The 51,484-nt window shown below is 43.4% G+C and overlaps 1 protein-coding gene and 1 non-coding gene across 2 annotated transcripts; one reads left to right on the top strand and one right to left on the bottom strand.

The window, feature by feature from the left end:
- Nucleotides 1-5,999: 5,999 nt before the first annotated feature.
- On the top strand, nucleotides 6,000-6,118 carry LOC122112234. Its single transcript, XR_006148130.1, has one exon. It is a non-coding gene; the product is annotated as a 5S ribosomal RNA (ribosomal RNA).
- Nucleotides 6,119-16,546: 10,428 nt separating this feature from the next.
- On the bottom strand, nucleotides 16,547-48,977 carry LOC122112124 (zinc finger protein 268-like). The gene is made up of 6 exons (XM_042684968.1): nucleotides 48,963-48,977; nucleotides 48,732-48,873; nucleotides 44,939-44,998; nucleotides 25,887-25,945; nucleotides 18,781-18,917; nucleotides 16,547-16,623 (listed from the first exon to the last, which is right to left on the bottom strand). Exons 1-6 carry the CDS (start codon nucleotides 48,975-48,977, stop codon nucleotides 16,608-16,610), a joined length of 429 nt encoding a protein of 142 aa, XP_042540902.1. The 3' UTR covers nucleotides 16,547-16,607.
- Nucleotides 48,978-51,484: the final 2,507 nt, after the last annotated feature.

Raw genomic sequence — 51,484 nt, 5'->3', positions numbered from 1 at the left:
GTCAAGGTTGCTGCTGAGATTTCCTGTCAAGCTTCCTCCTGAGTGTGGCCTGTGTTGAGGCTGCCTCTCTACACCCCGCCAGCCTGGCACCCCCAAGCCATGCCCTGGCTCTATTTCTGGGTGGCCTTCCCGTCCCAGGAGGGAAGCCTAGCCAGTCACGTGAGCTCAGGAGGTCCCTTCAGATCAGGCAGCCACAGAAACATCTTTCAGGGGATGCAAATGGCCACATCCACCATGGAGACAGGCCTTGGCATATGCTCTGGCCTGCCCAGGGATACAGTGCTGATGGTCACAGGGAGCCTGAGATCCTAGGGCCCAAGCCATGGCTGTCACACCACCTGGAAAGAGGGGACTCTGGAGGGTTGAATGGTTAGAGAATGAATATGTTCCTCATCCATGCTAACTGCTGCCAGGGGCGAGAGTCCAGATACAAGACCTTCTGGAAGAAACTCAAGAGAGGCCACAAAAAGCCTCAACAATTGGTGAGTGTGCATGTCTGAGGCCAGGGGCTTTCTAGAAGGAGTAATTGAGGGGGGTCCCCCAACCCAACCGACCTGTTGGCCCACTTCCTTAATGCCCCATCACACCTGGCCTCTGCTCAGATGGCATGTTGCAGCAATGAGTTGCAGCCACTGCACTAAGGCCTGCACCAGAGTAGAGGAGCAGGTGGAGGGGGCCACAGACGTTGCCCGTGTGTCAAGTGCCAGCCCTGGAGGGGCCCAGACCCAGATAGATTTCCCCATTCAGGGCTGTGTCTTTAGTATGGGGTAGAGGGTAGATTATTGAGTAAGGAGCCTGTCTTGCCCCAAGTTCTGCTAGATAGATGGCTCCATGCGGCGGGGGTAAGTCTGGGGTTCTTGGAAAGAGCTTAACAGGACTCTTCTGATCTTTCTGCACCCAATGCCACAGGACTATCCCGAGGGCACAGTCCCTTACCTGGGCACCGTCCTCACACACCTGGCGTCACTGCACAAAGACCAAGATTCCAAGGATGTGAGAACAGGGCCCCAGCCCTGGGAAAGCAGATTGGGGACAAAGAGCCTCTCCCTGCCCCTTGACCTCCAGCAAGAGCCCACGTCCTCCCCAGCCCCAGAGTGCCAAGCACCACAGCAATCCTACTTGTGATGCCCTATGCCCTCAGACCTCAGTGCTGCTGATGACATGGGGCCATCCTTCAGAGGGTGGTGAGCAAGGGTGGCAGTGTGACAGCAGGTGCTCAAGCTGACATAGCATGTGTGAATTGCATTGCCTTGTCACTGGAAGCCTCAAGTCTCTGCCATGTCCACAGAGTTGAGCAGTGAGCTCCCTGTCTTCAGGACCTAGGCCTCCCTGTCCTAGACTGAGAGCAATCCTAGTCCAGCTGTGCACCCAGCCTGCCCTCTGCTGGAAGGACTTGGTAGGGTGGCAAGTGGCAAGGCAGCCTTCAGGGTGGAACCAGCATTTTCTTAACAGATTGATTCTTTGCTTTGCAGGGTTCTTGGCTCAATATGAAAAGACGAAGAGAGGTGAGAAAATGGCACCTTTCACCGCAGGCAGCCAGCTGTGCGGGTCCCTTAGGTCCTTCCTTCCCTCTGAGGATGGTCACATCTCTTGTCCTCCAGAGTACAGGAGATAGGGCCCTGAGCTGGGGATCTAGGGCAGCTTGCTGGGGATGGGCACTGGACCTCAGTAGAGAAAGGCATGTGTGTTCCGGAGAGATAAGGGTGAAGCCAAGTGACGACCCGAAGTAAGCTGCATGGCCCTACCTTGCACTGGTCCAGGTTCATCACCTCTGTGTCGTTTCTCTCAACCAGGAATTCAAGGTGATGGCACTAATGAAGGAACTACAGGGCTCATGTCAGGAGCTCCAGGTGGTTCCTGACATGAACTTCGTGTCTTGGTTTAACAACATGAACCGCCTAAATGAATTGGAAAGGTGAGCTGGGGTAGGCAGTGGGGGCAACAAACATGGGAATCCCCAGCACCAGTCCATGAGAGCCTGTTGCCTGAGTCAGCCTCCCACCAGACCTGTTGAAGGAAGGGTGTATGAGCTCCTGAGTCCCCAGGGCCCCTGGGAGGGAACCCCCAGGGTGGAGCCTGCTGTCCAACCAGCTACTTCTTGTCTTAGTTCCAAGCTATCCAGGGAGCTGGAGCCTCCCCGCTGGGTAGTTGTCCTCACCAGGAAAAAGAGGAGCCCTCCCCTGAGGAAGCCCTCCGGAAAGTAAGTACATTGGCCCAGGGGCCAGGGACTCCCCAGGGTCTGGGTGGTGGGACAGGCAGCCTGATGAGCTGGGGCTGCCATCCCACCACCTGCCACACAAGCCTTTGTCTGGGTGGTGTGGCCTGACCTCTGCCCACCTCACTTCCTTCATTGGGGTCCCACGGTGGTCCTCAGAGGATTGGGCATAGGGCTACTTGGAATTGAGCAGAAATGAAGTCTGCCTCAAGCCCAGGGGGCAGTGGGTGTGGGACAGCCCTGTGTGCTCAGGGAAGCCCTGGAATTAAGGCAGTCCCTCCATTCAGTTGCCAGGCTTCAACAAGAGAGCTCAGTGACAATGGCAGCTCCCAGTTGGAGACAAATGAGCAGCTCAGCGGTGGGAGTGGCAGACATGTACCCAGCGTGCACTTGGGCTGCTCACCCAAGCCTCCCTCACACAGCAAACGATTATATCGGTCTGCCCCAAATATCTGCATGGCAAAGATGACAGAATATGAGGGAATCTTGCCGTTCCTGAGCCCCCAGCCCTCCAGGAAAGCTGGGCATAGGGCTCTCTCCTAGCCTGTCCTTTCTTCAGCCCAGATGCCTGGACTCCAACCACAGAAAATCCTAATCTCCAGTGCATGATGGGAAATGCATTGCACAATGCACAAAGACTCAAATGTCACAGTTTACCCATTGGGAAGGGTGGGTGGGTCATTTAGATTAAAAACCTATGTGGAAACACTAATAGTCTGTTAAAACCATTTCTTTACAAGAGCAAGGTTTTGGTCGGTGCTTTTCTTTGTCTTTGTTAATGGCAGAGACTTCTGCATATCCTATTCTAAGATGAAATCCTTTCGGGCTTTGAGGTAATTTTTTTCTCTGCAGAATGAGCAAGAGCAGGTCCCGCTAGCGGCTAGGCTTTCAGTCAGTCAGGTGTTCTCATGAACTGTTCCACAAGCCTTGAAATCTGAGTGTTGAAAAGTCTCCTTTGTAACAGCCATCATCTGTGTGGGAAGCTGCTGGCTTACTTCCATGCAGGTAGGGAAGCCTCCCTCAACCTGCTGGGAGGGACTGGAGTCGCCATGCACAACTGCAGGACCCTGGGGGAAAAACAACCTGATGCCACACCAGACCCAGGGCAGTGCTCCAGGGAGGGAGACACTGCTGAACTGCCAGAAGTGCTAAACTCAGTCAAACCAAAATCACAATTCTTACAACAAAAGTTCGTTCCTAAACCCATAAACACACTGATGAAGCAAAACACAGGGAAACATGCAAAGGAGAAGATACAGATCACAGAAAGCACATCAGTCAAATGCCAGAGCCACTCACAGATTCCTAAGGGAATATAAACCCTCTTCCCTCATTATTTCATTGTTCAAATAATTCTTGAATAGTTGCCCCCCTGGGCTTTTATGCCTGTTATAGGAAGATATATTTTCTTTTCTCCATTACACAGTTGAAGAAAGCCATGGCAAGAGCACTTCCCCTTTGTGTTTACTTCACAATACCAGAGTTCCAGTGGACAAAATGTCCATCCGGCCAAGCAGACACACATGACCAGGAAGGAAAGTGGGGACGATGCTTCTAGACTCCTCCGCAGCAGTAGCAAAGGAACCCAGCAAGAGATCAATAGAGGATAATGCACAATAGAGGATAATTGTTGTTTCAATCCTCCACTGTAAATTACCTGCCAGGTGCTTTTGACTAACATCTGCAACTTCAGTGTCTCAACAGCCTGAGATCTTCAACCTTATACAACTGAGATACACACTGTCATTCCAGATATCCTTGTAGACTTTTGAAACCAAACACAAAACGGTCAAAACTTAAAGCTTCATATCCATGGCCATAGAGTGACAGATTACATTTGCCTAGTTTTATTCTGAAGCATTAGTTTTTCCAATTATTTTCATTCCTAGTCTTCATAACTAAAATGTTATTTCATGGAATATCTTACATCCTAGAATATCATCTTTCATCTACTCTCTTTGGAATTGTGGTATGATTACTTTTACTTGGGGGTTGCTTTTTTAAATTTCCATTGCTGCTTTGTCTATCAGCTATGGAACTGCAAGGCTGGTTCATTGCCTTGAGCTTGTGAGTTGAGTGTTTTGATTTACCACCTCTGTCTGTGCTAGACACACTGCCCTGCCATCTTGCCACAACCTAGTTCTTCCTCTAAAGCCATGGCAAATTCTACAACAGAAAGAAAGAGCCTGAGAGACAATAAGACACAGTGGGGAGTCAAGTCAAGCAGGAACATGTTTATTAACACAGAGCAAGCAGTTTTTATAGCAAAAAGGAGAGGGTGCATGGGAGGGGAGGAAAAGGAACCAATCACTGTCAAGGTCACACCCTATCATGCACCTAAGCTTCCAGGGGCTGGTTATGCACTGAAGTTAAAGCAAATCGGGCTCCGCTCACTCAACTCCCTCTCAGCACCATCTTTGTTGCCCATGTGCTCCACAGATTCCCGCTTTTTTGTTTTAATGGCAGACCCACCTCCCAGTTAGTTATCCTTTTTCCTCCATCTTAAAGGTCATTTTAACAGGATTACATTGGTAAGAATAGCCACACAAGGGGTTCGAGGCAAGTCTGGGATGGGAGAGAGAGAGAGAGAAAGACAGAGAGATCACTAGCAAGCAATTGGTTTAGGGAGAGAATCACCCCTCCCTTCGCGCAAACACAGAGTCACAGTGGTTTCAGGAGGCTGGCAAGGCTGGATTGGATGGACAGAAAAAGGACAAGGCACCAGCCTCACGCTCGTGCTTTCCCACACTGGGGACCTCCCATTCCATGTACCGTCCAAGGGAGTCCTGTCCTCCCTGGTTTTCCTTGCTGGGTTGGGGCCCTGGTGGCATCTAGAGACCTGCTGTGCAGGTCTTGATCAGAGGTTGGGCTGAAGGGTCCAATTAGGTGTTAGGGCGGGGGTTCCGTTGGGCTTCAGCTTTTGGCTGTGAATTGGGGTCAGCATTGGCCTTAGGCTTGGGTTAGGTGAGGTTTAGGGAAGAGGTGGGGGACAGGGGTCAGGTGCGATTTCAGTATGGAAGATGGGGTTAGGGTGAGACTTGGGATAGGTTTGAGCTTAGGTGTAGACCTACTCCATGGGGTTGAGGGTTTGGGTGAGGGTTACTGGTGGGGTGAGGAATGGGCCTGTCCTGAGGACAGTTGTGGACCAAGGTTTCTGGGTTAGGTGGTTCTGCACCGGCACTAGAGAGGTGACTTCCAGGATGCTCTGCAAAGCCCAGGCCTCTGCTGAGTGCATGGCCGGTGAGGGCAAAGCGAGGTGAGGGAGGGAGGGAGGCAAGCGCAGTGAGATGCAAAGCATCGGGAAGCAGCCAAATGCACAGCCATGCACCGAGAGATGGAAGCGGTCCCTCAGTAGCCTGGCAGAGAAGACAGGTGGGGAGCCTTGCAAGTGCACTTGCCTTAAGCGCTTGAATGTGCAAGGCTGACGCAGGCAGGCTGTGGGGTAGGAGGGCAGGGCAGTGAGTCGCTGGGAAATCGGCCCGGTCTCCTTCTGGGCATTAGTGCGTGTGTGGGGAAGGATGGGTGCAAGGGGGGAGAGAGCACTGGGCAGGGAGAGAGCGCTGGGCAGCGAGAGCAGCAGGCCTGGCTTGCTGGCAGAGGCTGCGTTGGTCCGTGCGTTGATGCGAGCATGCTTCGATGCAATTGTACGAGCAAGCAGGTGCAGCAGGTGTGTGTGAGCCGAAAGCCGCAGGCAGAGGCAGAGGCAGAGGCTGACAAGACCATGGAGAGCAGAGGCTGCAGAGGTGGCAAGCAGCATTTGGGGCTGTGCGCAGCACCAGCAGGGGTCTATGGCCATACCACCCTGAACTTGCCAGATCTCGTCTGATCTCGGAAGCTAAGCAGGATCGGGCTTGGTTAGTACTTGGATGGGAGACCGCCTGGGAATACCGGGTGCTGTAGGCTTTTGCCTCCACCGGGCTTCTTCTTCTTCACAACCGCAGCCCGCACCACTCAGCCTGCCTTCTGCACACTTTCCCCACACATGCTCACACACCCTCCTGGCACGCTGACTCCCTCACAGTCACAATCACCTGCTCCACACACACTCAAACCCTAGCTCCACTGTGCTCACAGCCCTGCCTAGGGAGCCCCTGCCCACCCCACACACTCTGACCACACCGCAGGCCCGTGCCACACCCCTCACTTCCGCACGGTGGCGCACTCACACCCACCCCTCACACCCCCACTGCTCTTGCCTAGCTCACTGGTTTCTAGCTTCTGGCTGCAAGCACATCTAGCCTGTGGCCTGCAGCTCCCCGGCCAGACCCGTACCCGCCCCTCTACTGCGTGGCATGACTTCCTGTGGGTTACCTGAGGGGCTTTTTTGTGGCTCTGCCCAACCTTCTCTATGTGGGATGCCTACTCCTTCAATAGATGAATTGCAATCACTGAAATGAGGCTTGGCTCAAGTGTTCTTTCATCAAAGCCAGCCCACCTTAGCCTGCTTCTTCACAACTCCAGCCTGCACCGGTCACCCTCCCTTCTCCACACATGCTTACACACCTTCTGACATGCTGAGTCCCTCAGTGACAATCACCTGCTCCACACACACTCAACCTTTATCTCCATTAGGGTCAAAGACCTGTCAAGTGAGTCCTTTCTGTACACTGATGGTAGGTGGGGCACCTTGCAAATCCACTTTAGTGATTATATTTTTAACTCTCAGGCAACACAGTGTTTTAAGATGGAGGAGGATTTGTCAGAAAAACACAGAGCCCTGGGCACTTCTGCTCAAGGCTAGTTTGTTGAGTTCCCAACTTAAATCATATATATGTATATATACACACAGACACACTTATTTCTTTTATTTGGTTGGATAAGCAGAAGCCATGGGTAGCTTCCTGTTTCTGGGTGACACAGTGCTAGCTTGACCTGTGTATCTATGTTAGATCTGGATAGTGCAGGCATTATCCATCAACCGGCTTTTTTTTTTTTTCCAGGTAAGGGGTAGGTTTATTCAATAGACCTCCTGGGACCAGGCAAGGTTGGCACTCTATGTGGCTGGGAAAGACCTGGGAATGAGAGAGAGCTGGGAAAGAGAGGAAAGAGAGAGGAAAGAGCTAGAAAACAGCAGAGAGAGCACAGAGAGAGGGCATCTGGGCCTGGGCTAGGCCTTATCTAGGGTACCAGTGGAGAAAGGTGTGGCCACATCAAATTCATACGCGACCTCTTCCAGGTGTCCCAGTTGCCTAGGTAAGGCAGGTACTGGGTGGAGACTTTGCTGTGAGGAGGGTGGAGTCTGCTAGCCATCCAGGAGCGGACCTTACATTCCAGCCTTTTAATAATCATGAAATAGGGTGTGGATTCGCTCTGGCTACTTCCTGCTGACAAGGGGCGTTGACAATAGGGCTGGAATTTGGTCTCCTCCCAGAGAAGGCAGTGAGCAGCAGCTGTCCGTTGGTGGCGTGAGTCCTTAGATGAAGTCTGGAGAAGTCTCATGAGCATTGAGGGGCTGGAAAAAAAATACTAGAGAGCAAATAAATGGCAAGAGAAGGACTTGGGGCTGAAAATGTTGGTAGAAATGTCCCTAGCTACTTCTGACATCTGGTGACTAGGTAGAGGAGAAGTCAGGTAACAAAGGCAAGAATATAAATTCTTGTCCAGTTAATAGGTAGACAGATATGGACACTAGATGGGCAGGCTTCTTACTTCTACTAATCTCCCAGCTCTGGTTAATTTTGAAAGGGCAGGCACAAAGTGGCTGATGTGACATCATCTCCTCTTACTCCTCTCCATGTTCCCTTCTTCCCCAGACTGGCTGAGTCTACGTGCTCATTGCTGGGATGGCTTGTCCCTCCCAGCTGGTATTCAAGGAGGTTTGAACTCAAGGCCTAGGCAATGTCCCTGAGCACTTCTGCTCAAGGCTAGCACTGAACCACTTTGAGTTATAGTACCACTTGCAGAGTAGAGTCTTGAGCCATTCTTCCAGACTGGCTCTTTGCAGGTTAGTTGGGAGATGGAGTCTTAGGGATTTTTCGGCCTGGGCTGGCTTTGAACTGCAATCTTTGCCACAAAAGCCCTTTATTATTTCCAATTAAAGCAACAAGGAGATCAAATAGAACAAGTAGAGCTTACCTAGTCCTTATCAAGAATTGCCAACAAATATTCTGAAATGACAAAACTCATTAGATGTAATGAGAATTATAGCACAGATATGCCCAGTATTTTAGAACCATGTAGGCAAAACTCAAAATCTAAAATTTTGACAACAATGTTTAGACATCTTTGCTAACAAACCACATCACATGGTTGGGCCTCAGTTGCCAGGGCCTGTGAAAAGAGCAACTTGTTAGCAAGGCATCTTAGAATAGCTGGATGGCGTAGTAAGTTTGGTGGAAGGTTAAGGGTCAGATGGGGCCAAACCCTTAACCCACCATGTGGCCAAGATGGAGAATTCAAGATGGCGAATTTCTGAAAGAATGCAAAGAAACCCTGAACAAATAGATCAAGCCTACATTGGCTAGCCTTTGAGAGGGAACCTAGAGGGCGGTCCCCAGGACCCAGCCTGCATCAGACCCTTCAGGGAACAAGCCAAAATGTAGAAAAGAGAAAGGGAGAGATAGGGAAAGTTGGACATGAATGGCAGAGAGAGCAAAGAGAGCCCGAAAGTAAACAGACTTCTGATCATTTACCATTGCAGTGGCAAAAACTGTGTACATCTGAGAATGGCATAAAAATGAGGCGCTCTGGCTTTCCAGGGAGCGCAAGAGGCATTTCAAAGGGGTTTCACGGCTCAGGCGTGACTCGTAGCACCCCATTAAATGAGTAGTCAGTCTGGTGAATGAAGGAGAGCTGACCAGGCAGAAGCGGCGTACCAACTTCCCCCAGAGCCCTCTAGAGAGAAATGGCCAAGCCCCCAAAACCAAGCGTCCTCGGCTTCAGAGGTGACTGGCCTTTCAGCTAAAGGCCGTCGGAGCTCTCTGGCGTGGCGCCACATCTGAACAGAGACTGAGCAACAGAGAGTCATAGAGAGTAGTTTCACTCACCAGAGTAGAGAAATGGTGTGGATGTGGATATGAAGGCAGCAATGGTATCGATGTGCTGTGTCCACAGCAGACAGACGGGTTCGAAAAAGGCCGTCAGAACTGTGGGTATTCCTCAGAGCAAAAAGGGAAAAACAGAAAAAGAAAAAAGAGGAAAAAAAACCAGAGAGGAATCCCACCTATCCTGACTTTAAGCCCTTTATCCGAGTCACGGCACCATTTATGTTAGGTTTTTAAAAAGAGGTAGCCGAGTAAGAACAGCAGCACGCAGGTGGTATTCAGGTAAGGGGTAGGTTTATTCAGTAGACCTGCTGGGACCAGGCAAGGTTGGCACTCCACGTGGCTGGGAAAGGCCTGGGAATGAGAGAGAGCTGGGAAAGAGAGGAAAGAGAGAGGAAAGAGCTAGAAAAGAGCAGAGAGAGCAGAGCGCAGAGAGAGGGCGTCTGGGCCTGGGCTAGGCCTTATCTAGGGTCCAACCGGCTTCTTCTGGGCAGCTAAAAGGCACATGTCCTTGTTTTGCTCATGGACTTGTGACCAAACCTTGCCCCCTTTTGAATAGTAAGTCATTAAAAACAAAATCTAAAGAAACAAAGAAGAACCAAGAAAAAAACAACTGTTAGGGTTGTGGCTCATGTACTGAAACGCCTGTCTAGGAAGAATTAGATGTGAGCTTCTAAAAAAAATTTCTGGGACACCTCATGGTTTGGTTGCTAGCTTGAATGTATTGTTGTTGATGCTTTTTAAATTCTTTGTTTAGTTGGATGGATGGGTAGATGGGTCCACTGAGCTATCCACACAGTCTGTGGTGCGTTCTGTTAGCTTAAGTTTGACCAACGTTCGCAAGGCCCATAATTTTATTCCCAGACTGGGAAAATAGACAAACACTGGCTGCTTCATTATTCTTTTAATTCCACCTATTGCACCACACACCTTTTCATGTCTCTAGAACTGTGAAAAAGATGATAGATCAGGGAAAAGGAGGCCAGGGAAACCAGCATTGCCTGCATGTCCGACACCAATGGTGCTAGACTCAGGAATTGTTAGATTCAGAGCACAGACCACCCTTTTCTTTGTTTGAAGGCCTCTTCATGTTAGAGTGAGGCTTTTGCTTAGGTTAGGCTTATTGGTGGCCTCAGCAGTATAGACAAGGGTTTTGAGTGGTCTTAGGTAATAAGGCTAGGGTTCTGCTTAGAGTTAGGATCACAAGTTGTGCTAGGCTGGGCATTAGCAATGGAATGAGGCTTGATCAGAGGTTCGACTGAACGCTCCAATCAGGTGTGAGGGTTGAGGTTCAGTTAGGGTTTACATTTTGGCTGTGGTTAGGGTCAGAATTGGGTTAGGTTTAGCATTAGGTAGAGTTAAGATGTCATGTCAATATGATTGTTTGGGCTAAGGTGAGATTTGGGATCCCCTAGAGTAATTACATTCAGATGAGTTAAGGTATTAATAGTAAATATTTCACAACCTTCATTAAAATCCTAGACAATGTAAGATAATATTAAAAAAATGACACATGGTGCCAATTTTATTTGCAGCTATTATCATAGTATTCTAACTCAAGGTCACAAGTTACACTTTGACCCCTGCTCTGGATAAATGTTGAACTACTGTAGAATTCACCTGTGTTAAAATGCTGTTGACAAGCCTAGATGGAGCGTACTCATTGGTTTTGATTTTTTGGTCATGGGGCCTGAACTCTGGGCCTGGGTGCTGTCCCTCAGCTGTTCAGCTTAAGGCTAGCGGTCTACCTCTTGAGCCTCAGCACCAATTCCGGTTTTTTCTGCTTATGTGGTGCTGAGGAATTGGACCCAGGGCCTCAGGCATGCAAGGGAAGCACTCTACCACTCAGCCATCTTCCCAGCCTCACATACTTGCTCTTGAGAGTCATGTTGAAAGCCGCCTTCACCATGAGTATGTCCTTAGCAAGGTGCTGTGTAGTAAGGGGAGATTCCTCAGTGTACAACAGGTAATTCTGAAGAGGTAGTGTCCATTTACCATCATTAGGAACTTCTAGGGCAAAGCAAAAGCTCCTACTGGAATTTGAGGAGGAAAGTGCACCATTTCATAATCTAATATAGACAGTTCCATCAGATAGTTCACCAAAGTATGCTGCTCAACATCAACTTCTCTAATTCTGATGCTCTATGAAGGAGGTACAAGGTTAAAAGGTGGCTCAGAATAAAGTTCAAAACTCTTATAATCCTCATTTCCATCTGTCTGATTTGGTGACTTCTCTCCTGTGCCAACTCTGATGTCTGCTAAGATCTGACTTGTAAGTGAAAGACTTTCCACATTTGCAACATTCATAAGGTTTCTCTCCTGTGTGAATGCTCTGATGCACACTCAGATTAAACTTCTGCTTGAAAGACCTTCCACAATTGTTACATTCATAAGGTTTCTCTCCAGTCTATATTCTCAGATGAACACTGAGGTTTGACTTGTAGTGGACTTTCCACATTTGTTACATTTCTAATATTTCTTTTCTCTGTGTTCTCTGATGCTTGAGATTTGATATGTCTGAAAGGCTTTCCACATGTGTTCGATTAATATGGCGTGTCCCTTATGCCTCTTGAAGGATGAATTGTGCTATTCATATGGCTTTTCTCCTGAGTGTGTTCTCTTATGGGTACTGAGGTGTGACTTGGTAATGAAAGACCCCAGACTCCTGGGATACTTTCGTCTGCGGGAAGGCGCCCCAGAAACCAAGATTCCAAACCAGCAGATGCAACAAGCAAGAGGAATTTATTCCACATTTGCGCAAATGGTCTCTCTGCCTTGGCATGGGAGAGAGTACCGAGCAGCGGTTACAGGCATTATTAAAGGCAAAAACCACAGGATTAGCATAAGACACCAGGTGCCCCGGGATTGGTCCATCTACAAGTCACTGTGTACTCCAGCAATCATTTTGCTATGCGGGATACTTCGTAACACTCTTCGTAAAATGGTTGGCTCAGGGCAAATCTAGGGGGAGCGGTCACCCTGGAGGGGAGTTCACATAGTTACAGGCTTGTGATTGGTTGACGTTTGACCTAGTTTGCTGGACTCGCCAGATGGTCCTTATCTTGGGTCCCATTTGGGGAATTTTCAAACAAGAGCTTAGAAAAACATACTCTTTTGTTCTTTATCTTTAACCACAGACCTTGTCCCGGGGCCAGCATCTGGACTCTGAAACTTTTTACTTATTTTTAGGGAGGGGAAGGGTCAGTGCTAGCGCAAGCAAGTTTACAGAAGTAAAATCAGCAGTTAGCAATTGTAAAATGTAACTCTAATTTTTAATCTTTCAGTAAGACTTTCCACATGTGTTACATTCATATGGTTTCTTTATGTGTGCTCTGATGAATGCAGAGACAAGACCTCTGGCTGAAAGACTTTCCACATCTGTTACATTTATATGGTTTCTCTCCTGTATGGGTTTTCTGATGCATACTGCAGTATGACTTCATAAGAAAAGACTTTCCACGTCTGTTACATTTATATGGTTTCTCTCCTATGTGTGTTTTCTGGTGTATACTGAGGGATGACTTGTAGACAAAATACTTTCCACATTTGTTACACTCATAAGGCTTCTCTCCTGTATGCATTGGCTGGTGATAATTGAGGATTGCCTTCGTGGTGAAAGACTTTCCACAGATGTTACATTCATATGGTTTTTCTCCTGTGTGTGTTTTCTGATGTGTATTGAGGTGTGACTTTATGAGAAAAGACTTTCCACATGTGTTACATTTATATGGTTTCTCTCCTGTATGTGTTTTCTGATGCTTACTGAAGTATGACTTCGTGAGAAAAGACTTTCCACATCTGTTACATTTATATGGTGTCTCTCCTGTGTGTGTTGTCTGGTGTATACTGAGGGATGACTTGTAGACAAAATACTTTCCACATTTGTTACACTCATAAGGCTTCTCTCCTGTATGAATTGGCTGGTGATAATTAAGGATTGCCTTTGTGGTGAAAGACTTTCCACAGATGTTACATTCATATGGTTTTTCTCCTGTGTGTGTTTTCTGATGTGTATTGAGGTGTGACTTTATGAGAAAAGACTTTCCACATGTGTCACATTCATATGGTTTCTCTCCTGTGTGTATTTTCTGATGGTCAGTGAGGTTTGACTTGTATAAGAAAGACTTTCCACATGTGTTGCAGTTATAAGATTTCTCTGCTGTGTGTTTATTCTGATGCCTACAGAGATGTGACATCCGTCTAAAAGATTTTCCACATGATTTACATTCATATGGTTTCTCCCCTGTGTGTGTTCTCTGATGCCTAGTGAGGTTGGACTTGATGACAAAAGACTTTCCACATGTGTTACATTCATATGGTTTCTCCCCTGTGTGTGTGCTCTGATGCATGCGGAGATGTGAAATCATTATGAAAGACTTCCCACACGTGTTACATTCATAAGGTTTCTCTCCTGTGTGTGTTTTCTGATGTCTGCGGAGATACCACATCTGGGTGAAAGACTTTCCACATGTGTTACATTCATATGGTTTCCCTCTTGTATGTGTAAGCTGATGCTTGAGGAGATAAGACATCTTGCTGAAAGACTTTTCACATGACTCACATTCATATGGTTTCTCCTCTGTGTGTGTGTTCTGATTCCTTTTTAGGTTTGATTTGATGACAAAAGAATTTCCACATGCATTACGTTCAGATTGTTTCTCTCCTGTATGTGTGCTCTGATGTTTGCAGAGATAAGACATCTGGCTGAAAGACCTTCCACACACGTTACATTTATGTGGTTTCTCCCCTGTATGTTCTCTGATGCACCTCGAGCTATGATTTCCTTTTGAAAGACTTTGCACATGGGTTATATTCATAAGATTTCTCTCCTCTGTGTCTTTTCTGATAAACATTGAGGGATGGGTTTTGCTTGAAAGACTTTCCACATGTGTTACACTTATGTGATTTGTTTCCTGCTTGAGTTCTCTGAGGCTTGCTGAGATCTGATTTCTGGTAATTACATTCATTATATTCATAGGGTATCTCTCCTGAGAGAGTTTCTCGCTGTACACTGAGATCTGGTTTGTAGTAAGAAGATTTGTTTCATTTTTTACACCTAAAAAACGAACTCTTTCCTCCACTATGTTGCTACTTTTGATTATGACTTGTAACAGATGTCTGTCTGGACTTTCCTGGCACATTTCACCGAAGCCATCTACTTGCTGGACATCTAAAATGTTTAACAAATAAGTAGATTAAAATCATGATGGCATCCAAGAATTACTTAGAGAATACTCAAGTAAAGGTAAACACATTTCCGCCCATTCTACTTACTAAAGATAATACTACTAGGAATGGAATTATGAGAATTGAATGCATTCCTCCCTAAGGAGTTACTTAACAAATACTAATATAATCATATTCTTCTCTGGTTCTTGAAGTTTTATTGTGTGTTTAAATATCAGAGGAAATATTTGGTCAAAATACTCAATAACTGCTATTGCTTTTAAACTGAAGACAAATAATCTGCCAATTATTTCTCTTCCTTTCTTTTCTTTCCATTTTTTTTTTATTTTTGGTCTGTTGCAGGGCTTGAACTCTAGGTCTGGGCACTGTCCCTGAGGTCTTCAGCTCTACCACTTGAGCCACAGTATCATTTCCAGTTTTCTGGTGGTTAACTGGAGATAAGAGTCTCATGGACTTTCCTGACTGGGCTGGCTTTGAACTGAGATCTTCAGTCTTCAGCATTCTGAGTAGCTAGGATTACAGGCATGAGCCACCAGCACCCGGCTCAATTTTGTTTTGTTTTAGGGAAGTTTTTATATATTTTGCAAAAATTATGTGCTACTTTCCTTCTGAAACCTTTAGATTTGAAGACAACATGTGTTCCAGGTTCAGAGAACCTAAGGATATATAAAAGGGTAAATTACCTGTCACCTAATCAGGAGTGGTTCCTGAAGGGAGGATTCATGCCTATCTTTGAGAAACTCTCCTCCCAGAAAATTCTACCTGGTACCTATGGGGATTTTCAAGTCTCTTTTTTTTTGTATGTTCTAAAAAATATCTTCCACATTCCTATTTTCATAGCATTGCCCAAACACACTAGACCCCCAAACTTGGTTACATTTTTTAAAAGCTTTGGTTCTGAATCCTAGGTTTCTGCTCCACCGTTGAGAAGTTTCTTTTCTGACTTATCTGAGGCTGCAAATATCCTGTCCTCCTTAGTTCCTGATACCATCTATCTTCAGGGTTAACAGAAAATGGAATTCCTTTAAGTTTTCCATTTTCTTTTTTTGTTTCAGAATGGGTTCCAAAGATAAAAGAGAAATGCTAACCTTAAATACTCTCACACAGATTTTAGGATGCTCCCCATTAGTGTTGGTTCACTTGGACTTGAGTCCAAAGAACTTCTTTTCTGCCACACACAGTATGGGGACCCTGATCCCGATGGGAACTGTGAATATTTGCAGAGTGACTGATCTTAGCAGAAAACTTATTGTTTTATGGTTCTTTATCCTGTGTTTAAGACAGGATTTTTTTTTTTTTGGGGGGGGGGGGGTTGTGGTGCTGGTATTGGGGCTTGAACTCTGGGCCTGGGCCTGAGCTCTTCAGCTCAAAGCTAGCACTCTACCACATGAGCCACCGTGCCACTTCTGGTTTCCTGGTGGTTAACTGGAAATAAGAATCTCACAAAATTTCCTGCCCTGGCTTGCTCTGAACCACAGTCCTCAGATCTCAGCCTTTTGAGTTGCTAGGATTACAGGCACCTGATTTATACAAGATCAATTTTTCTAATCTTCCTGTCAAAGACAGGAAAAGTGCCTTTGTGTACTCACATTACTGCCTTCTGAAATCTTATTTCTTTTTTTTTTTTTTTTTGGCTGGTCGTGGGACCTGAACTCTGGGCCTGGGCACTGTCCCTCAGCTCTTCAGCTCAAGGCTAGTACCGTACCACTTGAGCCACAGCACCACTTCCAGCTTTTTCTGCTTATGTGGTGCTAAGGAATCGAACCCAGGGTATCATGCAAGCAAGGCAAGCACTCTACCGAGCCACCTTCCCAACCCCCCGATATCTTATTTCTTATTGCTTAGAATATGCCTATTTGATCTGTTCCTGTAATTCCCATAAGCTAGCCTTGGTAAAATCTGATGATATAGAGGCAAAAAAAGGAGAGACATTGTCTATTAAGTCATGTAGGTTAGTTACATTCATTCCTCCTCTTATGATGTTATTACAAAGTTATAGTATGTCTTCATCCATTACCCTAGTACCTGCTGGAAAGAATCAGGAACACAGGAATCCAGGAGATGGGATAGGAACGAGAACATCTCAATATAGTCACATCTTCTGAGCTCTCTCTTTTTAACATCCATGTCCAGCAAATGCTGACTCACCTGTGATATTCTTATCTAGGGCTTCTCCCAGCCATGGTTCTGCTCCTTGCTCCAGCTTAACAATCACTTCAGGTTTAGGAACACAGTGTCCTGTCAATGGGGAATATAGAACTTTGGTCTGGTGTAATGATCTCACACAACCTGGTAGAAGGCTACTTTTGAACCTATTTTCTTATTTCTCATCAATTCTAAAGAAGACCTCAAATATGTGCTTTTGATTTTAAATACCAGTTTTAAATGACTGAATTCCAAATTCGTGTCTATAATAGTGATGTACACTTCATATTAGATTGTATATCAACCTGTATATCATATGGCAAATTTAGAAAAGCATCACATAAAAATTAAGTTATCCTGGGGGAAACAGGGAGAGAAAATGAGGTATTGCATAACACTTTCCAACAGCAATGTCCTCATTTCCTGACAAATGTAACTGTAACTACTCTGTACATCGTGTTTACAATAAAATTTTAAATATTAAAATAGGGGCTGGGAAGGTGGCTCAGTGGTAGAGCGCTTGCTTTGCATGCCTGAGGCCCTGGGTTCGATTCCTCAGCATCACATAAGCAAAAAGAAAAAAGCCAGAAGTGGCACTGTGGCTCAAGTGGTAGAGTGTTAGCCTTGAGCTGAAGAGCTGAAGGACAGCCCCCAGGCCCAGAGTTCAGGCCCCACAACCGGACCCAAAAAATAAAAAACAACAAAAATAAATAAATATTAAAATAAAATAAAGTTTTCTTAAGTAAATAATATCTCTTGGGCTGGGAAGGTGGCTCAGTGGTAGAGTGCTTGCCTTGTAAGCATGAGGCCCTGGGTTCGATTCTTCAGCACCACATAAGCAGAAAAAGCCGGAAGTGGCGCTGTGGCTCAAGTGGTAGAGGACTAACCTTGAGCTGAAGAGCTGAGGGACAGTGTCCAGGCCCAGAGTTCAGGCCCACAACTGACAAAAAAAAAAAACACATAAAAATAAATAATAATATCTCTTATTCAATATTTTCCTCAGTCTCATCCAGGTAAAACTTCTTTGTGGAAGCTGGGCGCCAGTGGCTCACGCCTGTAATCCTAGCTTCTTAGGAGGATGACATCTGAGGATCGCGGTTCAAAGTCAGCCCCATCAAAACTCCATGAGACTCTTATCTCCAATAAACCACTCAGAAAACTGGAAGTGGTGCTGTGACTCAAGTGGTAGAGCGCTTGCTTTGAGCTGGAGAGCTCAGGCCCAGAGTTCAAGCGCCATGACGGACAAAAGAAAAACAAAAACTTCTTTGTGGATCTCATCTCACAACTAAACATATTTGTTTTGTTTGTGTCTGTTCTGAAAATAGTATTAAGTTCATTAAAAGGAAATATATTTGATTTTTCTTGTTATCTACACGTCACAAAAATAAAAGCACATGCAAATTATTCTACTAACCAACCTTGAAGGAATTTATGAAGTATTAGTAAATGTTTAGGGGGAAAGATTTTATAATTGGATAGAGAAAAAGTAACTGAAAATATAGAAAAACTAACCAAGAAGAAAGTCTAAGAGCCAGAACATGACTAGAGTCTCAGTAATACTTAAAGAAACAAAAATGAGGAGGTACATTTATAAAAGAGATACCAATGAAGACTGCAGAGGGCAGATGTCCAATGCATGACAGGATCTGTCTTCAGGTGAAGAAACTGTGGGAACTGTGGAGAACAGCTCAACACAGCCACACTGGCTCTGATCTTCACAACCTCCCTGTCTAAACTGCACTGAATCACCTGGGAAGCCCTGATTAGAGTATCCTTCTTCCATCAATGGCTCTGCTGTTTGCTCTGGCTTCAGAAGTAAGTCAGATTTGGAAAACTAGTGCCCTGTTATTGGGTAATAGTATAGAACTTTCACCAAACTACTTTGAAGAATGAACTTTCTCTTATGGGGACATGATGGTCCTCAAAAAACAGAATATTGGGCTGGGAAGGTGGCTCAGTGGTAGAGCGCTTGCCTTGCATGCTCAAGGCCCTGGGTTCGATTCCTCAGCACCACATAAGCAAAAAGAAAAAAGCCGGAAGTGGCGCTGTGGCTCAAGTGGTAGAGCACTAGTCTTGAGCTGAAGAGCTGAGGGATAGTGCCCAAGCCCAGATTTCAGGCCCCATGACCGGACTCCCCCCCCCCCAAAAAAAAAAAACAAAACAGAATATTACATCTAAATAGCATTAAATCTGATCCATATTCATATATCTATCAAGAACAAAGCACTTGCTCATGAGAATTAATGTGACCTTTGCTCACCCAAGGACACCAGGTTGCTATAGATCTCCAGCATTACATCCTTATACAGGGTCCTCTGAGCATCATCCAGGTCCTTCCACTCCTCCCAGCTGAAGTCCACAGACACATCCTCAAATGATACCAACCCCTGTAATGGCATATTTAAGAAGTCATTAGCCATGAGTCAGGAGATAACCAACTCTGAGGACTCTATTTCTCTACATGTATGTTTCTGTCTTACATAAAATGGTTGGAGAGCCAGGAATGTTGCTTATTGGTAGAGGGCTGGCCTAGCATGAATGAAGCCTTGGGTTTAATTCCTAAGTACCACATAAACAGAAAAAGCTGGAAATGGCACTGGGGCTCAAGTAATAGTGTGCTAGCCTTGAACAAAAGCAGCTCAGGGACAATGCCCAGGCCCTGAGTTCAAGCCTCAGGACTGGAAAAAAAATGGCTGGACCTTGCTCTGTTATCTATGCCATACAGGAAAGAAAAGTCAAAGTATGAATAGCTGCCTCTATACAAACTTATTAATTATTAAAATAAGTTTTACCTTATTAATCAGGAAGTGCTTCTGGTGCTAGCAATAGAAACAAGATAAAATTCCTCTTTTAAAGAGCTAATGACCTTCACTACTGGCATCAATTGTAACTAGATGCCTAGAATCTAGATCGTCCAGAGCTCAGTCAAGAAATCACAAGGGGTTATTTCTTTGTTGCTTTGTATGTCCCTCCCCCACAGTATAACCCCTGCTTTCACTGTATCTGATGTGGGTATAATTTGTGGAGGGGAAGGGGAAAAACAAATTGTTTAAATAGGGATACAGGTGGACCCATTGCAACAATGAGATGTACAAGTCGTTATGTCGAAAATGAACTTTACAGCTTTGGTGGGGGGGGGGGGAAGCGGGGAGGATTGGGTGGAGGGGTAGGGGGAAGATGGGAAGGGATGGGAAGGGGAAACAAAGGAGGAGGCTACAATGCTTGATAAGAAACGTACGCATTATCTTGCCCATGTAATTGTAACCTCTCTGTATTTTCACAATAAAAAAAAATGAACATTAAAAAAAAAAGAGGGCTGGGAAGGTGGCTCAGTGGTAGAGTGCTTGCCTTGCATGCATGAGGCCCTGGGTTCGATTCCTCAGCACAACGTAAGCAGGGGAAAAAATCCGGAAGTGGCGCTGTGGCTCAAGACGTAGAGCACTAGCCTTGAGCCTAAGAGCTGAGGGACAGCGCCCAGGCCCAGAGTTCAGGCCCACGACTGGACCAAAAAAAATAAAGAAAGAAAGAAATCACAAGGGGTACCAACCACATTAGCAGATCTATAAAAACACAGTTCCTAGGTAAGTGTTAAAGAAAGTAACAGTACTCAAGAAACTGATTAGTAATAATCTGGAACACAGAATATTTTACTTAGTTCTCACAATAAAGGTCTCATTATTAGTATAACCCTAAAGATGTTCTGAAGCCTTCTTATACGTCATTCCTAAAAACCATAGAACTGGTAGCATTAACTATTATGACATCCTCCTCCTTCTGCATTACAAAACATTAATCATAATGAAATAAAATGTGTCTTGACCATATTTGCACTTACTGGTACCTCATGGAAGGATGGAAGGACATGGAAAAAGAACTAAGAGAGAGAATATCAGAAAGCACTGTCAGACCTAGCAACCGCCAGCAAGGCAAAGAAAAATAAGAATAAAGATCAGGGAAGGGCTGGGAAGGTGGTCAGTGGTAGAGTGCTGGCCTAACATACATGAAGCCCTGGGTTTGACTCCTTAGTAGCACATACACAGAAAAGGCCAGAAGTGGCACTATGGCTCAAGTGGTAGAGTGAACTAGCCTTAAGCAAAACAAGCTCAGGGATAGTTTCCACACCCTGAGTTTAAGATTAGGAAAAAAAAAAACAAAAAAGCCGGTGCCTCCTAGCTATTCAGGAGGCTGAGATTTTGAGGATTGCGGTTCAAGGCCAGCCCAGGCAGGAAAGTCTGTGAAACTCTTATCTCCAATAAACCACCAGAAAACTGGAAGTGGCGTTGTGGCTCCAGTGATAGAGTGCTAGCCTTAAGCTGAAGAGCTGAGGGACAGCACCCAGGCCCAGAGTTCAAGACCCACAACCAACAAAAACAAAGAAAAAAAGAAAAGAAAAGAAAAAAAAATCAGGGAAATGATCCAAAATGTGGAAGAAAATAAAAGAGGGTACAACAGTATTTGGTACTAATGTCTTATGCAGAAGTCACAAGGAAAGATAAACTCCCATGCTGAGTCTCACTACAAAAAAAGAATGACTAACCATTTTTCTACTGTCACTATGCTTAACAATACCAGAAATGAATGATGACCCCCCAATACACCAAAAGGAAATATGTGTATAAAGTATTAAAAGAAAATAACTTCCCTCATCCCAACAGTTCCAGAGGAACTATTCTAAAAATATGTATTGAATATATTTTCTGATTAAGCTAATTTATCAGCAACACACCTGCATTACCAGAGTGCTACATGAAAAGGCGCTACATCACAATATGTGCTAACTTAGACGCACTCATAGAATCAGGATCACAGAAATAGTGAAATTGTAGGTAAGCATAAAGGACTACTCCTCTACACACACACACACACACACACACACACAGATATGGATACAAACATATTTATTTTATGTAATTTTTTAAATGATGGCTTAATGCAAAAATACAATAGTATATAGATGATTCATATAAATGACAATTCAATATGTGCATCCATACATGTATTGAATACAAAAGTACATGCACTAGGGATAAAGAACCAATATCCAGCTGCTACTGCACTTGCTTTGTACATGTCATGCCCTAAGTTCAAAGCCACAATATAGCCAATTTTTTAAAGGTATTAAGCATAAAGCTTATATATAGAGCTATTCCCTTGTAAAGCACCTATAGATTTTGATGCAGTAAAACAGTACTCTAAGCATATTCAAAACTCAGAGTAACTAATAATAATGCAATGCATTACAGTATATTAGTTTCCTATGGCTGCCATATCAAAACAGAATTGAGGGGGTTAGGAAGGTGGCTCAGTGGTAGAGCACTTGCCTTGCATGCCTGAGGCCCTGGGTTCAATTCCTCAGCACCACATAAGCAAAAAAGAAAAAAACCTGGGAGTGGTGCGGTGGCTCAAGTGGTAGAGCGCTAGCCTTGAGCTGAAGAGCTGAGGGACAGCGCCCAGGCCCAGAGTTCAGGCCCCACAACCGGATCCCCTCCCCCCCCCAAAAAAAACAGAATTGAGAGAGAAATATTTTTTCTTGTAGTTCTAGAGATGAGAACTCAAGAACAATAGAACAATTGCCTGTAGGTTTGGCTTCTTCTAAAACATCATGCTTCAGGCTGAGGATGAACTTCCAGTAAATGTAAAATCACTCATTTTTCATTCATGAGGAAAAATGTAGTACCACACTCCATTAGTGCTCATCCATGATAACCTTAAAATACAGTGGGCCTTGCATATTTGTGAGTCCCACAAATTCAACCAACTATGGATCCAGAACTTTGAAAACATATAGCTACTGTACTGAATATGTACAGTCCTAAAATTTTGTGATAATACGCTGGAAAATACCAAATAACAACGACTTACATTGCATTTAATTTGTACTAGTTGTCAGAGGTGATTTAAAGTATATAGATGGATGTGTGCTGCTTATATGAAATCACAACACAGTTTTACATAAGAAACATGAACATCTATTTTGCTATTTGTGGATACCCAGAGATGACTATGCTAGAAAGATATGATCACACCCCTAAAAAGATAGAAAGTAACAAATATCAGATAAAGCAAGGAGAAAGTAAGTAGCAAAATGGTAGACATAAATGAAACCATATTAGTATGTAATGTAAATGGAGTAAAGATATATGCCATTGCCTGACATGAGAAAAAAGGGAAACAATTCAATAATATATCACTCATAAAAGCATACCTTTAAGAATACAAAAATAGGGCTGGGAAGATGGCTCAGTGGTAGAGCGCTTGCCTTGCATGCCTGAGGCCCTGGGTTCGATTCCTCAGTACCACATAAACAAAAAGAAAAAAGCCGGAAGTGACACTGTGGATCAAGCGGTAGAGTGCTAGCCTTGAGCTGAAGAGCTGAGGGACAGCGCCCAGGCCCAGGGTTCAGGCCCCACGACCGGACCCCCCCCCCAAAAAAAAAAGAATACAAAAATAAACACAAAGATGAAATAAGCAAAAACCCAATTGTTAGGTCCAGCTTAACCAAAGTAACTCCATTTTGTAAAGGCAGCCATCTGGTTTGTAAAGTATGAGCTGACCTTGCCCGCACCTGTTCTTTGTGCAGTAAGGGCAAACCGACTCTGTCTGTAAGGGAACTGTAAGGTCTGCACAGGGACACCTCTCTCCTTTTTGGCTAAGTTTCCGCCCAGTATATGTTACCCAGGTAACTGGCAGACCTGGAAGCAGTCACCTTCCCCTCCTACTAGGTCATATCCTGGGCCACCTCTGGTCACATGCCTTCCATCTGACCCTAGGAGGGTCCCAGACCCTGAGGTTACATCCAGATCCAGTGTGACCACACCTCTACCTGCCCCAGGCCTAGATAAGTCCTGGCTCACAGGGGGGTCACAGCTCTTCCTCCCCTACCCCCCTTTTCCTTTTCAGCTGTGCTTCTCCACCATGCATGGTGGGGGAGGGGGGAGGCAGCAGTTCGGTAAATAAACTTCTTTTCCTGCCTCAATAGCTCATGGTGTTCTCTTGATCGGCTACCTAATGAAACCTACTTAGTTAATATACCTTACAGAACCAAAAGAAAAAAAGAAAAACAATTTCCAAAAACGGCCAGTTAGCAGAAATGAAGCCTTGGGAGGGGGAGGAGGGAAGGGCAGGCCAGGCGGAGGTGTCCAATCAGTAAAAAGCACATATGTAACCCTTCTGTTTTAACCAATAAGAGTAAAATTAGCTACATGTTTACAATTAGTTTGTAGTTTGCTGTTTTGCCCTATAAAAGCTAGCCTGTGAGACTAGGTGGGGGTCACTCTCCACAGACACGGCCCTGACCAGTTAGTTTGATTCTTGATACTTGGCAGGGAATAAAGCTTTGCTTGACTTCACTTTGTATTAGTTTCGTTCCTTTGATCAAGGACCCTTATCACCAATGTCTCTATTTTCAAATAAAAGGAAAGCAATGGTACTCACTGGAAACCATGTTGAAAAAGAACTATAGAACTTGTGGGTATGAAGGGAGGAAAAAAACTGGGGAAAAGTGAGGGAGGGAGTGACATTATCCAAAAGGATATCTCTTTGCCTGATTTATGTAAGTGTAAACTTTTGTTTAATTAAAAAATAATAATAAGGGGCTGGGAAGGTGGCTCAGTGGTAGAGCGCTTGCCTTGCATGCATGAGGCCCTGGGTTCGATTCCTTAGCACCACATAAGCAAAAAGAAAAAAAAAGCCAGAAGTAGTGCTGTGGCTCAAGTGGTAAAGCGCTAACCTTGAGCTGAAGAGCTGAGGGATAGCGCCCAGGCCCCACTACTGGACCCCCCCCAAAAAAGAAAAAATAATAAAAGGAAAGAAAGAGAGTAATGGAGGAAAATAGCGTAGGAGGTCAATTTAAAAGAGAATAAAAACATATTTCTAGAAAGGCCACAGACAAAGTCTTTAAATATAGCACAACAGTCAAGTAAGAAAAACAATAAATGCAGTCATGGGGTTTGACAGTAATTTAAGCAATTGATGAGCTTTGGAAAAAAAAATACAACTCCATGCAGCCTGTTCCACTCCCTATAGAAAAGACCCAACAGCCAAGGGTTATATGTGGACAGTCATTTAAGTATATATGAAAGACCCCAGACTCACTGGGATACTTTCTTCAACAGGAGGGCACCCCAGGAACCAAGACTCCAAACCAGCAGATGCAACAAGCAAGAGGAGTTTATTTGGCGTTTGCGCAAACGGACTGTGTCCTGGGCAGACAGGGAGCCCTGAGCAGCCTTTACAGGCACTTTTAAAGGCAAAAACCATAGGATTAGCATAAGACACCGGGTGCCCCGGGATTGGCTCAATTTAAAAATCATCATATACTCCAGCAATCATTTTGTTGCACGGGAAGTCTTGTAACACTCATCATAAACTGGTTGGATCTCTAGGGGGAGGCTTCCCTGGAGGGGAGTCTACATAGTTACAGGCTCGTGATTGGTTGACATTTGACCTAGTTTGCTGGGCTTGCCAGATGGTCTTTATCTTGAGTCCCTTGCTGAGAGATTCTAAACAGGAATTTAGAAGAACATACTCTTTTGTTCTTTATCTATGTCTGCAGACCTTGTCCCAGGGCCTGTATCTGGACTCTGAAACTTTTTTACTTATTTCCTGGGAGGGTCTGTGCTAGCACAAGCAAGTTTACAGAAGCAGAAATAGCAGTTATTAAATTGTAAAATGGACGCAGCCCTAATTTTTCTAATTCTTCATGTAGATGGCTTACTCAGGCCTTTAACATTCAAAGATACTTGGAATCATACTAATTCAGTTACTCCAAAAATAATCACTACCCAGTTTAGCATCATGAAGATAGTTTAATTTGTGTCTAATAAGGGTAAGATTTCTGACCAAGGGCCAGCAAATCTACATTCCATAAGAAGTTAGCATACTACCTCCTAAGTGTCAGTGGATCATGTAGCGCTTGCTACTTTTTCTCACATCAGTAAAAACAGAGACAAATTTGAGGTAAACTTGTATTCAACTCAGTTTGACTCTTTTTTTTGAGGGGGGTCTGAACTCTGGGCCTGGGTGCTGTCCCTCAGCTCTTCAGCTCAAGGCTAGCACTCTACCAACTTGAGCCACAGTGTCACTTCTGGCTTTTTATTTTTCTGCTTATGTGGTGCTGAGGAACCCAAGGCCTCCTGCGTGCATGGCAAGCGCTCTACCACTGAGCTACTTCCCAGCCCCCTCCCTCAGTTTGACTCTTAAGAACATATAATCTACTAAATCTAAAAGCCATCTTTATCTTATTTATGAATGTTTTCCTGAGGCTAAATATTTTCTACTCTTCCATTTTAATTTTGGAGCACATTGTTAATAAAAAGTTCCTAAAAAGCAAATAAAGACATAAGCAAAAAACTCACCAGGGATCCACTCATTTTTTGTTGCTGTTGGCAATGCAGAGATGATTGTGAAAGCAAAGCTGGAAGAGAAAGCAAATGAAATGGAATCAGGAAAGAACCAATATGAATTTTGAAAGATCCCAGACTGCTGGGATACTTTCGTCTATGGGAGGATGCTCCAGAAACCAAGACTCCAAACCAGTAGATGCAACAAGCAAGAGTTTATTCAGCGTTTGTGCAAATGGTCTCTCTGCCCCTGCAAGGGAGAGATCCCTGAGCAGTGGTTACAGGCATTCTTAAAGGCAAAAACCACAAGATTAGCATATAACACCAGGTGTCCCAGGATTGGCCCATTTAAAAATCACTATACACTCTGAGGGGAAGTTTATAACACTCTTTGTAAAACAGTTGGCTTGGGGCAAGTCTAGGGGGAGCGTCACCCGGGAGGGGAGTTTACATAGTTACAGGCTTGTGATTAACATTTGGCTTAGTTTGCTGGACTTGCCAGGTGGTCCTTATCTTGGGTCCTTATCTTGGGTCCCATTCTTGTGTCCCATTAGGCCACTTGGGGAATTTACTTGTTTGTTCTTTATCTATGACCACAGATCTAGTCCCAGGGCACGCACCTGGGCTCCAAAACTTTTTACTCAATTCCTTGTTTCCAGAAATTGGGGTGGGGGTGGGGGTTAGTGCTAGCGCCAGGAAGTTTACAAAAGAAAAATCAGCAATTTGCAATTGTAAAATGTAACTCTAATTTTTAATCTTTCAAATTTGTCTTAAATTTTCCTGCTCAAGGCAATACATTCACATGGATTGGAAAAGAAAAGAAAAAAAAAACCACCTTCCTGTACAGAAGACCTTTTCCCTAAAAAATTGTTGAATAATCTAAGTCAAAGAGAGACATATAATCTCTTTACTAAAATTAGAAATTACAGAATTGCACTTAGGAATCTATGAACTATTTTCTGGTTAATGTAAAGATATCACATAGGACTCCATTGAGTATTTTACTATATCTCATGTTTTGGAATATTTAAACATCATGCAAAATGTTGGTTACAACTCAGTGTTTTAAACTCAGAATTACAGGGGAAAGTGAATAGAATATATATTTCTTGTGGCTTCCTGTTTCAATAATGGATCCCAGATAGCTCATCTTTCTCTAACAAAGTAGCCTCAAGCATTGATCTGGACTTTGTCATTTAACTTGCTTTGGCCAAAAAGATGTCAATGAATATTGTGTGAACAAAGTTTTGAAAATTCCTTAGTGACTGCCTCCCTTAACACAATATATTGTTAAGAATCTTGGCTATTCTGCTGGATATACACGGCCTAATCAAGAACATAAATTACTTTTAATAGGAATGATATCATCCTAAACCAACTATCCTCAGTAAGAAAATGACATGAGTAAAGCCTCATCTGTTCAACAATCAATACTAACAGAAATGCAATGCTGAGTCCAGCCTAAAATGTAGCTTCTCAAAACTTTAAATGAATGAAATGACTGCATATTTTTGCCAGTATATATTGGTTGGTAAATTATATAGGAAATTCTAGGTCATCTACAGCTTTGTTTTTAATAAAACTATGTAGGAGACAAATTTCTGAAGTACAATGAAGTGAACTTTTCAACCAGTGGATGAATAATGCAAATCACCACAAAAGTCAATTGTCTAGAATTCAGTGAGTTTGCTTTTGCAAGTAAAGACTGCTGCTATGCCCAGATAAGGATCCCCAAAGACCACCAATGAACCGATTCTGATGCAAGCACACGAGAGTCATTTATTGCAAGCTCCAGCCTGGACTCATAACCTTCACCAACACAGCGGGTCAGAGTTGAGAGCCCTGACTTCCAATTCAGCAGGGTTTTTATTGTGGTTTTAGCAAGGGTAGGAGGTTTCCAACTTAGTGGTTACATGATTGGTTAACATTTAGTAAGTAAGTCTTGTAACAATCTTATTGGCTAAAGTGCTCAGGCTAAGCAGTTGAGCAGCAAAATATGTTAACTATGCTATCTTAAAAATCTGGAGTTTTACTTTCCTGCTAGTTACTGATTGACTGTTGCTAGGGAGTTACCAGTAGAGCGGTTTTGGTCCTGCCATTTTTCTAGGAACCTGAACTCGTGTCAGTAAAAGCCTTTTTTACAAAATGGCCTTAATATCCAATATGGTTGCACTTTGGCCAGGCCAGCCTTCTCAAGACCAAGTGAACCATTAAAGGGCAATGTATGAATTCTAGTTTTAACTTTTTCTGCATTACAATAGTTTGTTTTTTACTTTAAAAAACATAAAATAGGGGGCTGGGAAGGTGGCTCAGTGGTAGAGCACTTGCCTTGCATGCCTGAGGCCCTGGGTTCGATTCCTCAGCACCACATAAGCAAAGTGAAAAAAGCCGGAAGTGGCGCTGTGGCTCAAGTGGTAGAGCGCTAGCCTTGAGCTGAAGAGCTGAGGGCCAGCGCCCAGGCCGAGTTCAGGCCCCACAATCAGACCCCCCCCCCCAAAAAATAAAAAAATAAAATAAATTTGTTATAGGCTGAATATCTCAATTTATGGGAATGAAATTTTCATATATTTCATGAGGACTTTTTCTTTTTGTTTTCCTTTTGGACATCCCTAGAGCAAAAAAAAAAAAAAATCATATTATGGAATTTCTGCCTACAAATGTTATCTCCAATTAACCACCAGAAAAGTGGAGGTGGTGCTGTGGCTCAAGTGGTAGAGCACTTGCCTTGAGTTCAGGAACTTAGGAACAGTGCCCAGGCCAAGTTCAAGCCTCACCACTGGCAAAAGACAAAAAGAAAAAAAAACAAGAGGGAGGGAATCAGGGTTAGGACAAAAGTATATGCAGTCCACTCTATTTTAAGTAATGTAAAATAAGTTCATTATTGTACTGAAGAATATGTAATATTTCCAGAACATATTAAAAGTGCAATATATCCATATTAGTAATATTTTTCAGTCACAAAAGCCACAGGAAATGCTGAGGATATGAAAAGGAGCAGAATCTTTCAAGTGAAATATTTTCAAGCAATGTTTGTGCGACATTGACTTCATTCACTTCCCTCACCCCTGTCCCCACAAAAATTTCCAAAGTGAAACAATACTACTTTTGGTAGATTGTAACATAATGGCCAACACTAGCTAAACCTTTAGGATACTTAACATCTACAAACCATACAACCTTGAGCAAGGTACATCACTTAAGTTGTGTTTTGTTATGTTTGTTTTAAAGCATAAGGTGCCTAGCACACATTTCCTGAATTGCCAGAAAAAGCATCAGGTAAAAGAAAGAACTAGTACCACTAGATGCCGCATTTAATAATAGTTTAAGTTTGAGAGAGCTTGCATTCTAGAAATGACAGACAGTGAGGTTAGACTGAGTGAAAGAGAAGGGGATTAGCTTTCTTGTAGAGGCAGATCTTCCAGGTGTGAGAACATATCTCTGTACTATAAACCACAGCTCCTAACCCTCTGATAAGTCAGCTCTGGTTCATTCCTCAGTCTAGCTCACTTCTCTCAACATTGGAGAGTGCTTGGAAGCTTTGGAGAAAGTTGTACCAGGTGAATCTTGTGCTCTGGAAAGTCGAATCAATCATTGCTAGGGAAAGGGAGGCTAACCAGATCTTCCCGTTCTAGTGCTTCTCTGCCTCTGCTCTTTAGGGCTAGTGACAGTTCACAAGGACAGTGTTCTTTCAGGATGCACACTCCTGTTCAGAATCTGCCCTCCTTCGAATCTGCCACGCTTACTTAATTCCAAGGAATACAGGTCCATCAGCCAGTCGTGTACAAACATGTGTGAACTGGAGCCAGGAGTGCTAAGAGGCTACAGCGCCCAGAAGGGGACTAGAAATGTCCCCACAAGAAACAACACAGAACCCCTCCAACACAACTGCCATAGCACATGACTCGGCCAGCACACCCTTCACAACCTCACTAGAATTGTGACTCGTCCATCGTTCAGTGGACAAATGATGTCATCACACTGGCTCACAGCAGAATCAGGCGTGGAACAGAAGCGCAGGCCTCCCCAGCTCTCCTAGTCTGGACAACCTTCTAGCCTGCCCGCGAGCCTTCCCGAGCCAGCTAGGTTCCGGCACCTGGAAGGACACTGACTCTGGCAGAACCGACTCTGACAAAGCAATCACGACCCCAGGCACAGTCACCCAGACCGGAGGGACCCGGCAGTGCGTGGAGCCTCCAGGCTACCTGCCCGGCTCCAGCTGCCGCCTGCAGCCCGTTTTCCTGCCTGCCTGCCATCCACTCACATTTCAGGTCCCCAGGTTCGCCAGGCACGGCAGGGCCTCTTGCCACCCCGGCTCCGGCATTCAGAACACTGAACTTCACTCCAGAAACTTCCCAGGAGCTTGGCTCAGCGCCAGAAACCGGAATTCCTGAGCAGAAAACGCCGCGAGTGGGCGGGGAGACGCATGCAGAGGAGGAGTCTGAAAGAGCCCTGCCAATGGGTCTGTGCCTGGGGAAGACTACATTTCCCACTATGCTTTGCGCTACACTAGTGGAAGCAGACGTTTAGAGTTGTTACCCAGAGTTAGATCTAATGTCTTAGCTTTCTGTGGGCTGGCTGAGGACCTAACTCTACCAGCTGAGCCAGGTGAGAGGAAGTACTTTCTGGAAATCCTGGTTTTCCCCTGCGATGTTGTGAGACCAAATACAAATTCAAATGTGGGCACAGCACAAAATAATCTTAAATAATAATAATTTTAAATAATAATATTCAATCTTAAATAATAATTTATTATTTAAGATTTAATTTAATTTATTTAAGTATCTAGTTGTATTAAGGTAATGGAGGCAATATTTCCATATCTTCTTTTTCCTAACAGTATGTGTTAGCAAAATTAAGATTAATAGACTTTGCCAGAGAACCACACAGATATCCACGTACAGAGAACAAAGAAAGGTTTATTGCCAAGGCTTATTGCCAGGAGAGGGAAGCCAGCAAGACTCATTTTCATGAGGGAGGAATAAGTGAAAGACCCCCAGACCGGGTGGGGTGCCTTTCAATCTAGAGAGACCCTTTCTCAAGGAACGACGAGACCACTTGAGCGGATGCAAACAGCAAGAGGTTTATTCGGGCATGCCTAGGCTCCCCAGTGCACACGACCTCGAGATCCACAAGGTTCGGGTCAGTGGCTGGGGGCCTGTTTGGATACACGGGTACCCGGGGCGACAAAGTCTATGGGGAGACTTGCGCGCCGGGGCACATGAGAGCACCCTCTTTTATGGGCGGCTGGAAGCAGGGTTACAGAAGCGAGATGCATGGTTACAGGGTGTTGATTGGCTAATTTTGAGTCATGTTTAGGGTGGGGATTGGTAGGGTTGAGTCAGGCGAACGGGTTAGGCAAGGTCCACTTAGGGGTTAGCGGTGGGGCTTTCCACAGGCAGTTGAGTTAGCGTGTCTGTACTCGCCCTTTAATTGTTAACTCAGAGACTTTTTGTTCCCTATTCCCGGTTTAATGGTTTAACCACAACATCCTGCCTCGCCCTCTTTGGTGGAGGCTTAGTTTTGCGGAAGGGGGGGTTGGTCAGCAAGTTCTCTGGGGGACCTAGTGGCAGAACATATACTAGGGTCTTTCATAAGAAGAAACACAGGCTATTGTCTGGGATGACCTATATAACCTAGGAGGTTTAGGAAGGGCTACAAACGGCTAGCAGGCCAAGGCTCTGGTGTGGGCCAGGGGCTTCATTCATCATGTCGGACTAGGATTTATGGCTGCCATCCAAGTGGTAGATAAGGGTCCTGCAACTGCCAAGATCTGAAGGTCACTCTAAGGGGCTCTTGTTGCCTTATATGGTGGTAGCTGCCCCAGAGAAGTGCCATGCCAAGGTAAAGGGGGTTGGAAGATGATTATTTACTGCCTTTACTACATGGGCCTGGTGTTGCCTAGGAAGGGAGCATGCTAAGCTGTGGAGAAGGGAAGGAGTGGACTAAGCTATGGGAAGGGACCCATTTCACTAACAGTATGTTCTGAAGTGTGACAGTTGTGTCTCCGTTTGCCTTAAATTTTCTAATGGTAACTGTTACCGGGTCTGGGGGAGGGGATTCCACATACCACCAGAGTCCACTATGCAGAGACAGTCTCATGCAAAAAGATGAATTTATTGGGGAAGTGGATAGCTGACTGGCCAGGGACGCAGCACAGACTAAACTTGGGTTTTTAAGGGCCAAAAACCACGTGGTCAAGCCTGGCCACATGCAGAAAGATTGCATAGTGGCCAGTGGAGTTACAGTCTGCCTCATAGTAACTGTTTGAACTAACCTATCATGTGGTTTAAATTGGTGTGTGAATTTGCCAGTCCCCACACAAAGCAGGCAGATATTCTTACTTGTGGGGGCAGGGATAAGGCTGCTTCTTCCTGGAAGGGCAAAGGTAGTGGCTGGGCTGTTTTCCTGTAGTTAACCTCCCACATTTCCCAAGGCAGGTGGTCAAGCAGATTACACAATCTTATCACAATAAGCAGAGGGCCTTTCCAAACAGTTTTCCCAGCGTCTCATATTTCCCAGAGTCTCAACAGACACAGCATCTTTCCTGATCCTGAGGTGCTTGTGAGAAACCAGTTTTTTTTTTTTTTTTTTGGGGGGGGGGGGTCCGGTCATGGGGCCTGAACTCTGGGCCTGGGCCCTGTCCCTCAGCTCTTCATGAAGTTCAAGGCTAGCGCTCTACCACTGAAAGACCCCAGACTCACTGGGATACTTTTGTCTACGGGAGGGCGCCCCAAAAAACAAGATTCCAAACCAGTAGATGCAACAAGCAAGAGGAGTTTATTCAGCGTTTGTGCAAACGGACTCTCTACCCCGGTTCAGGAGAGAGCCCTGAGCAGCGGTTACAGGTATTTTTAAAGACAAAAACCACAGGATTATCTCTGCTCTTTTCTAGCTCTCTGCTCTCTCTCTGCTCTTTTCTAGCTCTCTCTGCACTCTCTCTGTTCTTTTCTAGCTCTTCTCTCTCTTTCCCAGCTCTCTCTTTCCCAGCTCTCCCAGCTCTCTTTCCCAGGCCTTTCCCCACCGCGTGGAGGACCAAGATGGCCTGGTGCCAGCCGCAACAATGAATAAACCAACCCCTTACCTGAATACCAACGCAACTTCAAAAGATAGTCCATGATATTAAGAACAATGAAGGTGGCATCATGGACAAAATCAAAAAGCTAAAAGTCAAAGCTCCTCCTAGTGTTCCTCGAAGGGACTATGCCTTAGGAAGTCTCCAAGGACCTGTGCATGGAGATCGGAGCTGTGTATGGAAACTTGAGCCTTCTGGGAACCTTTGGCCAGATTACTGCTCTCCAGTAACTGCAAAGACTTGGGCCATCCATGCCATGTAAGACATCACTACTTGTTCCCCCAAACAATGGAGCCATGTCCTCTTTCCTGTCCTGTGGGCAAGCCTTCTAAGCCAGGAGTGAGTGTTTGATGTTGGTGACATGGACCTTCTCATGGCAGAGGATGGACAGGACTAGCACCCTCTAGAGGCTGACAGAAGAATCACATAGTCCCTCTTCTGGCTTAACTCAGGACAAAGACTGGGACACACAAATAATGGTGTCCTGGCCCTTCAGGATAAAGATCCATCCAGTGAGAGGCTTGTGGCATTCAGCAGGGACCCACCAGCCCTGCCTTCATCTTTGAGTTGGCGACATCGTCACAGGCTTTTCATGGTCCACTGAGCAGAGGCAGCTGGTGCAGGGGAGGGAAAGGAAGAGAGCCAAGACCTGTGGGTATTCACTGTGTTCTGGATGTTTTGCTACATTCTTTGCCAATATAATCCATTCAATCTTAAAAAAAAAAAAAACCCACAGGATTAGCATATGACACCAGGTGCCCCTGGATTGGTCCATCTACAAGTCACTGTGTACTCCAGCAATCATTTTGCTACGCAGGAAACTTTGTAACACTCTTCGTAAAATGGTTGGCTCAGGGCAAATCTAGGGGGAGCGGTCACCCTGGAGGGGAGTTCACATAGTTACAGGCTTGTGATTGGTTGACGTTTGACCTAGTTTGCTGGACTCGCCAGATGGTCCTTATCTTGGGTCCCATTTGGGGAATTTTCAAACAAGAACTTAGAAAAACATATTCTTTTGTTCTTTATCTTTAACCACAGACCTTGTCCTGGGCCGGCATCTGGACTCTGAAACTTTTTACTTATTTTTAGGGAGGGGAAGGGTCAGTGCTAGCATAAGCAAGTTTACAGAAGCAAAATCAGCAGTTAGCAATTATAAAATGTAACTCTAATTTTTACTCTTTCACCACTTGAGCCACAAGTGCCACTTCCGGCTTTTTTCTTTTTGCTTATGTGATGCTGAGGAATCAAACCCAGGGCCTTCAGGCATTTAAGGCAAGCACTCTACCACTGGGCCACCTACCCAGCCCCTTGAAACCATTATTTTAATTCTCAGCTCTTAGTGCCTTAAAGATGGAGTCAGTTTTTGCTCTCCTTAAAAACAACCCATTTCACTTAAAACAATTGTTCTCAACCACTAAACTGATTAATGGATTGTAAGGTTTTAGGCAAGGAAAGAACATGCATGAGGAGGTAAGGGTGAAGAAAGATAAGTGTTAGGGTTTTATTGAAAGACCCCAGACTCACTGGGATGCTTCCTTCAACGGGAGGGGCACCCCAAGAACCAAGACTTCAAGCCAGCAGCTGCAATAAGCAAGAGGAGTTTATTTGACGTTTGCGCAAACGGGCTCTCTGTCCAGGGCAGACAGGAAGCCCCAAGCAGTTACAGGCACTTTTAAAGACAAAAACCACAGGATTAGCATAAGACCCCAGGCTCCCCAGGATTGGCTCAGCTTAAAAATTATCATATACTCCAGCCTGCACGGGAAGTTTATAACACTCTTTGTAAAACAGTTGGTTCAGGGCAAGTCTAGGGGGAGTGGTCACCCTGGAGGGGAGTTTACATAGTTACAGGCTTGTGATTGATTAACATTTGGCCTAGTTTGCTGGGCTCACCGGATGGTCCTTATCTTGAGCCCCCTAAACCGAGAATTTTTACACAGGAATGCAGAGGAACATACTCTTTGTTCCTTGGGTCCCATTTGGCCACTTGGGGAATTTACTTGTTAGTTCTTTCTTTACGACTACAGAGCTTGTCCCAGGGCAGACATCTAGACTCCGAAACTTTTTATTTCCAGGGAGGGGAAGGGTCAGTGCTAGCACAACCAAGTTTACAGAAGCAAAACCAGCAGTTAGCCATTGTAAAATGTAACTCTAATTTTTAATCTTTCATTATTATTATTATTATTGTGAAAATACTGTATAGAGGAGTTACAATTACATGGGCAAGATAATGAGTACAATTTTTATCAAGCATTGTTTCCTCCTCCATTGTTTCCCCTTCCCGTCCCTACCCATCTCCCCCTCCTCCCCCCCAGTGTTAGTTGTTTTTTTTTGGGGGGGGGGTCAGGTCGTGGGGCCTGAACTCTAGGCCTGGGCACTGTCCCTCAGCTCCTCAGCTCAAGGCTAGCGATCTACCACTTGCACCATACCACTTGCACCACAGCACCACTTCCGGCTCATGTGGTGCTGAGGAATCGAACCAAGGGCCTCATGCATGCAAGTCAAGTGTTCTACCACTGAGCCACCTTCCCAGCCCCACAGTGTTAGGTTTTTAAAGAGGAGTTTGATTAAGAAGTACACCACAGGGGCTGGGAAGGTGGCTCAGCTGAAGTCCATAGACACATCCTCAAAGGATACGAACCCCTGAAACAGCACATTTCAAAAAGTCATTAACCCTGAGTCATGAGAAAACCAACTCTGAGGATTTCATTCCTTTACATGTATGTTTCTGTCGTGCATAAAATGGTTCAAGCTTGCTCTGTTACCTATGCAGTATGGAAAAGTAAAGTTCAAGTAGAAATATCTACCTCTATACTAACTTATGAATTACTAAAGCAAAGTTTCCCTTATCAATCAGGAAATGTTTTTTGTTGCTAGCAAGAGAAGATAAGGTAAAAATTATCTTCCAGGACCCAATGATCTGCACTAAAGACATCAACTACAAATAGATGCCTAGAATCTAAACTATACAGAGCTCCATCAGGCAATCACAAGAGTTGCATACCACATTAGCATATCAAAAAAACAGTGTCCAGGTAAATGTTAAAGAAAGCATTAGCATATCAAAAAAACAGTGTCCAGGTAAATGTTAAAGAAAGTAACAGCAATCAAGAAATTGATTACTAATGATTTAGGACATAGAAAATTTTACTTAAGTTTTATGTGCTCATTGTTGTTAGTATATCCCTAAAGATGTTTTGAGGCCTCCCTTATATGTCATTGCTAAATACTAAATAACTGGTTGCATTACCCACCATCTATAATACAGAACATAAATGAGAGGGAATAAAATGTGCCTTGACCATATATGCATTACTAGTTCCTCTTGGAAGGATGGAAGAGATATGGAAAGAAATAAAAAGCAGAATATAAGAAAGCAGTGTGAGACATGACTACCCACAGCAGAGAAAAAAAAAAAAAAAAGTAAAATTGGGGAATTGATCAAAAAATTTTGGAAGAAAATAAAGGAGGATGCAACAGAATTTGGTACTAATATGTTGTGCACAGGGCACAAGGAGAGTTTTATTCCCATGCTGAGTCTCACTACAAAGAAAGAATGTCCAACCCTCTTTCTACTTTTGCTGTGTTTAGCAACATTAGAAATAAATGCTGACCCAAAACACACAGAAAGGAAATATATCTGTAAAGGGTTCACAGAACACAACCTTCAATTCACAATCTTCTGCCCAGAGGAGCTATTCTAATAATGTAGGTTGAACATATTTTCAGATAAAGATCAGCAGTATACTTGCACTCCCAGAGTGCTACACGAAATTGTCCTGCTTAGAAAATGACAAAAGGTGCAAACTTAGACATACTGATGGGACCAGGACCAGATCTGTCAGTAAGTATAAAAGAACATCTACACACATACACACACATCCAAACATACACATACACAGGTACATATATATTTGTTTTATGTAATTTTTTAAATGATGGCTTCAAGTAAAAATGACAATAGAGCCAGGTGCTGGTGGCTCATGCCTGTAATCCTAGCTACTCAGAAGGCTGAAATCTGAGGATCATGGTTCAAAGTCAGCCCCGGCAAGAAAGTCCACGAAACTTTTTTTTTTTTTGGGTTCGGTTGTGGGTCCTGAACTCTGGGCCTGGGAGCTGTCCCTCAGCTCTTCAGCTCAAGGCTAGTGCTCTACCACTTGAGCCACAGTGCCACTTCCGGCTCTTTTCATTTTGCTTATGTGGTGCTGAGGAATGGAACCCAGGGCCTCATGCATGCGAAGCAAGTGCTCTACCACTGAGCCACCTTCCCAGCCCTCCAGGAAACTCTTATCTCCAATTAAACACCAGAAAACTGGAAGTGGTGCTGTGGCTCAAGTGGTAGAATGCTAGCCTTGAGCTGAAAAATGCAGGGACAGCACCCAAGCCCAGCATTTAAGCCCCATGACTAACAACAACAACAACAAAGACAATAGACTATAGGTAACTCACATAAATGAAGATTCAATATTTACATACATGCATGTATTAAAAACAAAAGTACAAGAACTGGGGCTACAGATCAAATATGTAATTGCTATAGTACTTGCCTTGTATGTATCATGCTCTAAGTTCAAATCTATAATATCACCAATATCTTTAAATGTATAAAAGATCAAGCTTATATATGGAACTATTCCCTTAAAAAGTACCTATACACTATGATGCAGTACGACAGTGCTCTTAAGTATATTTACTTTCCTATGGCTGTCATACCAAAACAGACGGTGAGAGAAATACATTTTCTTGAAGTTATAGAAATGAGACCTCAAGAACAAGCTGCCTGCAGTTTTTGCTTCTTCTTCTTCGTTTTTTTTTTGGGGGGGGGGAGGTGTCTGGTCATGGGGCCTGAACTCTGGGCCTGAGCGCTGTCCCTCAGCTCTTCAGCTCAAGGCCAGTGCTCTACCAATTGAGCCACAACGCCACTTCCGGCTTTTTTATTTTTGCTTATGTGGTGCTGAGGAATTGAACCCAGGGCCTCATGCATGCAAGGCAAGTGCTCTACCACTGAGCTACCTTCCCAGCCCCCAATCTTAAAATTTTAAAATATATAGCTTCTTACTGAACATGTACAGACTTAAAAAAATTGTGATAATATCCTGAAAAATGCCAAATAGCAACTACTTGCATTGCATTTAATTTGTACTAAGTAACAGGGGTAGTTCAGAGGTGATTTGAAGTATACAGATGTATGTGTGCTGGTTGTATAAAATCACAATACAGTTTTATATAAGGAACTTGAGCATCTATTTTGGTATGTGTAAGGATTTCTTTTTAATTTTTTTTGGGTCCCGTCGTGGGGCCTGAACTCTGAGCCTCGGTGCTATCCCTCAGCTCTTCAGCTCAAGGCTAGTGCTCTACCACTTGAGCCACAGTGCCACTTCCAGCTTTTTTCTTTTTGCTTATGTGGTGCTGAGGAATTGAACCCAGGGCCTCAGGCATGCAAGGCAAGCGCTCTACCACTAAGCCACCTTCCCAGCCTCTGTGTAAGGGTTTTTGGAACCATTCCTATGGATACGCAGAGAGGACTATGCTAGAAATATTCAGTTAACACTCTCTAAAAAGATAAGAAGTAAGGAAAAAATACCAGATTGAGACGGAGAAAATAAGTAGCAAAATGGTAGATATAAATGTAATTGTATTAGTATTTTAATGTAAGTGGAGTAAAGACAGAGGCATTATCTGGCATGACCAAAAAAAAAAAATCTAAAAAAAAAAAAATCAAAGACTCAATAATATATTACTCACAAAGGCATAACCTAAAGGATATGAAAATAAATAAACAAATACAAAGGTGACATAAGCAAAAATCAATAGTGAGAAGCTCAAATAAAGATAGTAGGAAAGGAAACAAATGTCCACACAAACTGTATGACCACAGATAGAGACATAATAATAACATACAAATCATACATCAGAATAATACAAGTTATATGCTTAAAAACAAACTCTCCCAAAACATGCAACAAAGCCATGGAATTAAAAAGGGATTGTTAGCTGGGTGCCGGTAGCTCACGCCTGTAATCCTAGCTACTCAGGAGGCTGATATCTGAGGATCACGGTTCGAAGCCAGCCCTGGCAGGAAAGACCATGAGACTCCTATCTCCAATAAACCACTAGAAAACCAGAAGTGGCGCTGTAGCTCAAGTGGTAGAGCGCTAGCCTTGAGCTGAAGAGCTGCGGGACAGCGCCCAGGCCCAGAGTTCAAGCTCCATGACTGACAAAAAAATAAAATAAAATAAAATAAAAAGGGATTGTTTTAACATTGAATACAATTGGATAATTAATATTTCTCAATTACCAATAGAACAACTAAACAAAAAACAACAGCAGGAACACACACATAGATAACATTGTTTTGATGTCACTGTTGTTCATCAAGCATTGTGTGTTACATTTACTAAGACACACTGAAAGTGAAAATAAATCCCTAGGCAAAATGTAGTGAGTATATTCCCTGAGAAGTACAAATCAACAAGGAGAACCATAACTTGCAAATACATCATAATTACATACATATTCCTAATAATCTATGATTCAAAAACCTTGCAGAGAAATTAGGATGGGTCCAGAGCACAATGAATTGTAATAATGGCATTTATTTTTCATTCATGGTGGCAACAAACTCAATTTTTCCACCTTTGAGGTGAAAATAAATTCCTCCTTGGAGATGGACTAGACTTGCCAATTTACTTACTAAAGAAAACCTATCAGAAGAAAACAGTTAAAATTATTAGAGATGAAAGATAGCAGTTTCTTTGAAACATGGACTATTGTAGGTTAGGTTGGATATAAATTTCTACATAAACCACTAACAATAATCCTGTTTTATTGTAGTATTAAATTAATGATGAACTGGCTGGGACGTGGTAGGGTGCTTGCTTCGCATGCATGAGGTCCTGGGTTTGATTCCTCAGCACCACATAAGCAGAAAAAAGTCAGAAGTGGCGCTGTGGCTCAAGTGGTAGCCTTGAGCTGAAGAGCTGAGGGACAGTGCCCAGGCCTAGAGTTCAGCCCCTAAGATCAACAAAAAAAACAAAAAACAAAAAACAAAAAAACAGTATGAAGAAGAAAGAGTTTCATTAAATTTGACAATTATTTCTTGGATATAACACCAAAAGTGCATGGTACAAAAACCAGACAAGGGGGCTGGGAAGGTGGCTCAGTAGTAGAGCACTTGCCTTGCATGCATGAGGCCCTGGGTTCGATTCCTCAGAAACCACATAAGCAAAAAGAAAAAAAAAACAGACAAGGTCAAATATATACAATTAAAACATGGTACATGAAAGGCCCAATGACAAATGCATTTATGAAATTTGAAAAAATATTTGCTTATATCTCTTAATAGATTAATAAACAGAATTCATTTAAAAGATTATAAAATAAAATTCTGTAACTCAAAAACAAATAAAGGGGAAGTGGCACTGTGGCTCAAGTGGTAGAGCGCTCGCCTTGAGCTGAAGAGCTGAGGGACAGCACCCAGGCCCAGAGTTCAAGCCCCACGACCGACAAAAAAAAAAAAACAAATAAAGGGCTGGGAATGTGGCTTAATGGTGAACCCTGGGTTCAATTCCTCAGTACCACATAAACAGAAAAGAAGTGGTGCTGTGTTTCAGGTGGTAGAATGCTAGGCTTGAGCAAAAGAAAGCTCAGATATAGTGCTCACGCCCTGAATTCAAGCCCCAGGACTGGTGGGGAATAAAAAAAAAAAAAAAGAAAATGGATTTTAATATGGGGAAGAGACCTTCCCAAAGTAATATAGATAAATGGTTAATTAAAAGGTGTTCAATATTAGTAGTAACAAAAGAAACTTTCAAATAAAAAATCACAATGAAATGCCTAGTTTACGTCAGTACTATGCATACATTAAAAATAAAAACTCCAAAACTATGACAGAGATGTGGAAAAGTATGAAATTTGGTGGATTTCTGGCAGGAGTGAAAAATGGTCAAAGACGCTAACAAGAACTAAATATAGAAGTACACAGAAATATGGTTTAGCAGTTCTAGCTTTGTATCCAACCAAAGAGAAAGCAGGGGTTTGAACAGGTATTGGGAGAATAATTTCATAGCAATTACAATAACCAAAGACAGAAACAAACCACTCATCCACCAATAGATAGATTTTTAAAAAGAAATGAAATTCTAATACATGCTATAGCATTGATGAATCATGAACACAATTAGCTAAAAAAAACACACAAGTCACAAAAGGACAGCCATGTTAAGTTGCGTGCCAGTGCTTCAAACCTGTATTCCTGGCTGAGATTTGAGGATTGTGATTTGGAGGCGGTCTGGGTAGCAGAGTCTCTGAGACTCTTACCTCCAATTAACTACTAAAAAAGATATATGTAGAGTTGTTGTTGAAGTGGTAGCATGCTAGCCTTGAGGAAAGTTCAAGGAAAGTCCCTAAGATCAAATGCCAAGACTGGCACACATGACCCCTCACTCTTCTCCCCTATCCCCACTTTCCCTCTCTCACTCACCCCTGCCCTCCCACCCTCTCTCACACACACAAAGAACAGCCATGGTAGAATTTCCTGTACTGAGGTTCCCAGGGTCAACAAATGCATAGAGACAAAAAAGTAGAATGATGATCGCAAGAGACTGGGGTAGAATGGGAACTGCATATTTCATGAATATATACAGCTTCATACAAGGAAGAAGAAAAATATTATAGAAAAACATTATGGAAGAGGAGGTTGCACAACAATATAATATATGCAATATCAATAAACTGTACATTTAAGAATAGTGGGATTGGAGGCATGGCTCACATGGTAAAACCCAGCCAAAAATCAGGGTCAGATCCTGAGGTCAAGTCCAAGATTCAGATAATGATGATGATGATGATGATGATGATAATGTTGCCAGACATGGAAATAAATGCCTAAAATCCATGAATATGGGAGTTTGAAGCAAGATTACAAACCAGCCTATGCTTGTTATCAAGTTAAGAAAAGCTTTGCCAGGAGCTGGTGGCTCATGCCTGTAATCCTAGCTACTCAGAAGGCTAAGATCTGAGGATCATGGTTCATAGCTAGCCTGGGCAAGAAAGTCCGTGAGACTCTTATCTGCAATAAACCACCAGAAAACCAGAAGTGGCACTGTGGCTCAAGTGGCAGAGCACTTGCCTTGAGCTGAAGAGCTCAGACCCAGAGTTCAAGCCCCACGACCAACAAAAACACAAAAAAAAAAGAAAACAAAACAACAAAACAAAAGAACTTGTACTACACAGCAAACCTGTCTTCAAATTAACATAAGCCGGGCACCAGTGGCTCTTGCCTGTAATCCTAGCTACTAAGGGGGCTGAGATCCGAGGATCACAGGTCAAAGTCAGCCCAGGCAGGAAAGTCCATGAGACTCTTATTTCCAATAAACCACCAGAAAACCAGAAGTGGTGCTATGGCTCAAGTGGCAGAGTGTTAGCCTTGAGCTGAAGAGTTGAGGGACAGTGCTTAGGCCTAGAGTTCAAGACCCATGACTGATTAAAAACAAAAAAAACAACACTGAAAGAGTAATGTGACAAATTTTAGGTTATAGGAATTATATCAGAAATATATGTGATGTATGTATCTATTTTCCTTATTGACTTTAAGTAATTAATGGAAATTACAAAGGAAAAAGAAAAAAAGCAATTTAGAAGAGTTTGAAAGAAGGGCATCAGTGGCTCACATCTGCAATGATGGCAAGTCAGGAGGCTGAGAGCTGAGAGCGGCAGTTTGAATTCAGCCCAGACAGAAACGTCCATGAGACTCTCATCTCCAATTAAACAGCGGAAAGCTGAAAGTGGAGCCAAGGCTCAAGTGGGAGAGTATTAAGGGCAGTGTCCAGCTGTGAGCTTAAGCCCCAGGACTGGCAGCAAAAAAGAGAGAGAAGGGCTGGGAAGGTGGCTCAGTGGTAGAGCGCTTGCCTTGCATGCCTGAGGCCCTGGGCTCGATTCCTCAGCACTATTTTAAGCAAAAAGAAAAAAGCCGGAAGTGGCGCTGTGGCTCAAGTAGTAGAGTGCTAGCCTTGAGCTGAAGAGCTGAGGAACAGCACCCAGGCCCAGAGTTCAGGCCCCACAACTGGACCCCCCCCCCCAAAAAAGAGAGAGAGAAATAGAATTTGAAAAACATGTTGTCAAAGTTAGTGGAAATGCAATGACATAATACAAACTTTGAACAGTTATGAACAAATACACAGGATAGAGATAAAAGTTGTTAAGACTCTATGCATTTTGATTTTATCCTTGTATAACTTTTCATTGACTGCATTACAAATGTGTTCCACTAACTCCTAAATGCTTTCACCCAGCAGAGTTCTAAGGAGATGTTGCCATAAATATTGGCTCAAAGCAGAGTTCCTGAGAGCCCAAACCTTATTACTGAGTAAATGTCCTCCAGATTTGTGAACAGTGACACCTCTAATGTAATAAACCAAGTCAATAGTTTACCAGAACTATCAACTTCTGTTCTTTTTTTTTTTTGTCGGTCGTGGGGCTTGAACGCTAAGCCTGGGCGCTGTCGCTCAGCTCTTCAGCTCAAGGCGAGCGCTCTACCACTTGAGCTACAGCGCCACTTCCGGTTTTCTGGTGGTTTATTGGAGATAGGAGTCTCACGGTCTTTCCTGCCCGGGCTGGCTTTGAACCGCGATCCTCAGATCTCAGCCTCCTGAGTAGCTAGGATTACAGGCGTGAGCCACCAGCGCCTGGCTTCAGCTTCTGTTCTTATACATCCAATGGATGAAAATATTCAATAATGTGAGAAGAGCAAGCAAAAAAAAAGCAGCATCACATTAAATGAGGTTAGACCTAATAGAATGAAATTAGGAAAAATCTATTTGATTGCAGATGGTAACTTTAGTGATTTTCTTATATAAGATATAAGAGAAAGTCAGTTCAGAAAGTGTCCTAAGAGAAGGAAAACTGGAGTGAGAAGAAGTCGGCCCATGATAGAGCATATGGAGAGGAAAGAAGGAAAGAAAGAAAGGGGATGGATGCAGTGAGGAAGGCAGGGAAGTATGGAACAGAGATAAGAAGGAAGGAAGGTATTTTGAGAAAAAGTGATCTTTTTGATCCAAGTGGGTTGCTTAAAAGTTCTTGACTTGTGCCGGGCACCGGTGGCTCACGCCTGTAAGCCTAGCTACTAAGGAGGCTGAGATATGAGGATCACAGTTCAAAGCCAGCCCAGGCAGGAAAGTCCATGAGGCTCTTATCTCCAATAAACCAACAGAAAACCAGAAGTAGTGCTATGGCTCAAGTGGTACAGTGCTAGCCTTGAGCTGAAAAGCTGAGGGGCAGAGCCTAGGCCCAGAGTTCAGGCCCCATGACCTGCAACACACACACACACACACACACACACACACACACACACACACACACACACACACACACAGAAAGGCCATAGACAACATCATCAAATATAGCATAAGTTCAAGTTAAAAAAACAACACTAAAAAGACTGTAATTTAAGTCACTAATGAGCTTTTGGAAAAACATGCAACTCTATGCAATCAGTTGCATTCCTTACAGAAAATACACACCAACCAAGGGTTATGTGTGGACAGTCATTTGAGTATATAGCTTACTCAGGACTCTAACATTCAGAGATGTTTGGGATCACATTAATTCAATAATTCCAGAAAAATGTCACTAACACAGTTTAACATCATTAAGATAGTTTATTGTATAATGAATGAGGATGATTTTTCAGACCAATGGCCAACAAATATTTGCATTCCATAAGATGTTAGCATGCTGAGTTCCTAGGTGTCACTGGATTATGTATAACTACTCTTTCTCACATCAGAAACATGGAAAACAAATTTGAGATAAATTTGCACTCAACTTAAACTGACTCAAGATTTCATAATCTGTTAAATCTACAAGCCATCTTTATTTTATTTATGAACATTTTTCCTGAGACTAAATCTTTTCTATTTTTCCATTTTAATTCTTGGACCCCACTAAGTTTATTAAAAGTTCCTAAAAAGCAAAGAAATAAATGAAAGCAACTCACCAGAGATCCATTCATTTTTCTGTTGCTGTTGACAATGTAGAGAAGATTTTGAGAGTATAGCTGGGAGAGAAGGCAAATAAAATGGAGTCAGGAAAGAGCCAATGTGGCTTTGTCCCAGATTCTTGCTCAAGACACTACACACGGGAAGGGGGAAAAAAAAAAAAAAGACCCTCCTGTGGGAGAAGACCCTTTCATGGCTGAAGTAGACACAATATATTCTCCATTAAAGATGTATCCACAGAACATTAATTGGTAGATATCATAAATGTAATTTATTTCTAGATGAGGGAACAATTAATGTTCCCTCAAAAATAAATAATATAAATCAAAGAAAGATACAATATCTTTATTGATATTAATAATTACAGAAATGCACTTAGGAAAGTATGAGTTATTTTCCTGTTAATGTAAGGATATCACATAAGACTCTATTGAATATTTCACTCTGTTTTGGAATACTTAAGTATCAGGGAAAGCATGTTTGTTACAACTTAGCATTTTTCACTCAGAATTTAGGGAAAAAATATATAGAATATATATTTCTTGTGGCTTCCTCTTCCAATAATGGCTCCCAGATAGCATATCTTTCTCTACCCAAAGTAGCCTGAAGCATTTGGTCTGGATTTGCCATTTAACTTGCTTTAGGCAAACGTATATCAATGAATATGGGAACAAAAGTTTGAAAAATTCCTTACTGCCTGCCTCCCTGAACACAATTATACTGTGAAGAACCTTGCTATTCTGCTGGATATACAGGAGCCAGCACACACAGCGAAACATCCCGCCATTTCACTTGTTTAAAGTTTTGTGGAGCTATATTTTTGGCTGGACTCATTATTCCATTTCTGTTAGGATTGTTTCTTTAGAAGATTAGGCCTTAATCATCTGGTTTCCTTACTCAGGATGGTTGGTTTTGGATGCTATCACTAGTAATTTCTGCTGGCTCTTGGACTTTCCTGCCTGGGCTGGCTTTGAACTGTGATCCTCATATCTCAGTCTCCTTAGTAGCTAGGCTTACAGGCGTGAGCCACCGGTGCCCGGCACAAGTCAAGAACTTTTAAGCAACCCACTTGGATCAAAAAGATCACTTTTTCTCAAAATACCTTCCTTCCTTCTTATCTCTGTTCCATACTTCCCTGCCTTCCTCACTGCATCCATTCCCTTTCTTTCTTTCCTTCTTTCCTCTCCATATGCTCTATCATGGGCCGTATGTGCTGGGTGGTTTACTACATAGGAAATGCTGATATCATCCACACCTCTGTGTTTTTTAAACAAAATCATGTAGGAGACAAAGTTTTGGGATAATATGAAGTGAACTTTCCAGCCACAAGGAGGAAAAATCCAAATCATCATGAAAGTCTATTATGGGGAATTCACTGAGGTTGCTGCTAGTAGTAAACACTAAGTGAATCATTAAAAAGGAACATGTGGGAAGTGGTGCTGTGGCTCAAGCGGTAGAGCACTTGCCTTGAGCTGAAGAGCACAAGGACAGCGCCCAAGCCCAGAGTTCAAGCCCCACAACCGATAAAAAACGAAATAAAATAAAAAGCAACATATGCATTTTAGTCTTAACATTTTCTCCATCACAATAAAGATTTTTTTTAACTTCACAAAACATAAAATAGATGGGCACTGTTGGCTCACACCTGTAATCCTAACTACTCAGGAAGCTGAGATCTGAGGATCGCAGTTAGAAGTCAACCTGGGCAAAAAGTCCCCGTGAGACTCTTATCTCTAATTAACCACTCAAAAGCTGGAAGTGGTACTGTGGTAGAGGGCTAGCCTTGAACACAAAGAGGCTCAGAGACAGCACTCAGGCCGTGAGTTCAACCTCCACAACCAACAAAAATAAGTAGAATAAAATAAATTTGTTATAGGCTAAATATCTCAATTAGAGGACTGGAATTTTCATAGATTTCATAGGGGAGTGTGTTTTTATTTTGTTTTCAATTCTGGACAGCCATACAGCAAAAACTTTAGTTTCATGTTACAGAATTCCCATTTAAAAATGTAATCGTTAGCCAGGCGCTGGGCTCATGCCTGTAATCCTAGCTACTCAGGAGGCTGAGATTTGAGGATTGAGGTTCAAAGCCAGCCCAGGCAGAAAAGACCATGAGACTCTTATCTCCAATGAACCACAAGAAAACCGGAAGTGGCACTGGCTCAAGTGGTAGAGTACTAGCCTAAAGCTGAAGAGCTCAGGGACAGCGCCGAGGCCCAGAGTTCAAGCCCCATGAATGACAAAAAAAAAGACAAGAAAAGAAAAAAAGAAAGGAAATAAAATCAACATATTTCAAGTAAAGTATTTTGAAGCAATGTTTGTGATACATTGACTTCAATCACCTCCCTCTCTTCAAAAAAAAATCCCTAGGGGCTGGGAAGGTGGCTCAGTGGTAGAGTGCTTGTCTTGCATGCCTGAGGCCCTGGGTTTGATTCCTCAGCACCACATAAGCAAAAAGAAAAAAGCTGGAAGTGGCGCTGTGGCTCAAGTGGTAGAGCGCTAGCCTTGAGCTGAAGAGCTGAGGGACAGCGCCCAGGCCCAGAGTTCAGGCCCCATGACTGACCCCCCCCCCCAAAAAAAATCCCTAAACTGAAAAAATACTACTTTTGAGAGATTTTAACAAAATGGGTAACACTAGCTAAATCTTCGGGTTACTTAACATCTACAAACCATACAATCTTGAGCTAGCTATATCAACTTAAGTTTTATTTTATCATTTTTGTTATAAAGCATGAAGGTCCCTAGCAAGCATTTCCTGAATTGTCAGACAAATCATCAGGTAAAACCAAATACCAATACATCTCTAAAAGGCATATTTAATAACAAGATACATTTGAGAGAGCTTGCATTCTAGAAATGATACTGGAGTTGACTGAATCAATAGACTGGAATTAGGGTACTTGTAGAGACAGATTCTTTCAGGTGTGACAAGGTGTCTCTCCACTACAAACCACAAACCACTGCCTCCTACCCCTCTGAGAATTCAGCTCTGGCTCATCCTCAGTCTAGCTCACTTCTCCTCTCGCCAAGTTGGAGAGTTGGGAGCTTTGCAGAAGAGTCCCACGTGAATCTTGTGCTATGGAAAGCAGCGGCAATAATTACTAAGTTAATGAGATCCTTCCTTCTTGTGCTTCTCTGCCTCTGCCCTTTAGGATAGCAAGTGTTCGTTCTTTCAAGATGCACACTCCTATTCAGAATCTGCCCTCCTTCAAATTTACCATGCTTACTTAATTCCAAAGAATACAAGTCCATCAGCCAGTTCTCCAATATCCTATAAACAACTTTCTCTAGGAACTAGGTCTTGTACAAACATGTGTAAACTGGAGCCAGGAGTGCTAAGCGGGCTACGTGGTGTAGGAGGGAATTAGAAACGTTCCTAGAAGAAACAACACAGAACCACGGTAATTCCACAGCCATATCACATGACTCGTCCAACACACATTTCACAACTGCACTACAGTTGTGACTGCGTCCATCTTTCAGCAGGGCAAGAGCAATGAGGATGTCACCTCGGTTCACAGCAGAATCAGGCGTGGAACAGAAGCGCAGGCCTCCCCAGCTCTCCTAGTCTGGACAACCTTCTAGCCTGCCCGCGAGCCTTCCCGAGCCAGCTAGGTTCCGGCACCTGGAAGGACACTGACTCTGGCAGAACCGACTCTGACAAAGCAATCACGACCCCAGGCACAGTCACCCAGACCGGAGGAACCAGCAGTGCGTGGAGCCTCCAGGCTACCCGCCCGGCTCCAGCTGCCGCCTGCAGCCCGTTTTCCTGCCAGCCTGCCATCCACTCACATTTCAGGTCCCCAGGTTCGCCAGGCACGGCGGGGCCTCTTGCCACCCGGGCTCCGGCACTCACAACACTGAACTTTACTTCGGAAACTTCCCAGGAGCGCGGCACAACGCCAGGAACCGGAATTTCTGAGCGGAAGATGCCCTAAATGGGCGCGGAAGCGCAAGCACGGGAGGAGCCTGAAAGAGCCCCGCCCAATGGTTCTGTGCCCGAGAGGAGACTACATTTCCCACTATGCATTGAGTCATACGGGAGGAAGTGGACATGTAGGTTTCTTACTCAACCTGTGACTGGAGGTCCGTGGCCTGCCGCAGGTGTGTGGGGACCTAACTATCCCACCTGGGCCAGGTGAGTGGAAGTACTTCCTGGAAATCCTGGTTTTCCTCTGAGACCAACTACAAAATTCAGCACTAAATAAGCTTGCATATAAATTTCTAGTTTTCATAGGGTGATCATGGCAATCATCCACACATTTTTTTTTTTTTTTTTGGGTCCGGTCGTGGGGCCTGAACTCTGGGCCTGGGCGCTGTCCCTCAGCTCTTCAGCTCAAGGCTAGCGCTCTACCACTTGAGCCACAACGCCACTTCCGGCTTTTTTCTTTTTGCTTATGTGGTGCTGAGGAATCGAACCCAGGGCCTCGAGCGTGCAAGGCAATCGCTCTACCACTGAGCCACCTTCCCAGCCCCCGCACATTTCTTTTTCTAACTATACCTTTTGATGCACCTTATAGTGTGTATACATGTATATACATGTATCTATATATTATAGATATAGACATATACATATATATATATACTATCTATACTATCTATATGTATAGTATATATATCTCTATATATACTATATAATATGGATATAGATACTAGCATCGTAATATATATATATGCTAGTACCATATACTAGCACAATGTGTATGTATATGCATATATATACACTTATATACATATATATATATACACTATATATATACTATAGTATATATATATACTATGTGTTTCTATATCCTATACATAGTACATGTATGCATATATACATATGTATGTTGTATACTATGTATAGACTTGTAGATATATCCAATACATATACAATACATATACTATACTATGTATAGATATGTAGATATATGTATATATAGATATATATCTATAGCTATATCTATACATATATAGAATACATAGATATATTAAATACATATACACATAGAATACATATACATATAGTATATACATATGTATACCATAAGCTCATGTGCTTCTGTCTCATGCACTCACCCATGGGAGAGATCTGGAGCCCAGGCATTCTTAGGAACTAAAGAGTAGAAAGGAAATAAATTAGTGCCTTTACCCACAAGGACTAGGAGTACATGTTTTCTGTCATATGAACATCTTGGGCAACAACTAACACTTCCCATGTAAACACACATGGGGGCATGTGCACATATACTTGACCAAGTTTACTAAAGCATAATATACCAAAAGTAAAATCATTTCCACAAAGAATTCAACTAAATGAATACAAATGCTGAAATGTTTGAATGTGGAATTAGTGGGATGGGGGAAGATGAATGGAAAAGCAAAGGTAGGCAAATGTAGTTCTTATTCCCAAGTACATATGTTAAAACAAAAGTGGGAAGCTTCTCATGGCTGTTGGGGAAGGAGAATGAAGAAAGGGGTGACAGATCAAGATGCCCTATACACATAGTTATAAGTTGTAACAGACTTGGACAAGCACTTGAAGATAAAAAATTAAATTTAAAATGACAAAATAGTTGCAACAATGAGAAGTATAAAATGTCATGTCAAAACCAGCTTTACAATGTCGGAGTGGGGGGGGGGAGGGGGGGGTTTGATTGGGTGGGGGGGAGGGGGGAGGGTGGGAAGGGAGGTGAAGGGTAAACAAAGGAGGAGGCTGCAATGCTTGGTAAGAAATGTATGCATTATCCTGCCCATGTAATTGTAACCCCTCTGTACAGTATGTTCTCAAATAAAATAAAATTAAATTAAAAAAAATAAAAAAAAATGACAAAATAATGGCATTTGCAGGGAAATGGATGGAGCTAGAAGGAATCATGTTGAGCGAGGTAAGCCAAGAGCAAAGAGACATAGGGTACATGGTCTCCCTGATAAGTGGATGCTAAATCCAAAATGTTAGGTGATACGACAAAACTAACAGGACTTAAGAAACAAAGAACTCCCACTCATCTGGTTGAACCACTACTAAATATCCCCATGCTGCTGATCAATGTATGGTGTATATGTGTACACCGTTATATGTTATAGACTGTGATAGACAATTTGCTCCATGAAAGTTAGAATGAACTTGTGACTCTAAATGAGCATCATTATTCCACAATACTGTGAAATTCCGGAAATTATGTAATCACTTAATCACAATTAAAAAAAAAACCTTGGGGAAGGTAGGGATTTAAGGGAAGGTAGGCGGAAAACAATGGAGGGGGTAACAATGCTCAATAGGAAGTGTACTCATTACCTTGCTCATGTAACTATAATCCTCTGTATAGTATCTTTACAATAAAAAATTAAAAAAATTAAATTTAAAAGTTGAAATTGAAAAAAAAAAGACAAGAGGGCTGGGAAGGTGGCTCAGTGGTAGAGCGCTTGCCTTGCATGCCTGAGGCCCTGGGTTCGATTCCTCAGCACCACATAAGCAAAAAGAAAGTGGAAGTGGTGCTGTGGCTTCAAAGACCCCAGACTCACTGCGATGCTTTCTTCAACGGGAGGACACCCCAAGAACC

This window comes from Dipodomys spectabilis, unplaced genomic scaffold (assembly GCF_019054845.1).
Source record: "Dipodomys spectabilis isolate Male_0828 unplaced genomic scaffold, ASM1905484v1 ptg000092l, whole genome shotgun sequence".
NCBI lineage: Eukaryota > Metazoa > Chordata > Mammalia > Rodentia > Heteromyidae > Dipodomys > Dipodomys spectabilis.
The sequence above is the reverse complement of the archived record's forward strand: the minus strand, read 5'-3'. Positions and strand labels throughout refer to the sequence as shown.

What these genes read in the sequence shown, in the direction of transcription:
- LOC122112124 (XM_042684968.1), bottom strand. An exon ending in CGAACCTGGGGACCTGAAAT is followed by an intron (nt 44,999 to 48,731) that starts GTGAGTGGATGG and finishes CTTCTCTCCCAG; the next exon opens with CTATACTCTCAAAATCTTCT. An exon ending in GAAAAATGAATGGATCTCTG is followed by an intron (nt 25,946 to 44,938) that starts GTGAGTTGCTTT and finishes TTTCTCTTCCAG; the next exon opens with CTTTGCTTTCACAATCATCT.